The sequence below is a fragment of the Ptychodera flava genome, chromosome 12 (assembly GCF_041260155.1).
Source record: "Ptychodera flava strain L36383 chromosome 12, AS_Pfla_20210202, whole genome shotgun sequence".
Lineage (NCBI taxonomy): Eukaryota > Metazoa > Hemichordata > Enteropneusta > Ptychoderidae > Ptychodera > Ptychodera flava.
In genome coordinates, this window is record NC_091939.1 from 31,847,018 (window position 1) to 31,901,894 (window position 54,877).

The 54,877-nt window shown below is 36.5% G+C and overlaps 1 protein-coding gene across 1 annotated transcript; it reads left to right on the plus strand.

Moving 5' to 3' along the window:
- The first annotated feature begins 8,393 nt into the window (after nucleotides 1-8,393).
- Nucleotides 8,394-34,442, plus strand: LOC139146283 (putative transporter SVOPL). The gene is made up of 15 exons (XM_070717691.1): nucleotides 8,394-8,740; nucleotides 13,414-13,633; nucleotides 16,185-16,366; nucleotides 16,858-16,956; nucleotides 17,384-17,455; nucleotides 24,367-24,491; nucleotides 27,138-27,201; nucleotides 27,814-27,938; nucleotides 28,790-28,832; nucleotides 28,941-29,069; nucleotides 31,246-31,507; nucleotides 32,230-32,341; nucleotides 32,890-33,061; nucleotides 33,972-34,085; nucleotides 34,317-34,442. Exons 2-15 carry the CDS (start codon nucleotides 13,603-13,605, stop codon nucleotides 34,440-34,442), a joined length of 1,656 nt encoding a protein of 551 aa, XP_070573792.1. The 5' UTR covers nucleotides 8,394-8,740; nucleotides 13,414-13,602.
- The last annotated feature ends 20,435 nt before the right edge of the window (nucleotides 34,443-54,877 follow it).

Sequence of the window (54,877 nt, forward strand, 5' to 3'; positions counted from 1 at the left end):
AGCTGGTCCAACCAAGTTGCCTACCTCCGTCGAGCATGTGGCTATCATCTGACGAAATTGGCCCGTGTCAGACGATGTATTCCTGAAAAGGTTCGCAAAAATGTTATCTCAGCTACAGTTTTCTCCCTTTTAGACTACTGTGACACTGTCTTTTCCAACTGTAATATTACTCTCAAAAGCAATCTACAACGCATAATTAATTTTGCAGTTCGCATTCAGTGTGGACTCAAAAAGTCAGACCATGTTACATCTGACAGAATTCACTCAACTGGCCAACTATCCAGGAAAGTTCACAAATGTATCAACAAAAAAGTTCCTGTCTACTTGTCTGACCTTCTCACAAAAAATTCAACAATTCACCAGTATAACACCAGAAGTAAATATCATGTTTCTAAAGCCCACAGTCGCTCATTCAAATATCGTTCATCCACCATTGCAAATACCATAATTTTAACTACTTTACTGTGCCTGTATTTTCTTTTCTGTGCTATTTCTTGACCGATCTGCATGTCAACTTCCTGCTTGTTTTAATTGAATATATGGTGCTCACCAACTTTTTATGCTTATCTTTTGATGTGTAGTTTTACAACTTTAAACTACTGGTTTTTATTGAGTTATTTATTTATTTATTATTTTATTCTGTATATGTCCATGTATTTTATTCAATGCATGAAAATCCATTTATGGATGCATTGACTTGAAGTAATAAAATTACAAAATTACAAAAAATTAACGAGCGCATAACCTACCTAAACTTATGTGCTGGACGTATGAGCCACAGCCTGGCATACGTCGAAAAGTTTGTGCATGCACGAAAGTTTTCGACTACCTAACCGTACTGCAACGAATGTCAGCTTGCTTCAGCATGCTCTCACTTTGTTACCCATAACGTATTCGACGTACGTCCAGCGTATTCGCCAATTTTTTCATACGTTGGCATTCGCCATTTTTTAAGCCAAAGTATGTTCGGTAAAGTTCGTGTTGTTGTTGTTGTGTAGTAGTGAGCGGAATTGGCGTGCTGGCGAAAACGGGAAAAGGATTGAGCTTCGGGGATATGAGTTTTACCATTTTCATAGTCATATCGCCTTTCACAAGTTTATGAAAATGCTGTCGTGTTATGTTTAGATTCGCGTGAAGCAGTGTTTCTGCCCTGAAGCACACAGAGTAAGCATGGTTGCTACGCGACAGGCAGCACGACGCCATCGACTCCGGGAAATCTCGTCCTAGTTTTTCGCATAATGTCGTGCAATTATCAACCACCCACGAAATCTGCCAAAAGTATAACACCTGTGAAGCATATTTTAATATGAAAAGGCCATAGTTTATCGAGACGGCCATGACATCAAACGGCGTGCCGCGTTTCTGTATTTCTCTTAGTCTGTGAGCAAATTAACCAAACTATATAACACTTTCTACTTAAAATTGTCATTCTCAGACTGGTCTAACCTAAAGTTCAATGGAAGAAAGAAAACTCATCTAAAATAATGTTGAAGCCAACCCACTTGGCCGTAAGCTTACAGATTTGGTAATTCTGAATAGCCGAGCTTACTCTGGTCATCGATATGGCGGTCTGCAGATAGGTACTATACTCAGTTTAGTGCTGCAAATATTTATTTCTGTTGTAAATTGGCAGTACGCCTGCTTCTAATCTGAAAGATGCACGCACATGCGATATACAATAATTCGATCCATTTTCGCGTTAAACATTTTTGTGACATTTCGTTTCTGGAAATGTAACAGTTCCACCTATAAAAGGTCTGGAGACATCTTTTGCGATAATACAAATTATCAGTAATATTATTCCGTGGCACATTTCGGCCAGTCGATATTCCAACTTATTCATTAAAATAGAAAATAGAAATTAGGCTAATTATCAATTTGAAACGTTCCTTCACGTTGATGAAGCGCTTTTTGGTCCTTTTTCGAAATGAACACGTTTTCAACGCCTGTGAAATTATGAGAATTTGTGAAAAACCTTTATGAGAATTTGGTAAAAACCTTTGTGAGGATGGTACTTTGCGGCCAGTCAGTATTTCACATACAAACGTCATCGTAAATGATAGTTATCTTAAAAAGTGCCTATTTTCATTTATGTTAGGTAACTTTGTGCAGTGTTGTGTTCATCTTTCAAAACTGCAAGTTGGAATTGGCGACTGCAAATTTGCCATTTTCCGACTTCCTATTTGAGATTAGGCGTGGTCTATGCTAAGGGGTGGAGCACGAGATGAGTTATCATGACATCTAGATTGATAAAAATGTCTAAGAATTCCCGTGAATATTACGATCAGGCAATCATAATGTCACAATTTCGTTAAAGTTTCATCGTTACATTCTGGCAGTTCGCGACCTCATTATAAATCAGCCTATTCCTGTACTTTTTTCTGGAAGTATTTCTGATTGAAATGAAAGGATTGACTTGATTGAATTGTTCATTTTCTCCACCGTTATAGCATGCCCATCCAATAGCTGTGAAACGCAGCTATCTGTTGGTGAGGTAGCGTGCGTCGTTATGCGGGTCAAAGGTCACCCCGCCACGGATATTTCCACAGAAAGCTCATCCAATTACTCTGACCACAAAATTGATATGTGAAGTTGATCAATGCGCCGAGGTCTATCACTCCGGTACAATACTAGCACTCCTGCGTACCCTGTTACCATGACGCGAGAACCAATAAAATAGTACATATTTCAGGAGAATATTTAATTATTTGGCAAAAAGAAGTTTTCATATCTTGAAATGCCGGTCAAGATATTCAACATCGGGACTGTTAAGTTGTTCACAGAAAAATGATCGATTTGGTAGAATATAAGAATGCAGTGTAGTGACCCTATTACCTATAGCAGCAAATTAATATTAAACTTTAAAACAATTAAAAAACTTACGAAATTTATTCTCTCGCTGCAGGTGGTGGAGTACGATAGTCCATCTGCTCTGCTAGCCCATCCTGAGTCTTGGTTTAGTGCAACGATGAGCGCCACAGAGAAGGCAAGGGATTATTTGATTGAATCATTGAACAAATCAACTAGATGGTACACAAGTCAGTAGTGTTAGGGAGCCTTCAGTAATTACAGGGGGGGGGTGGGCCGAGATTGGGGGGAGGGTCACTTTTTAGAAAACAGTTCAAGGGGAGGGTCACTTTTTATAAACCTATCTTGGGGGGAGGGTCACTTTTGACAGAAGCTGATATTATGGCCAAAACTTTGATTGTCCGTGTGATATTTCCTGAATAGGAAATCACCAACAAAACAAAATTCGCACACACTTATAGACCGCCATGCATAGTGAATTGACATTTGGTGAAATTCCAAAATCAAATTTCTTACACAACCATAGACTTGTAACCACTCTAGTCTAATCAAGAACAATAATGTGAATAATCAAGCATACATAAATGCACAGAATTATCTAATTTTGTACTGAAAAAAAATTATTCATAGTTTCATCATAGACCCCAATGCATAGTGAATCGACATTTTGGTGAAATTCCAAAATCAAATTTCTTGCACAACCATGGACTTGTAACCACTCTAGTCTTATCAAGAACAATAATGTGAATAATCAAGCATACATAAATGCACAGATTTATCTAATTTTGTACTGAAAAAAAATTATTCATAGTTTCATCATAGACCCCAATGCATAGTGAATCGACATTTTGGTGAAATTCCAAAATCAAATTTCTTGCACAACCATGGACTTGTACCACTCTAGTCTTATCAAGAACAATAATGTGAATAATCAAGCATACATAAATGCACAGATTTATCTAATTTTGTACTGAAAAAAATTATTCATAGTTCATCATAGACCCCAATGCATAGTGTATGGACATTTTGGTGAAATTCCGAAATCATATTTCTTGCACAACCATAGACTTGTAACCACTCTAGTCTAATCAAGAACAATAATCTAAATAATCAAGCATGCATAAATGCACAGATTTATCTAATTTTGTACTGAAAAAAAATTATTCATAGTTTCATCATAGACCCCAATGCATAGTGTATTGAATGACATTTGGTGAAATTCCAAAATCAAATTTCTTACACAACCATAGACTTGTAACCACTCTAGTCTAATCAAGAAAATTAATATCAATAATCAAGAGTACACAAATGCAAAGATTTACCTATTTTTGTATTGGAAAAAACTATTCGTCAACATCATGGATAGTGAACCAAGTTTTTAGATGAAATTCAGAAATCAATTTCTTGTACACAAATGTTCATTTTACTTCCCTATTCAAGCAAAGTACATTTAAATACATTATCAAACATATATAAAATACAGATATAGCATGTTTTGTGGGGGTAAATTGTCAGTAATTTGCCTGATAGACAACATGTATTATGATTTGATATTTTTGGATGAAGCACTAAATCAGCTACATCTTGCCTTCTTATAGTTGCACAAAATATGGTGACCCTCCCTAAAATGTATGAAATACCATATCTCTTCAAAAATTCTTGCGTGATAAATTGTGACTGTCCCTCCAAAACCACCAGCCGTCCCCTCTGTAATTTGTCCCGGGGAGAATACCGCAGTGGTGGGGGGGGGAGGGTCAAGTTTTAGAATGTCGGACAAGGGGGAGGGTCACATTTTAGACAGGAGGATTGGGGGGAGGGGTCACATTTTACGGTACAGGTGTTTGCGAAATTTCCCCGCCCATCCCCCCTGTATTACTGAAGGCTCCCTTATGATAGTAGAGGGAGAGGAGTGTTCCGGATTCACAGTTTCTTAAATCGCACATTTATGGGATTAATCATGTTGCCTTACCGTGAGAAATTAGTGCAATGATGGATGATTCAATGTTCTTAGATATTTGAAGGGATGACATTCGAGAACCACAGAGAACAGGATGAGTCTTGATTGTTCTAGAAAATTGCAAGGTGTTTTAAGTTTCCATTATAGTATTACCATTACTTTTAGAGAAGTGTATCATTGCATTTTATAGGTGTATAAGTGATGAACATTAAAATCGTGATTATGGTGAATCGAATAAAAGTGTACTTGAGTCTTCATAGACTTGCTCTTATCCTGTTTTAGATTACATTTGTTTGGCGAATGCTAGTGCGAGAATATGTATCCAAATTGAGTCTATACCCACTTTTGGAAGGGGTCTATTTTAAATCAACACTTGTTTTGTTTCTTCTGGGAGTATTATGCCGTAGTTTAGCCTATATTATCAGAAATTAGATTAAAAAATCGAGCGACTGTGTCAACCAAAAATTAATGGCCCGGGACCAAGCATTCAATATATTAACGAGAGTGAAGGAAACATGGAAGCTTGACTACGATATTATAAGTGAGGCAGACGACAAATATGAAACGCTGGTATTGCAAATTATGAGAATAATGTTCAATATGGGAGTACCAAAAGAAACACTTTAAACGTTTACACGACTCGTTGAGTTATCTCCGTGTTTTTTATCCATATTTGATAAATCCAAAAGAATAATTTATGTTATTATTTTTTCAGAAGAATCTTTGTTCAGGTATTCACATTCTATGCTGGTTTGGAAAGTTTTTTATCACAATACAATAATACTTTGCGATAGCCATAGCTGTCAGGAGTTTCTGTCCAATCAGAATAACGCACGATTGACGTTGACATACTGATTCAATATAATTTTCTATTAGAATTTAAAAATACTGTGGGCAGTGTCAGTGTGGCATTTCTTTCAAGTAGTGTGCGCCACGAAAGCGAAAGACCTCAATTTTTGCTCAAGTTTACTTTAATGAAACTTTCAGCCATCCTCTTACCAAATCAAGAATAAAAAATCAAGATAACCGTGCAAAAGTTGGAACTAGAGAAACAAATTACATGACTTTCACCGATATTTGAAATTCAAATGGCCGTCCTGCCTGTTTAAACTCTCTGAGAAAAATAGTCATTTTCGTACTCCTAGAGCTTTAACATGCTGTGACATGAAATAATTCCAATTGACGAGACATAGTCATCGAGAAGAGACCTCACCGTGCAGTCCAGAGAAGATGCACAAGTAACCCTATCGCGTATTCCTTCGAAAATGTTTATAAGCTTATACTTTTGTGAATATCGAAAATTTGATCATTTGATGGCGGCATTTTGAATTCAAAAGCCGGTAATTGGGTCATTTGTTTTTCTATCAAATTTCGCACCGTAACCCTGGATTTTTATTTTTAATTTCGAAAGTTATTGTTTTTAAGTTAAAAACTTTCCTTACGTAAGGTTTGAGCAATACTAGAAATCTTTCAATTTCGAGGGGAGTACTTGCCTTATGCGATACCGCCTGAACAAAATATCCAGTTTATATCATTAGTTGTCCCATTCGTTTCCTAAAGTTACTTTCCGCGTCTGGTATAAACTTATTCTCGATGCATCTACTAAGCACTTTTCTATCTTTCGATAAAGATCTAAAGCTGAAGCAGGTGTTCAAACTTCTTTGAACGGACAGTTTTATTCCTTCGTCGCGAGTTATTATTGCACATTTTTGTCTTCTTTGGGCGTATGTAGAAGCTAGCTGCTCTCAAGCGATAGCTCGACGGAGTCGGCTGTAGTTGATACAGCAAATTATTCAAGTAGTAGCAGTAGGGGGTCGACCAAGCAGAATAATACACTATTTGTTAAGTTCCCGAGAAAGTATCATGCGAAAGCGATCTCAATATCACTCAGCGGCTATGTAGGCCTACAGCAAAATGTCTACTAACTGAAAACCTTAGCATCAATACGTCCATGCAGTGAGTACCTGGAATGTCCATGGGGTCCACAAACACAATATAAAAACGACTTTATTTCGTGTGGATTAAATATACTCTGTTGAGGTATGCCCGATTGCGTTCGGAAGGGGACAAGGTAGCCCGAAAGTGATCATGCATTAAGCTTATTTCAGATGTTCCGATTGTCGTCCCGGGACCGAGTGCGATTCAAAATAGTGGAATTAAAACAACATAGATGGTAAATACGTTTATACTTTTGTTATTTCCATCATATTCAAACAACAGATATCTCCTTTCTTCCGCTACAACTTTACACTTGCGATGTTACAGTGCAAATGACGCCCATTTACATGTAATGACCAAATTATTGGCAATAATGGCAATAAATAAAACACAAGTTATAGTGATATATTTTCCAGTAATCTCACGCCATAAATATCATATTATCTTCGAACTGGAGCCTGTTGACGTTGAGGGGGCTTCATGAGCAAATTGATATTTTCTACGAGGGGGGGGGGGGGGATCAGGGGGGACATTTGATATCCTGGGGGGGTCTGGAAGATTTTTAGGGGGCATTATTTTTTTTCCACATGTTCCACTGGATGTTTTTTTTTCCTTGTGAATCCTGGCAGTTTTTTTTTTTTGCATTCTTCCTTCAAAGAATTTTTTTTAATGCAGCGATGTTTCAAATTCAATCTGTTTATCATACATCAACGGACTTTGGTGAGATTCTTTGGCCTGAGGGGGCGGTGGATTATTTTTTTTGCAGACGTTAAAAAGTGGCTGACCCCCCCCCCCATTCCAACTTTCGAAAACAGGGTGACCCCCTTGCACAGGACAAAGGTAAAACATAAAGTGGAATATAAATTGAATAATTCAGTATATATATAATATATATATATATATATATATATATATATATATATATATATATAATATTTGGGTATATTTTAAACATTCAGTCATTCAGTGAAATAATGAAATTGTTGTCATGTCAGTTTTAAGACAGGAACTTAAAAGTGTCAAGTCTCAAAGTTTGAATATAGTATTTTGAATGAGCGGTGAATGTACTCCACTCTTTTTATGCATAACCAGATGTCCAGAACTGTTGTAAGAAAAATATTATTGTGAAATATTAGTGCATGTTGCTTTCTAATATTGAATTTTCATATAGGAAACAGAAAGGTGTCAGGAATTGTCATGCTTTTCATGTGAACTGCAGATTTCATAATGATTAGAGTACACTTTGCAAAACAGACTGTCAATCTACAGACACCAAGATATCTTTGACATATACCGGTATCTCTGTCTTATTATCATTAAAGTTACGCGCCCGAAGGGCGCGCCGAAAATGAAATTGAATGATGAAAATCATGGCTAGTACGATGCATATGATGCATTTTAGGCAAGTGGAAAATCCAAGAAAGACAAGAAGGATACACGGAAATGGGAAAGTTACATCCCAAAATGTTCCTGCTGATACTGTGATAGATTTATTTTTTCACATTAGCTTGCCAGTTTTTTTTTCATTAGTCATCTAAGGCAGAATTATTTTTCCCTTGTATCTGCTGGGAATTTTTCTTTTTTCGAAATCTTCCAGACCCCCCAGGATATCAAATGCTCCACCCCTTATAATAATAATAAACCACAGTGACGCGGCGAAGCATCCCCACAAACCAATTTCACTGGTCACAGTTGGCTGTTCTACAATCGCCAATGAAGCGCATGCGCAGACATTGAACGCGTTTGGTCAAGTTGAACGTCCCACATGTCCCACGTAAACCACAGTCGAGTCCCTCTATCCACCCAGGTCTGTTCAAACATTCACTTCATTCTTCGGCTTCGCGTACCGTCACCATTACGGGTGTCTCTGAAATTATTTACGTTGCTCACCACACCCTTGTCCATTCATCTTTAGTGTTCTTTTTCAATACCCACTTCATCGGAATCATAAACTCGTAAAGGGATCAACAAGATGCTGTACGTACAAGCACAGACATAAGACTGGAATCACACCCGTGCGTGAAGTCATATTTACGAGTAAGTCCTGTCAATATATTCTACTTGTACTTTTCTCTTTGCGACAGCAGTATGTTACTATAGCTCTGCATGGACTCCATAGCTCTCCCACCGGGAGACCGTATAACGCCTGTATGTGTTACTACTATGATGTTAGTATAGTGGCTCTTTGTGAGTGTAGACCCAAACCGAGCACCACAACGCGAATAACACATACTATTAGATTAGCGACTCGTCACCCGAGACCGTGGCCGGGGACATCCTCGACCCGTACCGTAGGACTGGGGAGGCCGTACAGCCGTGAACACAGCATCGTACGCAGGGCTAGATACCCGAAGCTAGATAGTCCACTTGATCGATCTCGTACTCATTTATGCCCCAATTCCAAGGGCGCTCATTTCTCCTGTTGACGAGAACACCGTGAATACTCACTGGCTAAACCGTAAACGACCTTAACAGAACAATAAGTGTTCTATGAAGGTAATACAACAATACAGAGTAAGTGCTTTACAACTCATACAAGACCGCAAAGAATTTGTCGACGTAATAGACCGCGAAAGCTGCCGACTGTTGGTACATTTGCAACGAACAACATCATGGCCATGACACGTGGATACTTTTGGCAAACAGAGTCAGGGTCATCACTAGCTGCAATAATTGTAGCCTTGGTTGGCCGTGAGGAATGGGCTTCTGTCCGACGTGCGGCTAGCGGCTCGCGCCTTGCACAACTTGAAGCCCAATCCCCACGGCCAACCAAGGCTACAATTATTGTTAGCTAGGTCATCACAGTCGCTTGGCAGAGTGAACCGATACACAACAGCCGCTGTGTGGTAATATATTTACTTTTCTTATATACATACCACCATGGAGCTAGAAGTGGATATTTCTATCTCCACGATACCACACAGCGGCCGTCGTCATCGTGTATCGGTTCACAAGCGACTGTGATGCCATGGTCATCGTATGCTGCAGTTCCGGAGCCCACAACTTTCCCCGACGATTTTTGGTTTTCAAATGCTGATTTTCATGAATTTCATATTTCCACAAACCAAAGCTCAATATTAAAGTGAAGTGTGTATACAAACATGTGTAAAGAATATCAGATTAACCCTTACTACTTAATCTTGTGAAAGTTAGTAAACTAAATTTTACATTGTAAGGCGAGGAAAAAAAAATTATCTGTTCAACGGGCCCGACCGACCCATATTTGGACCACTCCACATTTTTCTTTTTTTTTTCCAAAATCTCTACGAATCTGAAGAAACGCGGAGATGTTATTCAGTGAACATCTGTCTGTAAGATGAATGACCTTCACATTTTCGATGACATTGACTTGAGTGAGATTGATACAGGCTATGATTTGAAGAGTAAAGGTGGAAGCGCATCACAAACATTTGGTCAAGGTGAAGGGCAGGGTTAATACGCCGTGGAAAATAAACTATTACGCCACGTGTTCCGTATAGCTTAGACACTCTGTACTGTATTGTTTCATCGGCGTTATTTCACGTCCGAGTGGTTGTACAGTCTATATTTTCTAGTGTTCCTATTTTCAGTGTTCCTTGAAAATTCTTTATTGTTCTTTGAGTCATCACTCGTTCCGATTTTCGTCATGGCTTTCTCCTATCGAATGTGTGGTTGTAAGCAGCAGTTCTCACTGCAGGACGGACATGATTTGTGTTTCCGTTGTCGAGAATGCACAAGGAGTCAACCTTGTGACATTTGTTTGACTTGGACACAGGACGAATGTCTAATTTCGCTCCCTCGCTCGACGACATCAACCCGGACATCCCCGGGCTGACCCGTCAGTTTCTGAGTCGCGAGTTTGGTTGGAATGCACCGTGCTCATATGGCTGGTGACACCAACACAGAAATTAGCTCCGTTAGATTCAGGTGCCGCCAATGAAGCAAAAAGGTGTTCGTGCTAAGTTTTTCAGCGGGCAGGCAGATTTCAAAACTAATCAGCGGGCGGGGAGAAAATATCGATATTTACTGTGGGCGGGGAAGAAATTTCATTACTTAATTTCAGCGGGCGGGGAGAAAATTTTTGACAGTGGGCACCGGAAAATACGTAGAGGGAGGAGAAAGCGGCGTGCTTAATAGAACCTAACTTAGAGGGGAGCAATGTTCCAAGGTATACTGCTAACTGCTTGCATGGTTTTGTGTTGATCTAGGTTGCATAGTGGGCATCTAGTTGGCAATGGGGAATTTCAGTAGTAGGGAGAGGGCAGCGGGGAGCTTGAATTGTTGTGGGGAGTGGGGAGCGGGCAGACTGTAGATACCGGAGGGCAGTGGGCATCAGAATTCAGTGGGAAGGCACATTTTCACAGTATACCAGTGGGAGGGCAGTTACGAACAGCTCTCACTTTCCCCTCCAAGTTTTAGGTCAGGGTCAAAATAAGAAAAATCGGTATATCAACCTTCAAAACAGGTTTTGTGATGATTTTGAGAAATTCATGAAATTTACCAGTTGACCTGTAGATTGAACTGTAGAAGTGAAGGCAAAGAAGCTGTTCTGAGACAACCAACCCATGTCAACAAAAAATTGAAAAAATCATGAACGTACTAAACAACATATCCAGTATATGTTATGTGACTAAGAAAAAGCATGAAACACACAAAAAGTGTTTATCTTATATGTTCTGTTTAAGAAAAACCAAAAAAAAAAAAATCAAAAAAAAAAAAAAAAAATCCGACCTACCTACCCAACTTTGAAGTCATCCCGCCCGTTGAACAGCTTTTTTTTTTTTTTTTGGCCTAAGTATGAAATTTTACTGGGTCCTGTTTCCTCCTCAGTTTTTGAAATTGTGAATTTTACTTACAGACCCAATTTTTTGTTTTATTTAATCACATCCCATGATTTAATCCGCGTTCTGATTTTTTTAATATACTGAGTAACAGCTGTAACTATTAATTTTCAAATAATTTAGTTTTATTTTGTAGTACCTAAAACCTAAAACAGTTATCTTTTACTCTACTTTCCCACTCATAGACAAACAGATTGAGCATGTACTATTTTGGAGAGTTAATGTGATATATCATGGATCCATGCTTACAGAACGCGGATTCATGCCCACAGAATCTTATTCATAACTACACATCCAGATCTCTGTGTTCCAGACACTGTTAGAGGGCGTTTCCAGACTATGACTATAGACAGATTAGATATCTATATTATGATAGACTAGAAATAGAGCCTTGCCAGAAATAGATCTAGGTGAAGCATTTGATTACAATGTGGTCTACACCACACTTTGTACACCAGCTGGTCATCATGACATATTCCCGTCTCTGTGTTTTTGCTCAATGCCCCATCGAATTTATAAATAGCATCTGGAATTGCAAATCAGGATTGGATAATAAAAGAAGCATAATGGTAGAGGCCATAACTGACAACAGATTGTGAACTTATAAATGCTGTATTCATGCTGGAAAATCAGTTAGAATTCCAGGATCCTAATATTCAGTATGTGCTATTCCTTTGTAGTAGAGAAATCATGTTCTATCACTTTCATCACCACAGACACTGATAGTTGTCATCGTATCTTTAGTTATCCCCGTAATCCATGGCAAACAGAAGTTATATAAACATTGATAAAAAGCAGCCGCAATGATAAGCGTTGTTCACTTTATTCCCTGTGTGTACCATTTTAGGGTTCTTGCATTACCCACCTTGAAAGTGAAGGATTTAAACTTTTGTTCAAACTTTCCTCCAGAAAACTTTCAATCTTTGTCTTTCAAGATCAAGAATAATCAAGAATAAAAAGTCAGGGGTCACCCCTATACAGTCTGGGGAAATCCAACACAAACATTTCTACTGAGTAAGAAGGCGCAATACAGACAAGAGCAGTGCATCTTGGGAGCAAGTGATCAATGATATATAATATTATATTATGTTTTGAAACAAATTCACTGAAAATGTAGTTGCTTCAAGGTTATGCAGAAGTGGCTTTTGAAGTCCTTCCTTACTAATGAGTGACTGATCAAGTGAACGATGACTTTTATGTCTTGGAATAGATGTCTTTCACTTTCGAGTCGCATACTACATGTACCTTAACCAGAGTCTACTAGAGTGGCAAATCTAGTGTGGATTCAATTTGCCAAAGTGATCGTGAAAGACCTTGATAGCAGGACATGTAAGTGTAAGTGTATGTGTATGTATCGTATACTTAGAGAGCATCGCTCACCACTGGATCAGGTTGTCACTTATCAACCCACTGATACATCATGTTATTGTAGCAGTAGTTGAACGTAGCTTTAGTAATAAAGTTTGAAGAAAAAGAGCCGCCGCCTCTGATTTGAGTCAAAAGATCCTGCTTCACAAACAATCCCACATACACATGGTTTATACGTACACTAAAGTAAAGAGATAAGCTCAGGCTGTGATAAAGCCAGTTTTTCAGACAGGTATACAGATATCAATTACCAACTTGGCCATACTATGCAATATGACCAACCAGGCCAAATTATGCAATCCAACTTAGATATCCAGCTGGTGAGATAATTGATCAGACTATCAAATCCTTTTACACCTCAGATCTATCAGATCAGTGCCAAATTTGCACCATGATAGATGTATAATACTCTGACTAAAATGCAGGTAGGTTGAAGAGAAGTTTAGAACTATCTGTGGACAGTAAACTGCTCATGATTTACAGAATCTCTTGTCTCACTGTCTACTTTCTTGCGATCTACAGCCGATGATCCAGTAACCACTTGTAAGAAAACAAACAGTATCCATATTCTCCTGATAACAAGTAGTGAGACCCGCGATAAGTCGTTTGCCATGGTAACCCAGTGATCAAAGCGGACGGTCAAAACGGCAATGCCACACTGAATATCCATGAACATCTGTTCGAAGCGGAAGCTACAGTAGTGACGAAAAGATGAGTCTATCCTATGAAAGGTTGGCTGACAGTAAGTATAACCATAGAACAAATGGCGGCATGTGCTTTGTTTTTGTTCTGCATCCATGCCAGAAAAGTGAATGTTCTTCTTTGTCAATCCTAAAAACACCTGGAAAGTAAGCCTTGGCCAGCAAATGCAGTGCAGTGTTACTGTTGAGAAGTTAATTCTAGTCTTGACCAAAATCCAGTGTCACATATTGGTGGTTATCACATACTGTATACAAGCTGTAATTGATAAGTTTGGTATAAGGAACTTTAACTCAACAACATGTCTAGTATAGGGCAAGAACCTGTATTTTACAAAAACAATAATTTAAAAAATTGAAAATAATGCACCAGATGTTACCCCAATGGAGTCTCTAGCAAAGCTCATTTCTCTCAATACTGGTTCATCAACCAGTGAATTGAATGCCGCACATGAACTCAAATTACTGGACTAATTAAGTGCTATGATTTTACAATGATATGTTAAATGATATAATTGTTCACAGGGTGATCTGAATTGCAAGACCTGGCAACTATTTTAAATAGCGCTGTCAATGAAACAATGGAAGGGGAAACAACAAAGCAAATTACCATGGTAACCACAAAGGCTAATATCGTCATCATTGTTAGATTATGGATGCCTTTCAAAATGTTTATGATTGTAAGCAAGTTGTGACAAGTCTGAACTTGATTTATATCAATACATGTATAATTGAAAAAAGTAATGTAAATCCTGATGTTATTGAAACAGCAGATTATAGCAATGAAATAATAATGATAACCCATTGACCTTTTAATAGGTTATATTTAGGGGAGTTATAATAACATCAGCAGAGAAACAGTTAGATTGGAAGCTGTCATTGTTGCTACAAATTTGAAGCTGAATTTTGACCAGACTTTTAAATTTGTGAAAGTGAAAAAAGATCCGCAGAGTAAAATATAATAATGTTGATATGTATTGATTGTAGAATGCTGGTAATAATTTGTACAGTTACTTTTTGAACAGGCCCACAGGTCAATACAGAATATGCGTCTTAATCTGCAGATTGTTGCAAATGTATTTGTTTGAGATTTTCACCTTTATGTTGAGTCATTCAGAGTTATCACATACATGTAGGTCTAAATTTTCGTAGAACTATACTTTTGATCATAGACCCTCCTGGGTCTACAAAGTATGTCGTGAGATATTTCCCAGTAGTACACTTACTTGATATAAATGATTTTCTCTTTTCTTTGATAACATTTTAAAGATTAAATTTAAGCCAGAAAATATGCCAGGTTTGTTTTCTATACTGCTGTAATAATTATAAAAGATCAATAGTTTCAACAAGTCAAATTGATCAACATTTGTTCATATGTAAATCCACTCTGGCTAGTACATGTATAAGCTTTTATTGATATCAGCAATTCAAGCCATGTATTGATCTCATTAGACCATGTACATGTAATTGACGGTACCTAAGAATAAGGCACATTCTTCCAGTGCTAATAGTCAGGTTTGCAAGCTAAGATAATCTTAGGATGGATATCCAATTCAAACGTAAGTTGTTGTTCCTTTTTTCAAAGGCTTGAAATGATCACTGGATTTTGTTTCGTGTACAGTGTTTCAGCCTAAGCAGTTTTCATTATCTGTTATCACAGCATCTACCTGTATAGTGTAATACAGTGCCATAATGTATAAGTGATATGCTTCATGTACACAGTGCGTAATGACAGTGTAGAATAGTGTGTAGCATGTTAATGGGGTGCAACATATTGTTAAATGTAGTGCGATGAAGTACTGTCATACAGTATAAACTTTAAGGTTGTTTGTGCTGTCATTTGCAATATGTAGAGTATATAAGTTAAACGTTAGTTTGTTTGCACAAATGACAAATGATGAAGAAAAATTAGCTACCATAGTATTGCATGTTAAAGAGAGGTAGAAATGTTGCTATAGATACACCATGATGACATATTGGATGCTGTGAGTATATTATTTCCACTGCAGCTGTTACTAGCCACACCTGGCTGCACTCTGTTTCATTACATACATCATCCATGGTTAGTGAACTGTCTTTAATATCAATATCCTTGGGTAGTGAACTGTCTTTCATCAAATTATTCAGAACAAATCGTACACAATAACTGGTGTTATCCGTAGGTCAGATTAGAAATACAGCCAGACATTTTCTATCAACAGACTCAATATTGACAAGGCTATTCGATAGTACTACTGTAATTGCATGTATGTAGCTGTTTCCAGTACAATGTAAATATAATCCAAAATGTGTGTTCAGTCGTAAAGGAACAGCAAAAATAAAATTATTGATGTAAAAACACTGAGAAACACTGGCTGCAGGTGTGTAAAAAATATTGCAGAATAATTAATCTGCTGTAAGTAAATTTGAAAATAATATTAACATTTCATTTTCACATAATGGCCTTTGTATTGAGAGGATTTGATTTAAAAATGGATATTGAACAATGCTATTGTACAGTGCCTGTCAATGCTGCCAAAATTGTCCAGTGATTTGTCAAGAATCAAACAATGTTACAACCAGCATGGGTATATAATGTTTGCTTTCTTTTCCCAGGTAGCAATGAGGATGAGGAAGAAGTTAACGTTATGCACTTAAGGAATGTCTTAAGTCATAGAAGATTTGACAAGGACGGTGGCAATGATGGTGAAGTGACATTTACAGTAGAGGATGCGGTGGAACACATTGGATTTGGAAAATTTCAAATCTTTCTCACCCTCATCATGGGCACTTTTAGCGTAAATATCAAATTTTTGTTGTACATTATACTCCTCTTAAAACGTGATATTTCCACATTTATAAATCACTTTTCTGAATAATATGCACAGTTTCTTACAGTAACAGTGTTGTCCAAACTTAAAACTACAATTATATCATGTTTATCATTTTGGAAGACGAAGAATTTGTAAATTTGTTCAACCCAACATACTAAAGCTAGAAAGCCTAGAGAAGGAGTGGGAGATAGCGGGGTTGGAAGGGAAAGTAAGAAGAAAGGAATTTGAAGGATTTTGATATTACATAAATGTTAATACAAAGAGAGAAAACATCTTTGTTCATCTTCTTTGATGTAAAATTAATTAAACATGATAATAACATTGGGAAAGTCATTCCGGTAGCTCAGACCTGTTGATTCTACTGGTGTCTGTTGACACATTAGTTTGTCAAAAGAAATTGCAAAGCAATCAATTACAGCATTGTTCACATATTTCTCATGATATCTTGGTTTCAGTTTTCAGATGCCTGTGAAATGATGCTTCTGGCCGTCCTGTCACCTGTTCTGCGATGTCATTGGCAGCTATCGTCGTTTCAAGTCGCCTGTATAACCACAGTAAGTCTCTGAAAAAGAAGTGAATGATGAGTTATACATACATGTATCAGAGCTTGATATTTACATGGTATTAGATCTTTCACAAATAAAGGGCAAGTTCAGCCTAATGTCAATCAATCCTCGCTAACTTCTTACCTGCTTTGTACCTGTAGAAAGCCACCATATTGAAAATATGGTCAAATTTGTCTGAGACTTGTATGACTCACTTTATAGACTGCAAAATTGTATAAGTACTGTGTGACAACTTGTAAGTGGACTGTATCTTCTCTCTTTTTAGGATAATTTCATGAATCACAATCACATCAATGCAGAATCAAAGTTATCAAAGTCACAGGAAATTAAATTTATATTATCCATTATATTGCATACCATCCGCCCCCCAAGTCGTACCTGACATAAATTTCTACATTGACTTGGTTTTCACTAGGTTGTATTCGTTGGAATGTTGATTGGGTCTCCTGTATTCGGAACTGCCTCAGACAGATTTGGAAGAAGACCTGTAAGTATGCTCATTATTTCTATCAGTTGCTTTAGAAACTTTAAAAGGCCATTGCTCTTAACTGGACAATATCTTTCAGTATTTTGGGTCTGTGTATACAATTGGTCCACTCCCTCCAGAATGTTTGAATACCCAGTATGGAACACCCCTTCTTATACATGTAGACTTTAGTCGACAGTTAAACTACTGACCTTATAGAATTCAATCATCAACAGTGAGTGGTGTTGATAATCTGAATACAGTGTATTATGGCAATGCTTCACTTCTTTGTTGTTAACTTTTTAAATTCATGTGTTGTTGTCACTTGCTGTAAATTCAGTTAGTGACCTCTTGGAAAATGCCAGTGCATGTCTGAGTTTCTGCAGACCTTTGTGTGTAATTAATTCTGCACAATTTACAAGGACAATATTTCAAATCACAGTTTCCAATTTATCTGCACTCCTATTCTCACTACTAATTTTTTGAAATCAACGCTAAAAACTGGTTAACTCTATCAATCAGTTTGTGAAACAAGACAATTTTCTGAAATCATAGTAAAAAACTGTCTAGAAATGCACTGTACTACATGATCCAACTTATTGTTTGAGTTACTCTACCGTGTTTCCAACTTGTACCGCTGTTTTCTGTATGTTATATATTTTCAATATCAGACTCACAATAGAATTGTTAGTTTGATGTTTGAACATGATGCAGTGCCCTCTAGCACAGCTTTGTACATGTAACTTACATGGTAATGGGTGATGGGTACCTATTAAATCCAGAAATGCCTGTTTTATGATAGAGTACCGGTAATTGAAAAATCTACAGATGACATTTTTTGTTGAAATTAAATACTTGGATAGGATATTAATTCCAGTATACAGATTGGCAGCAAAGTAAGAGTCCAGCTGTTTTTAACGGCACAACAAGTGGCAGTAGGTGTTTTCTAGGTCAGGATATGAACCATCATGACATTGCCTAGCAGTAGCATGTGAAATTACATGAACAGTTATTATGGTCTAATTATCTGCCTATTGTGCTGATTGCTCTGATGAAAGTAGCAATTTTTGAAAATTCTGCATGAATTAAATTACGGGTAATATATTGCTAGCAAAAAGGTCAAATTTCTCTTTGATTTTTCTTCGATTCCAAAAGCAATATGTTACACCTACTGACCTAAATTTATGGTCGAATAATAAAAAGCTATCTTTCATTGAGTGTCTAAAAAGTAGAGGAAAGTAATTGATGACATTTCCAAATAACTGGTTAATACTGAAACAGTTTCCATGTATGTTGAGATATGCTACCATGGCCACTGTGAGGATGCTGTCAGTTAGTTCAAGGTGAATCTCCATTGTTGGAATGCAAAGTAAAATTTTTTTGAAATTATGTGTGAAATATTTACAGAATATGTTCAAGGATGGACTCAGTTTAGGTAGCATGTCGTCAGTTTAAGGTCAGCTGAATTGTATATTTCATATTTATGTATATCTATGATATCACTCTTTGTAGCTGGTAAAGATAACAGTCTGGGCTGTACTTGGGAGATGTGAAATACAAGCACATTAATCATGTAGTGATGGTAATATGAAGTTTAAGTTCAACCCTTTCCTGCCAGACAGTATCACTTCCCCATCTACCAAGTCAAGAAAAAGTGGTATTGAGCCAAAACCATATGTCTTTTAACCCTCTGGGTTTAGTGTGTTATAGAAGTTTTAGTCTGTAAAAATCATTTTTACAGTATCTCAGGGGCCATCTAATGCTCAGTTTTTTGTTAGAATGCACCATACATGTATGGGACATGTTGTGCCCCAAAAGTTTTAACCTACTTGACCTGATGGTGAAAAATGAACTTGGACAAAGGAGCCCAAGCTGCTGTTGAAAAACTAGTACAGAGAGCATGCTTGATGCAGTAATTTGATTTCTCATTAAGATTCAGCTTTATGGAAATTTATGAAATCTTTGACACGGATTCAAAGGTTCATGTGGTGAAGCAGACAGATTAATCAGGGATAGAATTTATCTGATATCAACAAGTAAATTTGAAAATTGAATATAAATATTTATATCATACCAGTATATTGATGGTGCAAATACAACAAATTGATTGGTCATGATGTGAAAAGAATTGTGGTATATTTGCAATGTAGCACGGTGGCACAAGTGCAAGCTCTCGGCAAGAGCAAAAATTTTTTTGATATTTCATGCCAGAATTTCAAAATACTATTATGATATAATAGCAATAAAGCACAGTGACGGTATATCATGAGATTTTGACCAGTTCATAACATGTATACATGAGGAATCATATAATACCCTAGTGTGATCTCACCTTGTGCACAAAATGAAATCATTTATCACGCTGTCAACCAGCTCTGAGTGAGGGTGCTAGTACATATTAGTTACTCCAGGTTTTGAAATGTAATTTTTTTTTTAACAATGAGCAGTATGTGAAGACAGTCGCCATGACTACTTTTGATAAGTTAGAGAAATATGCAGGCACTTATTTCCATTTCATGTCTGATTGTTATGGCTTTGATAGCATGCAATTGTCATACTTATTACTATTTTATATTGTGACTGTCCTGAAACTGAATCTGCTGTACGATTTTGTACAGTTATTTAAAATTTATTTTTTAAACTGAAGACATGAAAATATATTTTTTTAATGTAACTTTTTGAATTATAAGTTAATCAAAACCTAGAATTGAGCAAGGTTGCTTTAAAGTATCAACACTCATGTATTTTTCTGTAAAATAAACCATAGTTTATGCTTTATTCAGTGGAGAGAATATGCCATTGGAATATAAATTTATAATATGAATGGAATACCAGTGTGTCCTAAGAATCCCTTTCAATTGTACAGTGGAGTATTATCCAATGGCAATCTGGATGATGAGATTTTCATTTTCGCAGCCCATATTAACACTTGTCACAACTCAAGACCATAAAACCCCTTTTTAGGTCAGTGTTGAAACATAAAGAGATGGCTACAAGCAGATATTAGAATTATATTTATTTAATTTAATTATTGATTTGCATCAGGCGCCAGGCCGTTGGACATATTAAAACATCCATAATGCACAGCACAGACCTGTACAAAACGCCAATGGTGACTCTTACCTATCGATTGACATGACTGGGGTTCTACGGTGATTTCATCCTGAACAGCAAGGTGTATCAGTGTCCTATCAGTGACTGTACTTAGCAGTTCTCTATGTGACAGTTAAATTGATGACACATCAGCTATTATGTGTATTAATTGGCTTCAATTTTGAAACTAAAAAGTAGCATATGCTAAAATATTGACAAATCTAATCTCTCTTTGATATAGGATTGAAAAAATTGCTCACCATATGGGACTTATTCTGTCAAAGTAATTACATTTTGTTTTATGTTTTAGCTGTGAGATTAATATCTGCTGCGTAATTTTCTACAAAACAACTCGGTACATGCTGTAATTGTAACAGTATGCATAGTCTACCAGTACGCATTTCCTCATCAAGCTATATACGTTCAGTGAAAATTTTAGGTATACAATCTACATGCAGCAATGCTGGAAATTTCAGCAACAAAATAAATTTATTCGTTGCTTCAAGTCTGCAATTCATGGACAAAATAACTTTTGTCCCACAATTTGTATGAATAATTCATACCAGACGTTTGAAGAAAGTATTATCTTCATGATCAACGTGATACTGGTGTACCTAGCTTAAAGCAAGATATGCTGGGTATTTTATTATTTTATTATCGGATTAATGTACACTATGATACTTACATTTAGAAGGCACACTGTTAGGTATTCTTAAAAACATGATAGTACGCTATAGGTATATTTTATATCATGAAAGAGGCGGTCATTGGAAGTGTGGCGTATTTGTTGCACATTGGCTTTTAGTAACTGTTTACTATTACTGTAAAGGAGATGAGACCATCTGTTTGTCCACTTATCCCTAAAAGTGCAAAAGGGGATGTTTTTGTCTCGTTAAAAGATGTGCACTCAAAGTGACAGTTAATTATGGTTCATTGATGTTTCAGTGGTTTGGACTTCAAAAAGTATGAGATGTTGCATATAGCAAGTGTATAACAATGGTGTGTGGTAATTGTATGGCGTGACACTAGTATTGCAAAAGATTTCAAATAAAGAGAGCTTTTATTGCAGCAATCAGTCAAAGTGTAATTGAAATTCAGCTCAATAGAGAAATTGACGAGGGATTAACCATTTAATCTTACACATAGGAGGGGAATGGGGTCAAGTTGGGCAAAAATATTTTGTGGAGTATTAAAAATTGGCTGAATAGGCTTTGTAACTATTCAAGTTTATGAAAGACAAAATGTTTTCTATGAAGCATGGCCAAAAAAAATTGTGTAAATTTGAGAAAAATTTTATGCAAATTCAGTAAAAAAAAAATTTTGCAATTTTTTGACATGGAAAAAATTACACATAAGTATCCTGACCCCCATTACCCCCACCACCACCAATGATCATCACTAAAAGATATATTGTCCCTCAGATATCAGATTCCCTGGTGGAAAGTGATCAGACTGACTCACAGTACAATAAATTACCCACAATACTCTTTGATTTGTATCCTTGAAGGTTACTTTTCTAAAAACTTTTTCAGTTCTGTATGTAAGCACTAGTGTGCAGCATTAGAATAAATTTTAAATAATATCTAGTAAAGTACGTTTAGAAATTTTCAAAATAACCACTAAACAACCATAAAAGTCATATTCTGCAGGTGCTACAAATGCCATACTTTTTAGGCAGCAAGTTATGACGAACTGAAGGGGTCATTCTCTGAGAAAACTTAGCATGCAAATTTCTTTTGTCACTTCCATTGCAAATAATCAATATCCTTTTGTTTCATAAAACAGGTGCAACTAGTCTCCCTACTTTCCATCACATTATTCTGTATGGCTGAGGACACAATCTTTGGCAAATTTCACAAAAATGCTATCTCCTCTCTCAATTATGCATAATTTTCCAAATTATTTAAAATGAGAATTGAGAAGAATGGTGTGCATAAAAGTATGTTTTCAAAATTTTGATAAATAGTCTGTGAATTTGTCTACACATGGGAGACATAGTAGACTTCACTCAGGTATCTCCGAGGATACAAATCGCAATGAATTATGGGAAATATACAGTACTGTGTGACTTTGCTGTAGAACATTCTCTAAAAAGCAGCAAGGGCTTCTACTTAACAGAGAGACAACATCGGTGACACGAAACATATGCTATGACTGTTTTGTGTGTATTTTAGTAAGCCCAGTTTGTGAGTCAGGAATATTTGCATGTGATAACTTACCTAGGTGGTGCCATATGGTTACCAGGGAGACCCGATATTAATGTCCATGAATACATTCCCAATGGGTAGAGATTTGAACTGAGGTGGAATATATGCATTGTAATTATAACACAGTTTTATAAAGCATGGTAGAAAAGAGTAGTCGCAAAATAATATACGTTTATGTTTAGAGGTTTTAAAGTTGGATGTATGTTTATGTTTGTTTTTGTGTCTTTCTAACACTACATGTATGCTCATGTCCTTGTGTCTGTGTCTGTCATATGTTTAAGGGTTTAAGTTGCTACTCATTTGGGAAAAAAAAATGAAATAATTTCCACCAGTTCATTAGGCAGGTGGCTGTAAATTTCACACGCTAGTGTGCAAATATTATTTTCTACCCTGCTATAACTATGATATATTTCTGTATTCTCTGTTTAAATCCCTGACCATCTGTTGCCAGTTGAATACTTCTCTTAACCTTTTTGATGAAAACTACAGGTTAATACCATTTTTCTGCGATTGCAGTATTGTAGGTTTACACCACTTTCAAAAGCTATACTCGTAATTCTCTTGTACTCTCATGGTTTTCCAGTATGTACAGCCACTGGGACATGTGGTCTTCTAGTGTAAGATAGTGTAGTGCTGCAGAGTCGCTGGTACATACATGTTGTCTGCATAGAAATTCAGATTTAGTCTCTATATACTGAATGGTAGATATTTCCTGTGTTTTGATTAATGTATGAGGCATGTAAGCTAGCAAATACTGTCTCATTTCTAGGTTTTTCTCACATTTGGAAATACCCACCTAAGCTTGAAATCTGAAAACTACTGGGAAGGGGGGATTTATTTCTGATTTAGGGGACCATAATAAATTATGCAAATTGAAGTTATGGAAATTTAGATGTTTTTAGGTACAAGGGTCAAAGTGGATCAAATATCAAATTAAAGACTGCCTCCTGTTTATTGCTCTTACATGTAGGAAATGTTTAATGTATTACAAGCTTACATGTACACAGATCGATCACACTATCATTCATACATCAAAGTTCAAAGTTTTGTAATCTGGGGTAAACTGTAGTTGACAGTCTTTTCACTAATAATTTGCACATCTTTAAATAAGTGGGTTTAATGAACTGTGTCAGGTTACATTATCGTCAGTAATCACAGTATTGCAATGCCACTTTCAATACCTAAAGATCTCTTTGTAGAGAGGGACATGGGGTGTGTTTGTGTTTATTTACGTAAAAGGGGACTTTGTTTAAATGGGACAGGGGGATACCAGCAATCATGCACTCTGTGAAAATACTGCAAATATGACCAGGTTACTCAGTCCTTTTTCTTAAAGGTTCCTTGGCAAATCAAAGTAAAACAAAATAAGAGAACATCTGAAAGGATATCAAGAAACTTCTCCTACTGTCTAGGTGTTTCCCAGCTGTCTAAATTTTCCCTTAATTTGGCCAATCAATGCATTTTCCTAATTGTTACCTGGCATTGCAATTGTACTTCAGTATCATGGCACCCTTCAAACATATTGTGATAAAAATATACTATACAGAACACATGTAAAGATAGTTCATTAAAATCAAATACTAAATAAGAAACATATTTACATTTCATGTTTTCTATCTTTCCTTGTTACAGATACTGATACTTGTAGCAGTTTGGATATGTTACTATGGTTACATGACAGCCTTAAGTCCAACTTTTTTTTGGCTGCTCTTTCTGCGGTTTCTTGTCGGATTTGGTATAGGTGGAGCTCCACAGGGGTGAGTGAACTTTGACCTTAATAAATATTTCTCTGATGAATACACATTTGTGGCACATATGTGATATCAGACATATGTGTATAGTAGTCATCGAATGGGTATATTGTATAATTCACAATATGACGTCAAAACAAATTCAATAATTTGTATCATTCAACGAAAATACCAGGTCCAAGAAGCAAGGACAAAAATGACAAAGAGGATCAGGTCAGCTTGAACCTTTGTGCAGGAGCTTACCCATTCTGACCAGTTGTTCAGAATGGGTAAGCAGACTTGGCTAGCATCAGTGCGCCCTCTTACAAACATGTATTTCTGAAAACTTTGTGTTAATTTGTGGAAATATCTTTGCATCAGCTTCAGACTTTACTTGTTATAACCAAAAAGGCAATTCATTTACATTGTGGCACATCATTATCTGCTGAGAGGGCATGCTGGCTAGCATGCTGCATATACAACTGTCAAGATTGACCCAAAGTGACAAATTTAGTGTTGTTGTTGTGACTTAAGCCAGGAATGGTGTCAATCAACATTTGAGAAAAAGACTGTCATATTTCAATACTAATGCGCATATCCAATCTGCCATAGAACTTAATTACTAAGAGATTAAACAGGAACTTCCCTATAAAAGCCGGTACCGTTTTTAGCTACTATAGACTATAGTCTATAGAAGCTATTGGGATGGGTATCCGTCGGCGTCCGTCGTCAGTCTGTATGTATGTATGTATGTATGTATGTATGTATGTATGTATGTATGTATGTATGTCCGTTTGTGAGGCGTCCGTCCACTAAAATATCTTGAGAACCGCAGTACTTACTGATTTGATATTTGTTGTGTAGATGAAAAATACGATTTTGAGAAACTTTTTTTTTAATTTTTTGATATTGTTGAAAATAGGCAAATCAATGCCAAAAAAGGTGTTTTTGGTAAAAAATCTTCTTCTTCATAACCGCTGGTCAGACAGCTTTGTTATTTGGTATACAGGTCCCTAGGGGTAACCCAACTTAGACTTGTTCAAATTGTGATGAAATATGCAAATCTGTATTTTTAAGGAATTTTTTTGTCATTTTTGGTCAAAATTTGACTTACATTGTATGTAATTCTTGTACTGTATAAACCCTATCAATTCACCCAGAAAAAAATAATTAAATAATTGAATTAATTAGGAAATCATCAAAGCCAAATAATTTTAGTGTAGAATTATCAGAAAGTTCAACTTTTTTTGACAGTTTCATAGTGAAATGCTTACCATCTTGGAGGATTAAAACATGTAAAGGCAACTTTCCTGAATCCCAACTTTGACATATTCTGAACCGTCATTTATTGTGCCCTGTATTTTATCTAAAAGAAATTGCTCAAAATAGTCAATAGAGATAGAGATAGAGATAGAGATAGAGAAAGTTCTAATTTCCATTTATGGTTGACTTGGTAAGGATAAAATAAAATTACTTTTTGAGGAAAAAAATAGAGTGGTCAAAGTGATAGGGTTTTTATGGTAAAGCTGGGCTGTATAAAGATTCCTCATGTGCTATTTATAGCAATTATGCAATCTGTGTAAACAGTGCAATGAAAGTGTAACATGATTCCTTATAATGCTTTTGATGACCTTGAACTTCTTAAGTTTCAAACCTTTGTCTCTTCAGTGTGCTTTCTCTGAGTATGTACAGTCTCAACTTATTAAACAGAACTCACAATGTTAATCAAAGATATCCACCTTCTTCATCAATACATGTGTCACAAAAGGTTATTCTCTACATAACTCAACAGAGCTCTGTCAACTGTTGAGTTGCTTGTTCTTTCAAAACCGCTGGTCAGACAGCTTTAATATTTAGTTTACTTGTCCGTAGGATGACCTTAGTGAGATAATTCATACAGTAAGGAAATACTTAATTTTGTATCCATGTCTATAGTAGCTTCAGGACTTTGGCCCTATGTTTTGTAAATCTATGCAAATGTAAAAAAGCCACGCAACTGATCGGATGTGCTGTCTTTGGTCCCAGAATCCCAAATTTTGCCATATTTCAGGCGTTCATTGCCATCAAATCTTGCATATGATGTCTGTGAATACATAGCGACTACACTTGATTAAAAAATAAACTGAAAAAATGTTCCGTTTTTTGTCGTAGAATGCATATGTTTCAGAATGTGTTCCCTGTACGACCATTTGACCCCTATCTTGCATATGTTACAAAGTGCCCATCATGATTATTCAAATTCATCATACGGTCAAAGCGATGCTGTGAGAATTAAAAAACTCTCGCCCAGTGTATGCAAATCACTGCGTCATCAGTAATCTCCCTACTGTGCGCCCATGGTCCTGTTTTTTTCCCGTTTAATTCTTTCTGGGAATCTCTGTCTCACTTGTTGCACTGTGCTTATAAGCTGTGTCTCACTCAAAAGTCTTCATATGAGTTTTGCACACTTGCAGGAAGACTTGTGAGTGAGATGCAGCTAATACCATATCTCAGCGACTATGAAATAAATACCTATACACTATAAGCCAGAGCTGCTGGTATATTACTGGTATTAATTATTAACTGCTCACTTTTTGAAACATTCAAATAAGACATGTGACAGCCACATATTAAGTGTAATAAAAAAATAGCATATCAGGTGATATTCATAATGTGCATCTTTTTAATGTACAGATTTACAGCCCTGTCAGAATTTTTGCCTTCCAAGCAGAGAGCCAAGTTATTAGGATCATTTCAGGTAAGATAATCATAATTGTACATCACAGCGCAGTGCAATGTGTAGCTTTTGTATTAGGTGCAACATTGATGTACTGTAAGCTTCATAAGCAATATTTAAGTCAGTACATGTATTTTCCACCATTTAGGTTCTATCAGTAAAATATATTCTATTCTAATCCTAAAATCATGTTGAAATGAATGATGATTTGACTTAATGTCAACACAGTGTTTACATGCGTAATGTATTGTTTGGTGTTATTGTGTTGATGACGGGTTTTTGACTGGAATTTGGTTATCAACTAAAAATTGTAAATAGTTAGTAATGTGTGATATTGTAGAGGTTTTTACTTTGTATTGCAACATATTTTAGGAAAAAGAGTAAGAAATGTTTTTGTTTGGTGGAACAAAAAACTAAAATGATCAAAAATTTCAGCTTTAATTGACAAAAAAAATCTAAAAGAGTTTTGTTTTGTAAACCTGATTTATTCAATCAATTTCTGTTTACATTTCAATGGAAGCTTAACTAATTCTTATATTGTTAACTTTTTACTTTGGACTGAAATATATCACATAAACTTGAATCTCTTTCTTTGATGGAACTCTAAGAAATAATCATCTTTTTGTGTTTCAGGTGTTTTGGGCATTAGGGACATGTTTTGAAGTGTTCATGGCATACCTAATCATTCCATCACTTGGATGGAGGTATCTTGTCGGGATTTCTGCAGTACCATTGACAATCTCACTTCTGTCATTCTTGTAATTTTGCTTTTCATTCGTTATATTGAATTTTAAAACACAAGATTTCTACATGATCTTCCAGCCAGCAGATAAAGTCAGCACTGAACTCATTCCTCTCCAAATGTAATATTGATCAAAACAAAACTCCTGAAACTCACCATTATTCTTGATGTATTATTAAAGGTAGAATGCACCACAGGGACAGATATTGGGAGACTCAAATTTTTACAATCCTTCTCTGATCAATCATTTGTAGGTGTTCATTTTAAAAGTCTTGGAGCAAGAAAAATGTTTGCCGTCTCAGTTTTTTCGAAAGTCAAAATTTTTTATTTTCCTCATAGAATTATGTACGGATAGTGGATATTTTTAAATTTCAAAAATCACTAAATGTCAGTTAATTTGTTTCTCTGTATTACCAAGCTTTGCAATGTAACTCTCAAAAATCTTGATTTGGCAAGAGAATGGTTGAAAATTTGTATTTAGGAAAGTGAAATACTTACACTTTTGCTCAACAAAAGTATAAGTATTCACTTTTGAGGTGTGAATTACCTGTAACCAAAACTCTGAAAAACTGCAACCTGGGCTTACTTGCATTTCATATATATAGAGATATAATATATAGAGCTTGATCTTACGTGTATCATCTGCTTTATAACTGACAGAAATAGTGTTTCATCACCATATGCTGCACTTACTCTTGAAAATGAAGAATTATAAAATGAAAAGGTTTTATCAATGACAGCTCAATGACAATTTTATGAACCCCAGAAAAATAAAATTTGCCCGCTTCAGTGTCGAAACAACTGAATAAAAAATACTTGCAGTATCCAAGTCATATTCTTCCTTTATGTAAGACCTTTCTTTCCAAGAAATACAAGTTTTGCGTCCATGAATGAAAGTATGGTGGAGCATGTAGGTTTAAGATTAGCTTATGTAAATTTCATGAACACTTTTACCTGGTTGTCATACGTAGATATACATACATGTATTAATAAAATGTTTTCTTTACTTCGATTACAGTATGTGCCTGAGTCAGTCAGATATAACATAGCTGCTGGAAAACAAGAAAAAGCTCTGGAAACTCTGGAAAAGATTGCCAGAACAAATGGCATTCAAATGCCACCTGGAGAACTGGTCAAATCAAAGGAGGTACATATACAGAGTGTAGTTAAAGCGCAGTGGTCGTCGCGCTGCGCATCCTCCTGAGGGGGTCCCCCTCTGTTGTAAACAAATCCAAGAACGCCGCACATGCTACGGGTTGATTGTAATGTTTGTGATATTACCGCTTGTTAGAATGGCGGCTGATCTGTCACATGCATATCAACTAACCAAATGTAAAACGCAATGAAAGGTCAATTAATCTAAGTTAAATATCTGCTGAATATTGAACAATGATTGCACGCTGGATGAGATCACATTTGCTCATGATTTTCTTGAATCAGTTGAATGGGGCTCGGCTACTGTTATCGCTCGAGAGCCCATAGAGCTAGACGTACGCATGTATACGCCAACAGACTATCAACGACCGGGCTCTAGTTTTCGACATCGCTAGCAAGGACGAGAGCTTTCATTTCAAGAGGCCCGACAGGAGTACAAAGACAACAACCCAAACTACAGAAATCTACAGTTCGCAGAGCAATGCCCGCTGCACCAAGAAACATCTCTGCATCTGTTCCATTCCGTGGTCTGTATGAACGTCCGTGTCAAACCGGGTATATGACGTGCTACACTCGGCTGTGGAGAATCCAACTCAACTACAAAGTTTACCCCGTTTGGGGGTGCAAACGAGAATTCCGAGTACAGGTATCAAGTCAAGCGAAGGACCTTTCATAGGTCTTCTTGTTATGTGGGGGTTATCTCACTTGAAAGAGGATTCAGACCTACCCGGCAATCAGGAGGTACAACAACGAAGTTTGCCCAGCACCGGTAGGCCTACACCAGCTAGTGGTTGGATCACTGCCATGACCGTGCACAGGACCGGGGCACAGGATCTCTCGATACGTCTATGCATGGTGTAGCCGTGCAATTTCCCTGCCAAATGCCGCGAAAACCCGCTCGATTTGTTTATTGTTTCCTGTCATTTTACTATTTCTTACCACATAATACTAGGAGAAGTAAGACATATGGTGATCAATAGTTGGTTGTGGGCCAAGTCGTAGCGGGCCGGTACGTTGTGGGACCGGATTCTCTATATCCGTGTACGTCAACGCGGTGACCGTCTCCCAACAACATCTCACGTGTCCTGCTCTGGCTTGCCGATCATGGTCTTGAGTGTAATTTTTGTGTTAGGCATTGTGCTTGTTGCTGGTCTACATATATAGGCAATGTTGATCATTTTAGTTATGTATTTTCACTGTACTGTACATAGCATTGTGTACAACAAGCGTGATCGCGCGCGATCAAAGCTTTTTGTTCACTGTGTCTGCATGCAGTAAACTCAGCGACATAATGTGCTGAGTGTAGTGTCTCAATGTTCGTAGCTCTACACGAGTTTATAGATAGAAATACACCACTGAAGTTCGTTTCCGATCTTAATATTTTACTATTGCATGATGTTGAGTCTTACAAAGGCCTTAAAAAGTGGGGGACTGCTCCCATCTCACTCCTATTGAAGTTGAGAAGACTTATGTTTACAAAAATGTATGTTTATCAACAAAAAAATCACGCACGCGCAGCGCGACGACCACTGCGCTTTAAAGTTTATCAGCATAACTCTTGTGCTGAACTTTAAAAACAATTTTCAACAGCCTAACACTTTGAAAATACTTTTATTTGAGTCTCAAAGCAAATATACCATCAATTAGTGTTTACTAAGTATTGGTTGGGAGTATAATAAATTTCATTTTGCAAATGTCGCCAAAGTTGTATATCTTTGCAATAGATTTGACTACGGTACTTCTTCCCAATCTCCCATGCTGACTGTCGTATCTGTGACTCCATCTTTGATATCCACTCTATTGGTTGTTGTATATACATGTGTGGTTTCCTTTTATTGTAAGATTTGTAAGATATGACCTATGCTATGTGATGTCAATGTACAATGCAATGCCAACAGTGTACATTTTTTGTGTTCAGAAAAGGGATAATAGACACTTTGTATGTTCCTAGAAGACATCTGTGACCAGACTATGTGCTGTTTTCCATCTGATTCTGTAGATTTTGGCATACCGTCACGCTTTTGAGTAGATACAGCTAGCTCTTGGGAAACTTTGTTTCATTAAAAGTGATAGTTGTTTTTAAAACAGCATTTTTTGGTCATTCATGGATTCATTGTCAATTGACAATTTACCAAGACTATCACATCCCATTGTTGTCTTATCTTCAGGTTCCCCGAGGAAAAATCCAAGATCTCTTTACATCAGACTACCTCAGGACCACACTACAGCTGTGGTATCTTTGGTTCAGTGCTGCTTTTGGTTACTACGGCCTGGTGCTTATCAGCTCAGAGATCCTGGAGTTTGACAGTGTGTGTGGTGCCATGGAGAAATGGAACCAGGACAGCTTGTCAGAGGATGTGTGTTATTGCCAGCTGTTGACCAAAAGTGATTATCTAACGCTGATTTTTACAACTTTAGGTGAATTATTAGGTAAGAGAGATTTGTAGTGAACGTTTTGTGGACGTGGCATCAAATGTAAAAATGATGATCCTTAAAGATATTAATAATATGCATAATTTTGTGAAAACCTTGTCACTTAACAGGCTTAGACTAAAAGCATTTCTTTCAGTATTTAAGTCAGTTGAGATTTCAGAATTATCCTGTCTGCAATTTACAAATTGAATATAGTGTGCCCATAGATAATTTTCATATCAGTAACAAGAAATGCAAACAGGTAAAATCCATCATGTGACAGTGTTGATCATAATCTACATTAGACTCTTTCACAGTCTCTCGTTCGCTAAGCAGCTTCTATCCTCAACCATGTGGTGATGCGCCCTCAACGACCTTTCTAGGAAGCAAGGCTCAATGAGCCAGCCAGACTATAGCATAGCAGAACTTGGCTTCACCGGCCCACTGAGGGCGGTATTATGGTCTGAGGCATAGCCAGTGCGCCGGCGAGGGGCTGTGAAAGAGTCTAGGTCCACATGTCCAGCATAAAATAATGTCATGGTAAATCTGACCCTTGACCTAGCAATAATGTTAAAGGTGACATTTTGCATGAATACAAGCACAGTATAATGCTGTACAGTATATTTCTTTTGTCAATGATGTAGATTTTTCAATTTATCTCTCGTGGTCATCTTAATAGTCCTTGAACTTACATTTTGTTTGACAGTAGTGATGAAAATATCATTTATTTCTTTTAACAGCAATACCAATAAATATGATACTGCCAGACGTTATAGGTCGTACCAGACTACTATGCCTGTACTTTGTAGTCTCAGCAATCGGCAATGGATTAATCCTTGTCTGCTCTACAAGGTATGCTCCTGTACAATCAGAATTTTTTCATGCATTTTGTTAGGGTCAGTTTAATCTTTCAACTTCAGTTTGTTAAAATGTAGTCAATGTATGCCCCGGTGACAATTGGTTAAATTCACAAAGGAGGCGTATATTAACATTACCAGAATGTTGTACTACTGGTGATAGTTGCCACTTGAAGCTCTTGCTGGCACATCGATCCAGCTGGAAAAATCTACAGGTTGTAATTAGAGGGTATTTTCCATTGCAGTGTAGAAAAGAGCGTCTGACTTTTCGTTGCCTATTTTAAAAGCATGAAATTTTTGTAATTGAACAATATACATGTGTGTTTAAATTGATTGTTTGTTCAACACTGTCAAATCTTTTAAAAATGAATGAATAAATCTAATAGAAATTTTTAGTATAGTTCCAATGTGTAGTCACTCACTATACACAGAAAATGTCATTTTGAACAAGTTGGTTCTTGAGCACTTTCAATAACTGTTAATTCTGTTCATTCTGCCCTAAAGTACTCTTTTTACCATAAATACTGTGTTCTTCATATTCAGGTTGGTACTCACAATAACTGTGTTTGCTGTGAGGGCATGTACCAGTGGTATTTTCAATATAGTATATCTCTACACAGTGGAGGTTTATCCAACTACAGTTCGAGCATTAGGACTTGGTTCAGGCAGTGCAATTGCTCGGGTTGGTGCAATGATTACGCCATTTGTTGCTCAGGTCAGTTGGAATTTTACTTTTGGTTATTACATCCAAAGCACAATTATATCATACCAGTATATTGATGGGGCAAATACTGTAATCTGATTGGTCAAGACTTGAAAATATCTCTGCCATATTTGCAATATAGCCCAGTTTGAACAGGCATGAGCTATCAGCTGGAGAAAATTTTTTTACCTTTTTAAAGTTTAATATTACGGTCTAATATAGCTGTCAACCATCTCAGCAATGGTCAAACCACTTGAATGTGACCAGTTCACTCTATATATGCACTGGCTATTGCTTGCGCACATTGTGTCATGAACTGGTCAAAATCTCATGGTATACTGTCATTAGATGTAGTGCATTGCTTAGCTATAGCACTGAGGAAACTTGAAGTACCATGTGCTTTGAAAGTGAAAGACTTTAACTGTGGCTCAAAGTTTCTTTAATGAAACTTTCAACCGTGGCCATTCTCTTACCAAATCAAGCATAAATATCAGGAGTGATCGCGCTAATTTTGGAACTAGCGAAACAAATTACCTAACATTTACCGAAAAACAGTCTTAAAACTGCACATTTTATTTTTTGCCATTATACACATTTGTATACCATGACTGAAAAGCTATACTTATAGAAGCATCTTGTCTTTCATTGTTAAAGCACAAACCATCAAAGGTCTATGGTTTAAAGCTAATCAACTTACATCCAGATAAAACAGTATGGTCTTCTGCAAATGTTAAACAGCTACAAATAGTCTTCTGCCATTCTTGCCTCCAACAGCAAATTTGAGCAGGTACACCCAACAGTAGTGCTGAGCGGGTACACTCATTTTTGGTTCTGAATACCAACCATTGTTCTGATGAATACATATTGAATTTTATTTCATGTACCAGTGAACATCTCATGGTATTATTCTTTCCTGTTGCAGGTTTTACTGACATATTCAATCAGATCTGCAATGATCCTATATGCTGGTGTATGTCTACTGGCCTCTATTCTGTCCATTACACTCCCCATCGAAACCAAAGGCAGATCTATTCAGGTTAGTTATGTGGAAATTTTTGCAAAGTTTTGTAGCGGCTTAAAAACAGTCATAGACATTGCTATTCTTTATAGTTTTGATATTGGTTATAATGGTATGATATGAAAGTCAGAACTTAGAATGAAATGTAAGATTCAGTTCGTAGTATATTTCCATGGTCAAATTTCATCAGTTTATTTTTACTTTCAGTAATGAGCTGTTCTCTGACTTTTTTCTTTTTTTTCCCAATAGGAATTTGAAAGGCAATCATTTACATCTGAATCAAAGAAGCTGCAAATTTGCATATATCCATATATGGGAGAAAGAGGTGTGTCAGCCATGTTTACTTATGGACACACAATACACTGTATTGGTTGATACATTGTTTCAACTTGGCCACCCAAATGAAAGTCAATGATGGGCAATGCTGGACACAAGTGACAGAATTCCTTTGATGTCTATGGAAATGATTTTTTTTAAAAGCATAAATTTTAGGTAGTTAGCACCTCAAAAATGGAAGACTTACAGTTATGCTCAACGGAAAGTAGACGATGAGATTAAATGATACCTTACTCAATTACTAATTTACATCAGACACTTTATTTCTAAAACTACACTAGTACCTCACAATATTGCTTGCGAGCGGCAAGTTCTCAAAGACAAGAATAACAAATACCAGACCTAAATGATTCCTTAACATAACAGTCGCTTGCCTGCTTCTCTGCCGACATGAGTGCCTTATCTCTTTCCACTGGTTTATTGCCGTAATCTTATACCACGATACTAATTACACAGCGACAAAAAGACAACTGTAGTTCTTGCTGAAATGAACGTCATCGCCAGGGGTAGACCGGCCGACATTGTTGAGACACTGCTCAGTAAGTGTCAAGTAGATTGGATTTTTCAATCTTTAAAATCATGACTTCTGCTTTTGCCAATTTTCATTTTCTTTGACACTAAAATGCCTTAAAACAGATTACCCCTAATTCTTTGTATGAAAATGCCTCGACCTAACCCCCCTAATTCTTTGTAAAACAGGTCCACACTTACGATTGATAACAATGGGTATTTTGCCAAACCATGGTGGTGAAAATGTTACAATCAACTGCCACTCTGTAATTTGTGCTAGAGTGAAGATAAGTGTGGACAAACACATTTGATATAACTGACTTAATTTGGCAATGTTATCACGCATGGGGGTCTCTAGCTATGTACCATATCGCCAACTTTACAATTCTAAGCTACTGATGATTAATGTGAAATACTGTCTGTGTGTCCACTGTTCTGTGTATCTCTTCTAGCAGTCAAACAGTGGTGCAACTATTCTCATGCATACTCTTCCAAGTACATTTGATTGGGATGTTTAACGTTTTGTGTTTATTATATCCAATCAATGAGACTTTGTCTATCTGTTATTCAATGGCTCAAAATTGATGAGGGTCAATTACAGATTTGTATAATCCTCTACAAGATTTACTCGCCAAACCAGAGAAACCATATAATTATTGTCTGTCTCAAGATATCTTTGCAAGAGCTTTTCAGACAAAACGTTTGATTCATGAATGATGAAGATGTTTCATTATTTGCCTTTTATTATCTCTTTGAGAGGCACATATGTTACTTCATGCTTCAGCCAACTTACAGTTGTCTTTTTGTCGCTGTGTAATTAGTATCGTGGTATAAGATTACGGCAATAAACCAGTGGAAAGAGATAAGGCACTCATGTCGGCAGAGAAGCAGGCAAGCGACTGTTATGTTAAGGAATCATTTATAGGTCTGGTATTTGTTATTCTTGTCTCTGAGAACTTGCCGCTCGCAAGCAATATTGTGAGGTACTAGTGTAGTTTTAGAAATAAAGTGTCTGATGTAAATTAGTAATTGAGTAAGGTATCATTTAATCTCATCGTCTACTTCCGTTGAGCATAATTGTAAATGTGTTGCTCAAACTTTACTCAAGCAACTTTCGTCCATTCTCTTTCCAAATCAAGAGTAACAATTGGGCATCGCCATGCAAATTTAGGATAACGCAACAAATCACTCAATATTGACCGATAGTTGACATTCAAAATGGCCACCATCCCTGTGTTATCTTCATGGGGAAAATAACATTCCCAACTTTCACAAAAATATATAAACCCAGTGAAAACTCAATTTATTCCATTATAGTTTCAATATGGTCGACCAAAAGAATATAGTAAAAGTTTGAGAGTACAAATATCTGTCCCTTAGGTGCATGTTTTCTTCCTTCAATGCAACTCTTATGTGTTTATTAGATTTTCTTTATTTCTGTGTAAATGCCTGTGTCTTCCCTTTTGTACAGTAACACTTTGAAACTGCCAGTGTTGATTTTGAAATGGTAAGAAAACAGGTGTCAATACAGAGTACATTATCAAGCATATCATAAAATTTGTACTTTTTCCTGTATTACATGTGACTTGAAAGTTATATCTTTACAATTCTGATAATAGTTGCTGACACGTTTTTTCATTTTGATTTTAAAATTTTTTTTAACACTTTTTATTTGAGTTCCATAACATAAATGTAACATGACATAATTATATCTTGGACTATTAAGTTACAATTTCCAAATTTCCTCATTTACTTCATAATACACTTAGAGTTATATATCATCTCAGTATTGCACTGGGGCCTGGTGGATTTTCTTCAAATAAATTTCCCATTTTTTCAGTATGAGCGGTCAACTTGTTTTTACCCGAAAGCAGTGTAATACTCAGTTGATGGAACACTAGTTTGTCATTGATGTACACCTATCACAGAAAATCTATTGTGACGTGAAGTCCAATAACAATCATAAATATTGCATTTATATACCGGTATGATCATATCATGTACATTATGTATTTCATAAGCATTGAGTACATTATGCGTCACCATCAAGGATTAGCATATTTTGCTCGTCCCCAACCATGACAGGTAGATTTTGGGTGATATAAATGCTAATGACGCTGTCATTAGACCTAATAGTTAATCAAAACACTAGAGATAGCTAAAAGGTACTCCAATGCTTTCTTTACATTTCTTTCCAAAAATAGCAGTCATGTAGCAATAAATATTGAAGCCACCCATCAACATTCACAGTGCATCAAAATCCATAGACAGGTGATTGCATAAATCACAGTCACTCCACGTGTTGTAGAGTGACCGTGTATAAATGCTGTGTCATTATCACAAAATTGATACTCTCAGTTCCAAACATAGCGCCCTCACAGATTCATTTGACAAAATGTGTTCCTTTGACCCATTGACCCATGATAGCTTGTTGATCATCAAACTACAAGGTATCAGAAAAGCCGTTCCATTAAAGTTTATGAACGTACATGTACATGAACATCATTCCAGCTTTTGGCCATACAAATTTTGACATGGGCACTATCCGGTTCAAGCCCCGAGAGCCGGATAGTGCCCACGTCTATGAATATTCAGCGTGAACGAGGGCGATAAAACTACAAAGAATGCTTCGGATAAGGCTGGTAGAAACGCAAACAAATTATCTCCTCTAGGTCCCAAATTCTACACTTGGCTCTTCTAAGTATTTCTCTGCACTCCCACCTGGTCAGTCGACAATGATTGGATTTTTCGATAGTTGAGAACGGCGACACCAAATGATGTGTCCATTGTCCATTGAGTTGAAACGGATACTAGCAAACTATTAAAAGTGCATGTTATGTTGTAAACTACCAAAGTCACCATTTTTGGTCGAAAATGAAAAGAAATGCGTTGCGACACACGATAATCTCGAGTATTTAAGCCCACAGTCCCTCAAACTACGGCCATACATGAACGCGCTCGCGTTTGTCCGTACGCTCTAAGCTAACATTGAATGGTGTGCATTACACGCCAGCGACGAGTGCTGCGCTTGTGATCGTGTCGATCGGTACGATGGTATGACATGAGTCAATGGTCCAGTTCAAGTGACTTGAATGACTATATACAAAACTGTTTTGATGTTTTCTGCTCTGTTATGGACTAGGGTCCGGCATTCACAGGTGCAGAACATTTTGGCCAAGGGGACATAACACTAAAACAAAACTGACCAATTTTGCCTTTTTAAGCGCCTGCGTTCCCAGGACAAGGTTTTGTTCCGCCCGTACCTCGATCCAAGCTTTGTACTTAGCCGGCGGTTAACTGTTCTAATCTTTTATCGAATGTAAGCCTAGTGTAGCCATGTGAGATAGGTCCAATTTCGATATATTGTAGTCTAATTTTAATATGCTGACTTTTTCACAGACAAACAGAAAACTCAACTCACTGCTAACATTGCCGGTCAACTTCAAGAATCATGTCTCAATTTTCTCCATTCTCTTCCAATAAACCCGAGACAATTTTACTGACAGTATTACACTGTTACAGACCAGTCTGTTATGATGGACTGTGTATACACTAAAGTTTTCGATTTCATAAACCAGAATTCAGATCTCTCCGTTCAAGAGACGAAGTTTCTCCTAAAACTCAACCAACAAGACTCAAATTATGATGATCGTTCTTTCTCATATGTCGCTGTAGCAGCAGCCATAGCTCGCGTACGTTGCGACGGAAAAACTCTTTTTCCGTTGCATTACTTGGGGTTTTCCCGTTGCAATCCATATTCGTCCGGGAAAATGAGAGCTACGATTGCACAGATGAACAGACTTTCTAGTCATATTCGGTCAGCATCAAGTACTGAAGTTTTGAAATCTTGACTAAAGACCTGCTTCTTTGAGAAAGCATAGTCATGCGACAAGCGCCGGTGAAAATTTTCTTTATGCTTTGTCTAGAAAACTTAGGTGATTGTGCTCAGCTCACGTCTGAAGTTGCACTAAAAATAGCGTTTAGGACCCGATGAAAAAAATGTTACACTTGGTAGGGGTGTTCGTGATAAGTGGAATGGCGTTTCTGTCCAATCACTGGCCATGCTTGGTTAAGGCGTCAAATTTAAAATTCACTGTTATCAGTCAGTACATATTGACACACACACACCCACTAACTCATTAAGCTGGCAAAAGCTCTCGCAGAAATTTGTATGGCAAAAAGCTGTCATGATTATTAGAGATCAACCATAGAAATAACACTTGGTGTGCAATTTTTATCATCAATATTTATTTTAACATCTTCATCTCTCCAGACCAGATAAAATAGGTTTTATCACTAAAATATTTATTTATTTTTGTACATAATGTATTTAATCTTTGTGTTTGTTCACATTCTTTAACTGTTTTCAGGGCAAGGCTTCTAAGTATCCAACATCCTCCAGAGTCACCCTTGTACAGCATGGCTGTAATTTTCAAATATTGTATACAAAGCATGCAGAAATTTAATTTATTTTAAGCTTTATATCAATACAGTCAGTATTGATGGGCTGTTGGGTTTTACAGTTTTTCAATAATTTCAGTGCAATGTAATCTACCTTGGGCTTTCTTTATACAACAGTTAAGATCATGACAACAATCTTGGTTGAGATTTTTAACATACTTTCCAGCCATAAAGATTTATACACCAAAGTTAGTAAGTCCTCATCAATATCCAATCCATGTTATGTTTCAGTTTCCCTCTCAGAACAGTTGAGGAACCTTCAGCAGTGTTTTATCTTTGCAATCAGCTTGTGTGCTAGTTGCTATGTACATTTAATCTTCGTCAACTTTTTCATCTGTGCAAACTTTTTAAAGTGATGTTTCATGGCAGTAATTATAACTGTTTTGTGATTTGAAGTTAAGAATACAATTCTGAGACATAGAACCAACCATTTGGTATTGAAAGTTTTTTCAACAAGGGCATGTACGTTGATAAATACCTACTTTACATTCATTTTGTTCAAGCCCATCCTACACATACATGCCATGTTTTCATCCAATGCAGAATTTTACAGGGACATTTAGTATTACAAACAGTACACAACAGGTGTAGTTACCGACTTGGTAAAACACTGATCAAACTTCCCCCATTTTCCAGGGAAATCATAACATCGCAGTGGATTTTAGGGACTTTTGTTGGTCACTTTGCAAAAGACAATTTGCACATACGCAGATGCATTAGTTTTCTTCACTGACAAGGCATCTATTTTATTTACCGATACTTATTTACAGTCTGCAAATTAAATTTGTCATCTTTTATGAACTGTACATTTAAAAAAATCAGTTTACACATATGCCCATGTATTATTTTTTGAATCACCACACAAAGCTTTGGTAAAACCCTTTCCAAAGAATCTAATGAACAAGGCAATATCATGATGAAATGATACAGTCTTCTTTGTTTATGGTCACTGTTTTCATTCAGTACTGTAATGATACAACAAAGATAGGTTTTATAGGCTGTATCTCACACCTACTGTCATCTGTTTATTTATCTGAAAGCAAAGCAGATATGTATTTTAAGTCAAAGAGACTGGATTTAAAATTACATATCATTATCTTCAAAGTAAACGTTTCGTTCAGACAGACTATACAGGTATTACTTGTATTAGAAGAGTAAAATTAGAACTTGGTTCAAGTTGTTATGGTACTCACTGGGTATACTTTATGATTACAATATAAAAGCTGTCTGTAATATAAATGACAATTCTCTTATCTTTCTGTAACACATCAAATGACAATCTCTTGACCACTGAAGTAACAGTTTTCATGTAAATACTGTAAATTACACTATTATTCAACATATTCTGAAATGTAAATGATGTACTTTTATCAACTCAACATTTAATCAGGGTACTTTCCTGACAAAAAAAGGACAGAAAGTTGAAGTCTCACAAAAGTGTATTCACCCGACATATCATAGACTCTTGTTTAGAGTGTCTGAGATTTGACTTAACTCAGGAACTGATTTCCCTTGTTTTGTGGAATACAAGATCAGTCAGTGACATATCATCAAAGAAGTGCCTTAAGGAAAACAACTTTACTATCAATATCATTTTAAATTTAAGTTAAACTTTATTTTGTGTTTGACTTTGTAGGATAAAAGATCAGGGACTTTGGATTTAATGAAGTAGAAATGATGATAAATATATGTTATGACGGAATAATAATTTTAATGGAGATTTAAGTTATTAATTGAATCAAAAACCTTTCCATCAAGCTTTGGCCAACTTGCAGCGATTTGGAAGCTGTTATAATTGGTTGGCAGAATCTTACCATTTTAATTGAATAATACAAATAAACTCCCTAAGTTGCTGTGAATAGTGACAATGAACCAATCAGATATCATAACCTTGCAAACACACTGCAAGTCAGCTGTCAAGCTTCTTGGAGTCACACATACAACAAAAAGTACAAAAGTTCAAAATATGTGAATTGTATTCAGGGTCATTTTGGTATGTTAATATTAGACAGATGTAGTAAAACTACAGATGGGCATTGAGTTATTGTGGTATCAAATGGAATGGAATGTCAGGCAGTCTGTTTGTACTAGCAACAAGTTCATAGAGGTTGAGTACAGGCTAGAAATGAAGTAGCACATTGTGGACCATAAAGGCTGTGAAGATAACAAAATCAGCTGGTTATTTCATCAAAATCCAGTATCCATGTAATGATTTGTTATTTGTCTTCTCAGGCAAGGAAGCATGATTCTGAAATAAAGAATATTGACATGAAATATTATTATTCTGTCTGTCAGATTATTTTCAGCTACCATTTGTACATGCTGCAGTCATGCATGTATAGTGAGTGGAACTATTAGAGTCATTTGATGTGTGTAATGTTGTGTCCAGACTCCATTTCTGTGCCATTGTTTCACATTTTTGCAGTTTTGTCCACTCTTTTGAAAGTAACCAGTGACAGCGAATGCACTCTGAGCACGTACGAATCCTGATTGCATTATTTGGTATCTCTGTGTCAGTTAATGATCATCTTGTGAAAAGCAAACAATGAGAAACGGTAAAATACCTTAAAATTAATCACAGTTACATACAAAATACAAGATTTTTACTCAATTTTATAGCTTTCAAATTTTTTGTTTCCAAGAATGACTCCATGCAAATTTGCCAAAATTATGATTACTTATTGGCTTATCTATTTTCAAATACAAATACTTGTATGATTTCTAATCTGCATGTAGCTAACATCTGATCACTTTCACGTGCTGGAACTAAATATAAACACAGCCAATATGATGGATGATGTTGACATTTTAACTATGGCCACAACTATCCACAACTGTAGATGAAACTGAAAGATGTCTTCAGTAATCAGTCTGATATATCTCTCTGATAATTTCTCATACAAACAAATGTAAGCATACAAACAAACATACAAATAATTCAGTCACATTACTTTAATGTAAACTCATTTGTGTATGCACACATTTCAATCAATTGAAAAATTCAGCCGTGTGAGGGCGCTATCCGACCCTAAAATTTCAGTATTATACATGAGAAGAGCTCTCTAGATATAGACTTTGAGACATAAATATGTCAACAGCTGCGAGATGCAAGTCACAGCTTAAAGGTCAGCATAATGAAGCAAAGTTAAATGAATACTTAGTTTCAGGAAAAATTTCTTAAAATTCTTTTGCTGAGATACATACCAGTACTCGCTGATAATCATCTCTCCTGGAACACCTCTGAGGCTCTGATTGCAGGTGAAATGGTGTTTGTGGTTGTAACACGACCATCTATGAGTATGGAAAAAGACCATTTACAAATTAAGACTTCGTCCAGATTTGGTGGATAGGGCATTACCCTGTCATCCATCATCTGTAAAAAGATGAGCTTTACTGGTAAAAGTAAGCCTTATGAAATCATGGTATTGAAATCTTGCTCATAAACCACCACAAAGGTTCTATTGATAGAAAAACTAAAACAAAACAGTGCAATAAAAGATGCAGTTTACATGTACGTAAAAATGTATGGATACAAAATACATGCAAATACTTTTTCAAAATACTATTTCTAAAGGTACAGCACCAAATGACATTAATGTTTGCGTTTTTGTCTCTGGAGGGCGCTGTTCATTTCTGAACTTACGCTCGTAAGTTGATCAGTAAAAAGCCCTATTATGAAACCAGCCTCATCATTTTAATGTTGCTGAAATAGTTGAGGATATTTGTGTTATTAGGTTCCTCTCATGGACTACAGCTTGCAGGAGGTTTGATAGCTGTGGGTCCATAGCTGTGGTGTTTTCAGACGGGATTCCTGCCTTTGTAACTGATTTTGACTTTTACGACTTTTACGCCTGCACCACAGCTTGAGAACTTCCATAGACAAACTCACCATGATCAGAAATCCACTCAAAATTCACCAAAATATCACCTTTTTCTAGACAACACTGAGACCGCCATTTTTCTAGCGTAAAACTGTTGTCGAGGCTCAGTGAAGCCACGTCACACTACAGTCACGTAGAACCAGGCTGTCGATGAGTGTTGGCACTTTGTAATTTGGATGGAACTTTTCGAAACATCATCGAAAAAACTTGCGCACAGGGTGCTTGCGGGCGGATTTGGACGTTTGTCTATTAAAGTTCCCAAGCTGTGTATGAGGGTAAACACCACAGCTATTTATCCCACTAGCTAGAGATTTGACTTAACTTCAGAGACAGAACACTTTTTGCAAAGAATGTTTTCCTCTGTAGATTTTGTAAGTTGTGGCCACGGTTGTGTTGAAATACGTTCTTTTTCCGCTCTCATAGCTTGTACTTCTGTGTGATTTTTCAGTACTTTAACATGTATTTCACTTAAAATCAGGTTTGCACAGATGTAAAATCGTTCACTTATAAATTGTTTTTTCAAATGTATATTACATATGGTTTAGAAGTATGGGGAAATACGTATTCATCCTATCCCAATCAAATTCTTATCACTCAGAAAATGTGTATGCGAACAATGACTTTCTCTGGATTCAGAGAGCCGTCATCACCACCTTTATTCTATCAATTACGCATTTTAGACGTTTATAAGCTTTATAAGCTGCTTGTTGGTAACTTTGTATTTGGTTTACATCATCAAAATGTACTACATTCCTGACGGATTATTTCCAAGTTGTAGATCATCTTTATGACAAGATCGTCAAAAATTATTAATGAATTTATCATTACCCAAAATGTACACATGTAAAGGTCAGTCGGCAATTTAGTACATGTGTTTATCTTTGCAATGTGAATTTCGTAAAGGGGCCATGCTCGACTAGCGTAAATCTATGTTCTGGCTCCATATTACCATTAATTTGTAAATTTTGTATCTACCTTTCATGGCACGTGAAGTGTATTATTTTTCATATCATGGTAATAAAAGTAATCATAATTATAATAAAAATACCTCCTCTTTGTATATTTGTTAAAGACTGTGGACTGTAGTGCTGTTTACATGTGCATCTGCGAGCTAACCGTTGATATAAATGAACGTCAACATGGATTGTAAGCTTAGCCGCACACAGTTCTGTAGAGGCCAAGAGACTTAGTATGGGTGTTGCAGCAACAGGAGAGAAAGTAAAACGAACCTTTCCCAGTGTTTTCCATTATCGGTTTTTTTCTCTTTGTTAAAAGCCTATATTTACATTTTCCTAATTTATACCATATTGATTCATCTGCTCTTAATAGAATTTTCCGGAGATAACATGTGTCTAGGTGTGCTGATGTACATTGTGCACGGTGAAGTGCCAGTGGTTAAACCCTTTACATTTTCACCGCACACTATTTCAAGAGGAATCTTACTTAGGGATGGTGCTCCATGCAAAGTTGCATCCAAACATGGCTTCACCTATGGTCATAACACTGCGAGGTTTTGAAGAATTTTTGATGTGTTTTACCCCAACAAAGTCCCCACCTAAAATCGAATTGTTTGTAACGTCTATGTTGTGATCATGTTGATATTCCGAGAGGCGTTCATACAAAACTAATGTTTTCAGTCCACTTTTAGCAAATTCGACCTTCATGCCATTTCATTAAACAAAGTTCCAGTACGGTGAGTAGGTTTAATCTAAATCGTATGAAGTTTTGCGTATTTGATCTGATAAGTCCGGGACAGAAATTGTAGATAGCACATTCTGGCTTTATTTCCTCCTGAAACTCTGTCTGAACCCCTAGATCTAACTTTCCCAACCATTTCTCTCTGATTAAACCAGTTATTTCTGTTGACGTTAAAGTATCGTCCAAGATATCTTTTAATCTTATTATCATTAAATTACATTTCAACCATGTTATACACAAAAGTAACTTTCTTTCATTCGTAATGCTATTGTTGTACAGTCAGAACTTCACTAAGGAGATTCTTTTTTTATGTTAAATAAAACAGATTCAGTTCTGATTCCTTCTAACTTTCAACTGTTCAGCATACCCGGACACCATTGGGATCGGGTTTTTTACATTGAAATGAAGATAAGGATAAAAATATTCAAAATATAGTTTACCGTCAAATTTCCAGATACCTTTGATAAGGTAGCTAATCTATGGCTGTCGTGTCCTGGGATTTCTCAGTCACTTTATTAAAATGCCTTCACGATTTTCTTCTATCCCAAGATTTATTTTACCTCGATCAATATATCATTGAATAAAAAAACGCCTCTTGTTATATAACTTTAAATTTGCCTTTACCATAATTTGCTGTTTACTTTATAACACAAGCTCGCAACCTCAAGTTACATCTACAATTACTCGCTGATCAAGGCTTTGCCGTTCATGGCGCACTTCTTGTGTCAGGGGCAGACACAGGTTCCGAGGTCTGACAAGCGAGATAACTTTACTTGTCTAGGTATATAATAATCAAATGACACCAGGTACCGTAATTTTGATGCTGCTAGTATATTAGCTATTATTGTCCTATCTTCCAGGAACATATTTCTAGTGTTGAAAATCTTGAGATAGCTTGTGAATTTTTCCGATCATTGGTTCCAATTACATGGGTACCTAAGAAATCATAGTTTTGGCAGTCTAAGTGATGTCATGACTATGCACGCGGTAGTTTTGACCCTGGGTCTAAGTAGTCGCTTCCTTTAAACACGATTGGAACTAATTTGGGATACTTTTTCAAATTTCTCAAAAGTGTTAGGTGCCCTATAGCTGAATGTTTAGATATTATTATAAAGCAAGTGTGTAACTTAAAAATAAAGTAGATTAGGTTACATTTGCGGATTAAATCGGCATTACTTCACCATCTAATTATCCCAAACTAGTTCCAGTCGTGCTAATTAATTTTTGTACTGGTCTCCGACTCTAATCTGTTATGACAGACAAAGCTTACTTATTAATATCAAACGTCATGTAAACTCCGTCTATGAAGAATGGTTTTTGTTTACAAGAACTATGCGGCATGTATCCTCGAATTAAGGGAAATTTACTAGATTTGAGTTCTAGTGACGCAAGACAAAATCACATAGAAATGGCACGTAAATTTGACTACATATTGTATTTTGTAATGGCTGCGATCTGTTTTCATGTTTCTTGGGTTCCATTGATGTCATTATCAAAGCCTGAGTGATACCACTGCCATTAATGCTGTATTTTCTAAGAAGATCGAAATTATGTGAAGTTAAAATCTTCTTGGATAAAAAAGCTGCTTGCTAGTAATTTGTCACTACTAATGCCCTATGACCAGGAAGTGATTATGACCATAACATTAAATGGTGAATCCCTAAGAAACGAAATATTGGATTTCAAGGCTCTAAGGCCAGCGGTATCGAAAAACACCCATTTTGACTCAAAACGAGAATACAAGTACCAAAATTTGCACATGTAAATTTCATCATCATTTGAAAGAAAACTATATAAAGACTTATAAACCAAATGTGATGGATATTGGACAAACAATTTTAGAGAGCATATTTTTTGGAGGAAATTGAGCAAAAGAGTCAGAAAACAATCTTAAAGCTTTAAATGTATAAATGTTATGCTAATTTATTTATAACTTAATAAGGGATCCCTAAGAAGCTGCTTATCGAAGCAGGCACAAAAACAATGTTTTGAAACAGCGACCTAGCGGCCGATATAGCTCCGCTGTGTTTATGTAGAGGATAACTATTTTTGACACATGTTGATGAAGAAGGTGGAAATCTTTGATAGCTCAATGGTGTGGCCAGAAAAAAGTGGCTAAAATAGCTGCAAAAAATACACAATTGAAGATTTCATCATGCTTTGAATATATCACATCGGATCATCCCTAAGAACATGTCAACCAAAGCTATCTGATGAGTATTTTTTGAGATTCCTGACCAAAAATGGCAACAATTTTCCCCAAAAAATAAAAATTGCAGATTTCATCATAATTTCAAAAGATCAAATTCAGTTCATCTGTAGGACACTGCATATCGAATTTTAAAGCTATCAGACCAGTTCTTTTCTAGAAACACATTTTTTGACCAAAAATGGAAATATTGCCCAAATTGCAAAAATACGAAATTGCAGATTTCCTCATTATTTCAATATACATCATTTAGTCCATCTATAGAAACCTGTATACCAAATTGCAAAGCTATCAGATGATAAGTTTTGGAATTACACATTTTTTGACCCAAATGGCAAAAATTGCCCCCAAAATACAAAATTACAGATTTCATCAGAAATTCAATATATATTACTTAGTTCATCTATAGAAACCTGTATACCAAATTTCAAAATTATCAGACCAGTACTTTTTGAGAAATACATTTTTTGACAAAAAATGGCAAAAATTGCCTTAAAATGCAAATTTGCATATTTCTGCACAATTTGAACAAATCTGAAATAGATCATCCCTAGGGACATATGTACCAAATATCAAAGCTATCTGACTGGTAGTTTTGAAGAAGAAGATTTTTAAAGATTTTTTACCAAAAATGACAAAAATTGCCTTAAAAATACAAATATGCAAATTTCACCACGATTTGAACAAATCTGACTGAAGTCACCCTAAGTAGACTGCATATCAAATTTCAAAGCAATCGGACAAGCGGTTTCAGAGAAGAAGATTTTTTTACCAAAAACACCAAAAAATGCCCCAAAAATACAAATATGCAAATTTCACCACGATTTGAACAAACTTAAGTGAGGTCACCCCAAGTGAACTGCATATAAAATTTCAAAGCAATTGGACTTGCGGTTTCAGAGGAGAAGGCAGTTGACGGACGACGGAGCTAAAAATGAGAAAAAATTGTAGAATATGCCAAGTTCCCTACCATACGAACAACTGAAGGACAGTCATAATGAGCGGCTTGTACATGTACATCAAATCCAAAAGATTTCTTAACAGCAGTTTCAGTGAGATAGTACAAAGTTGACGGCATAGGATGGACTGCATACAACGGACAACGACGGAGGTCTATTTGAATAGCTCCGTGGTAGTGTTTCATCAAACGGGCAGCGTACCGTTAAGGGCTACTTTCCTGTGCGGGGAGAAGGACACTATTGACCTATGATAGGTTAGGAAGAGGGTTCAAGGCAGAAGCCCCCTTTGAAAGCTCTTTTAGTTCATATCAAAATGTTTGTGTCCACTTATCTTCATCCTTGCCCAGATACCAATTCATGTGTGCTAAATTCTTTTCGAACAGAAGCTGAAAAACCAGATAAAATAGTACGAATTTTGTTTTTGTTGTTTGTTTTTTTCCTGTTGTTTTCTATTCTTAGTTCCGCTGTCAGTTTATTGATTGTACAAATTTAACTGAAGAAATTACAGTGCAGATAGGCCACTTCATTATCATTTTCAACAAAAAGGACTTCATTAACCATTTCATGTCGTTTCCGTACGCCTTATAGATTGCTAAAGAAAATATGTTTTCTAAGGATTTCATAACACCTGATTTGTCAATATGAAACACATTTCATCAAATTTTAGGGCTAGCCACTTATTGACATCTGAACGCTGTTGATACAATAGTTTATACATCTCTTTGCTGTGTAAAAATAGCAAGCAATGCTGGAAATAGATTGTTATTTACGATCGACTGGAGAAATATTACCGCATTTGATCCGCGGAAGGATTAATGAGGATCAATAATGTTCTAGGAAAGGATAAATGCACACCAAGGTAATTGAGATACAGCTTTGATTATTGGTCCATAGAATAGCATTGTCTTCATGGTTTATTTAGCGAATGCTTTCCTCATATGAACCATATTTACACTGCAAAATTATGACAGGGATAGCATGCATGTAAGTAAGTAAGTAAGTAAGTAAGTAAGTAAGTAAGTAAGTAAGTAAGTAAGTAAGTAAGTAAGTAAGTAAGTAAGTAAGAGGGTAGATAAAATTTGCATATCCTATCCATATGTTAATAACTGAGTGCTGTTCAGTTTTTGTAGTTTGAGTTGGCTGCACACGTTCAAGTATGAGGAACCTGTATGGCAACCATCAATAACCATGCAAATGGTTTCCCTTGATAGTGCGTTATCACTCCTTTGAAAATTTTTTTCCGTAAAAATATTTGAAAATTACTTTCTGGTCTTTCAAATGGAAACATTCGAATGAGTTGGTGCACGATGCTTTACATATCTTTCTTGTGGACCATTTTCATGTTCAAAAGCCTATGAGTCCGTCCTGGAAATATGTTGAGTTTGCTATGTTTGTCTTCCCCGTATTTCAATACAGTAATTGAACGTTCCCTATGCTGGCCAACAGAAATTATTCAAATTGGACCTGCTCATTGCTTTACAGCGATGGAAGAGAGAAGGTATTTCCGTGTAAACATAAGTGAAAACCTGTCCTGATCTTAGGAATATGAATTTGCCACCACTTTAATGGCTTGAGTTGAGTTGTCGTCTGCAAAGTCCTAAGGTATAGTTTGCACCAAAGTATTGTGGCTACATGAATATATTGTGACATCATTTACAGCAAGATGGATCACCCAACACTTACAGCCCAGAAGGGAACACTTACACCCTTCAAGTAACAATCGGAGGAAACGCGTGTCTTCAGGAGGAGTTGACATTGAATAAATGGTAATAAATTTAGAACAACAGATAAAAGTTTTTTGACATCATTGTTGGTCTACCGTCTGTTTGCACCAAAGCATAGAACAGACAGACAGGCGCACAGAAAAAGACACACAAGTACACAGACAACCTAATGTTACAAACAGGACTGGTTTCCCTGAAAACATATCCGAAGGTTATGCCATCAAATGAACTTCCAACCATTCTATACAGGTAAGTTATGGAGGTAAACTATGGAAATCTTCTGTGTTACTTCAAATTTATTCAGATATTTTAGTCTTGCCTGGCATGAAGAGAAAAGGAACGTGCTAAATGACAAATAATGTGATTCAAATCCCCGTTATAACTAATTAATTCTGTAACCCACAATGCACTTTGATACTGTAGCATTTGGGATATAGATATCTACTTGGGGTATTGAGAGCGAAGGGAAGAAGTCGCTAATTTCGATTGCTCTAACGCTTTCTCCATGGTGATCGTGAATTAATCATCATGTCAAGGTAAGAACTTTTCATGATAGATATATTTAACCAATACAAGCGGCTGTGAACACTCTCCGTTGACGGGCGACTCAAATAAAAACAAATCCATATACGTCATCGTCACCAACATCAAAGTGTGAGGCAAGAGCAAACGAGTGCGGTTTACCGCAGTATTGCGTTATCATCGTCTTGTCACAAAATACCCTGTTATTATATATGTAAATAGCGCATCGAAATTCGGTAATCAAGAGTACTGACTAGTCTCAACTCCCTTACGTTTTCTGGAGTTATGTTTTGTTTTCATGGGGTACATAGGTAATGGGTATGGCTGACCAGCCGTACTCTAAAACAGTAAGGTGACGATCGATTGGAATAACTTTATTTTAAGTGTCGATCCAAAAAATGGAAATATGCTTTACCATGCCCCATATATGACTAGTCTTTGCCTTAAAATCTTCCTGGCGGCATAGATCTGTTAGTCGTACGGTCAACGTATTTCTAAAATCGTTCCAGTCTTTTGCAGGCAAACAATACGGGGGCATATTGGTCCTATGGTCCTTCTTTGAAGTAAAATCAGACATTGCACGGTGAAAATGCTTCGTACGAGAATAGTTCGTTGATATTCTACAAATTAAACTAATTACAATTTGAGATGGAATAAGTGCGGTACTTTATATCGAAAAAAAAATATGTATCGCAAAACAAAATGGCGCTTGCTATCTGAATTCTTTTTCCCAACCCATTTTGTAAATCTCATCTTATCTGCATGATTCTCGTGAGATTACGAACTGGCACTATTGACCTGACGAGGTGCCCTAAAAACAGAAGTACCATTCTGCTGACAAATATTTTGTTTTCTTCCTCATCGTACGGTAGCAAAGGTAGTTTTGACAGAAATAACTTTAGAAAACTTGGCGTTCATCATCAAAAGTAACAAGCTTTAAATATATCAATGAGATTAAACCATAGATAAAGCGTTGTCTTGGGGTCTATGATTGAACGAAACAAAGCGTAGAATGAATTATATTTCACATGAGTATAGTATTCCGATGTACCTCAAGACTTGTTTCAAAACTGAAAGACCTAAACTCGTGTGAAAATGGGTTTTAGTCAAGGAAGGGGATATGTAATGCGCAAGCAAACAAAATTCAAACAAACTGAAACGGTACAAGTTGTTTCATTGGACCAGAATCCATCACTTCTTTTCATAAGAGACTGGTTTCTGTTTTTTACAGCAGTTAAAAATGTTTGGGTGGCAATGGCTGAAGCTTATTGCACTGGTTCATTCAAATAGTCTCGACTTATTTCAAAATCACTCATTGATTACTGTAACGTTTGGATTCCACTAACTCTTTATGGCTTAGTTGAATTTAACAAACACAGTGTAAATTAAAAAAAATGAAATTAATCATGCAGTCCTTACCTTGTGCTATCATACAGTATGTCATTCCCGTGCGTTTACGTGATTTCCACCATAGCGTTGGACACAGAACAAAATTGCTGTGTGCTAATGCTGTGATAGTTAGCTGCCCTGTAAAGTAAAACGGATAATCAGCTGCAGATCCGTCGCTTGGTCTTACATGGTCTACTTTTATCCTTTCAGTGAGTCATATACGCGGTGATAATTTTGTTTGAACATAATAGAACTTGAGGTTGCCGATGACTTGACTCTTTCCAAATGATACGAGGCGACAGTGGTCCCTTTAAATTGCTTTTCGTGTGTATTCCAAGGTACTGATCGAGGACCTGTACCGGCTCACCATCGTTACAGTAGTAGAACTGTTCTGCAGAATATGCTTAGTTCCGATTTTCAAGCGAAAAACAAGAAGTAAAAAGGCTACTGACTATCGCTTTAATGATCATTACAAACCATGAGCTAAAAATAGACCCAAAAAATCACGGAATTACCGGGCGCCCCCTACCTACAATGATTGCGCCTGTCATTCTCTCGAGAATTCAGTGCGCCGTGGAACTTTGAGTAAATGTTTGTTTGATTCTGCGCAGTGCTATTGCTAGACTCAGATCATGAAACGTGTTGAATATAGCGGTGCTGTTTCAATGTATTACTTTGATATGAATCATTGATGAGAGAAGTCATCTTGAATATGTTACACCATGCCGTAGTATATATCGAAATATAACCTTTTATTTAGGACACAGAATGATGGCAGCTATAATATTTGTGCAGGGGTAGCCGCTATCCCACCAACCTAAACTGATCCCAGTCACTTGGTTTTTCTCGGCCACAGTTACTGGCTGGGCTGTCGCGTTCACCCTACGATCTGCGTACAACCTACCACTAACGCAACAGTCCGCTGAGGTTTATTCCTTCAATTTATTGTTTTCATATTTATATGCCTACAGACTTGAAGCAAGTCTACTATCAACCATGAATTCCATAACTGTGTTGCTGTACGGCAAGCTGTGACTTACTACAATTGCAACCACTATAATACCATTTAAGCCATGTTTCTAATTTCGAGCCTGCAAGATACTCCTTGACAATAATCGTATAAAATCTCTCAGATCATAGTGCAGTGTTGCCAGACGGCATACTTGTAAAGAAGCCATTCTCGTGTAAGAGTAACTAAAAGGACGCGGAGAGCTCAAACTGTGGGACCCCACCTTCCTGAGTATTGCCATTCTCCTACTGTTTTAAAGTATACTGATATGAACCTGTATTTTAATAGGTTGATATATGAATATTATCAGAAACAGAACAGAAACACTGAAAAAATACCGAAAGTTGCAGCTAGTTCTCCATTCGCAGAAACTTCCCTCGCTTCATTACAAAGTGAATAATGTTCTCGAAATTGTATTGATGGTATTTATCTTTCCGGTGATGTGTACTAGTATTTACTTCGCATTTACGGTCATAAAATACTTTGTATTATTTGTAAAAGAACACAAAATGCTCACTGCCACTGGCTTTGCAAAATATTCGAAGAACAATAATAGTCTCTGTTCTTGCCTCAGATTAAAATGCATATAATTATAAAATTGACGTGATTTGCATGCCATTGCCGAGGGGTGATGTTAATAAACTAAAAATTTGAACATACTGTCATAGCTGTACAGTCAGCTCTACTAAATTTTATTTTAGTAACTCAAATATAGGGCCTTGGAATTTTTAGGTCTCAAAACAAGGTTGTGAAAGTTTTCCTAGTCAAGAGGAGCCTCCAATTCTGTTTTAAACCTTTTCCGGGGTTATCTACTGAAGGCAGTCTATAGATCACACGATCGATGACCATGACCACAAAGCAATGCAGCAATGTTAGTCATAGTCAACATAGGCTATTCAGATCCTTGACAACTGTACTGAACTTTTACCCCTGGAATTCTAAAATTGCTCTATTTAGAAAAATGTATTTCGCTCGTGAATATGAATAATAAGATTTACAACTCAAAGTATCGTAACTTTACAGCTGAACCGTAAATCATAATCAATCACAAAATAAAATGGAGCACTTGTGGGCCAAGTTGAGGTACTTTTTTTCGGAAAACATCTCCGGATTTGCCTATTTTTTCTGATTTTTACAGCGCGCTTGACAGTGCGTCGCGTATTGCTGAGTTCTGGGGCCCAGTTGTCGTTCGCTTGTGAAATTTTCGCAAATTTTGACGGTTTTCTTGGGTTCGTTGATAATATAATGGAAATAAAAGACTCCTTCCTGGCCATTAACGTTTATTTATGGGCTCGGGCTCGAGGAAAGCCAAAATTAACGGGCTCGGCAAGCCTCGCCCGTTAATTTTTGGCTTTCCTCTCGCCCTTGCCCATAAAATTAATGGTCAGCGCGTCGCCCGTTATTTCTATAATATTATATAGGGCTCAGCCCTTGGTGTCGCGCCAGGGGTTAAGATTGGCAATGTTATTTGTATTGATTCATGATAAACTGTAATTGTTACTTCATAAACGTTTATATGACAACTATGCCCAGTTTCCCTCTGATGAAAGCAGTTCACGTATGTACACGACGCGACGACAAACACTGCAGCAGGGAAGGTATAGATTTTCTGTAGCGTGTAAAACTTTTGGACAAAAATTGGCAATTTTTACAATGATAACAGCCTATTGCGATTAGCAAGGGACGTATTATGCAATCGTTATCATTGCAATGGTAACCGCACTGCCCACCTTCCACTTGCAAGCTGAAAAGTATAGCGTTCCGATTCCGTCTAAAAACTGGCAATTTTTGAATCTAATTATTGACACAGGGGGCGCTCTTCTATAATTCAATCCCAGCATTCTTTACGTATGCCCCCGTTCATATGCACGACAGTTTTCTCCCTTTATCTATATTAACGATATTTTGTATCAGCGACAAGGTGCATAATAACATTTACTGGCTAATAAAAGAGGTATATTTTATAAAAGGCATGTTATATAATAGTAATTTGTTTCGTTTTTGTTTATTTACGAGTACTCAAAAAAAAAACATGGCGGCGCCCATGAAAGAAGGGTACACTTCCGGTTACTCGCATAGTATATTATGAATAAGCGCATGCGTAGTCAGTAA

Excerpts from the sequence above, each read along its gene's own strand:
- LOC139146283 (XM_070717691.1), top strand. The coding sequence starts at position 13,603 with ATGAGTCTATCCTATGAAAGGTTGGCTGACA. Across the intron at positions 17,456-24,366 it reads ACAGATTTGGAAGAAGACCT|ATACTGATACTTGTAGCAGT; the intron begins GTAAGTATGCTC and ends TCCTTGTTACAG. Across the intron at positions 33,062-33,971 it reads TTACGCCATTTGTTGCTCAG|GTTTTACTGACATATTCAAT; the intron begins GTCAGTTGGAAT and ends TTCCTGTTGCAG.